The sequence below is a fragment of the Podarcis filfolensis genome (assembly GCF_964270895.1).
Source record: "Podarcis filfolensis genome assembly, chromosome: 7".
NCBI classification, from domain to species: domain Eukaryota; kingdom Metazoa; phylum Chordata; class Lepidosauria; order Squamata; family Lacertidae; genus Podarcis; species Podarcis filfolensis.
This window is the reverse complement of record NC_139603.1, coordinates 18645227-18717315: the sequence shown is the minus strand read 5'-3', so window position 1 is coordinate 18717315 and position 72089 is coordinate 18645227. Positions and strand designations below refer to the sequence as shown.

General features: G+C 42.7%; 1 long non-coding RNA gene across 1 annotated transcript; it reads left to right on the top strand.

The window, feature by feature from the left end:
• Nucleotides 1–32864: 32864 nt before the first annotated feature.
• On the top strand, nucleotides 32865–33816 carry LOC310766882. The gene is made up of 2 exons (XR_014550496.1): nucleotides 32865–33044; nucleotides 33501–33816. It is a non-coding gene; the product is annotated as an uncharacterized lncRNA (long non-coding RNA).
• The last annotated feature ends 38273 nt before the right edge of the window (nucleotides 33817–72089 follow it).

Below are 72089 nucleotides of genomic sequence, written 5' to 3'. Positions count from 1 at the left end.
CAAAGATGGTTGGAATTTGTCACACAGCCACAGAAGAGAAAGTGGGGATGAGCATTTGCGTGGAAACACCCAGGGATTCCCTGATCTCTGTAAACAAGGGCTATATTGATTCAAGATAATAACCATGAATAAACAACCTCTAAAACAACCTTGAACAACCCCGACTGCAAGCAAGCCTTTTAGGCCCTGTCTTTGCCATTAAAAACACTGCAATTCTACTTTGTATGATGCCTTTCTCTTCCTCTTCCTGGGTGTTTTTTTATGTTTTATAGCCTTGAGGCTCAAGAGAATTGTCATTAGTATTTAGCACTGGATTTTTAAATAACCACCCTTCAGTTTTGCACTGTGGGGTATTCCCATATCTAAGCTCCCCCCCCCCACTCTGTCCCATATATAGGTTCCATGTCAGTGACTTCAATTCAAGTTTGTCCTGAGAATAAGTGGAAATGGTGGAATTGTAGAACTGTATTTTTGGATTAAAATAATTAGGAAGAAATTAAAAATTAGAAATAGACCCTATGGTGATTCTATGGTCTTCATAGGAGAGGAAACTAAGAGAAAGCTCCATTGAACAAGCAGAAGAGTGTTGCTCAAGCAAAACAGCAGCTGGGGGACTGGGGGGGAAAGAGAAACTGAAACCAACAGATTCATCTCCACTTTTGACTGTTTTCAAAAATGAATATTCTCCACATCTGAGGGCAGGGAGTGGAGTCATGGGGTGTAGATAAAGAAAGGCATGGGGTCTGGGCTCATCACTTCTTCTCTAGTCATGTTCTTATCTTGCCAGGGCAGTGGAGTCAGCAGAACAGTGGTGAGCCCCTGACAGCACGACTCCTCTCAAGCCGAGTTAATCGGAAAATCCTATGTTTAAAGAAATATTAAAAACAGCGAGCTGATGGTATTTATATTCCGATTTAATGTGTGGATCAAAGGGTAGAAATCTGTGGAAAACATCCCCAAATTCCTACCAGCAAAAGAAAAAATTAGTCATCCAATTAGCATTTCATTAGGGGAAGTATTAAGGTGAGAAAAATATAGAAGCATATTCCATGAATACTTAATATAAGAGATGTGTGTTCTCTCTATATCTAGAAAGGCACCCAAGAAAACTCAATAGCTATGTGGGGGGATGGGACTAGTGCTGAGCAGATGGTTTGGCCATTTGTTGGGGTGTGCGCATTCATTTTGGGGGGGAACAAAACAGATCACCTAAGACTATAGGAGTGCTGTGGGAGAACATTGCTGAAGTTTTCATTGGTGAATAGGGGTTCGTCTCTTTTTGCGTAGCTCTTACATTACACAGTTTCTGAATAGTGGTGTTCTTTTGTTTTTTTGCTTTGTGCCATTCCCTGGCATTTCTTAGCCTCCTGTGCTTTTAGGAATGCCCCCCTTTTTTTTGACAGGAGGGGGGAGACATTACACTATGACAGCCTTTGATCCACATAATAAATCAGAATTTAAATACCACCAGTCATAGGGTTTAATGCTTGGAGGATGTTAACAGTACTGTCCCAATATGACATGCCCTGCTGCCTGCCTTCCATGTATACCTATTGAGATGTATGTTCATACATAGGTGGTCTCTTTGTAGACAGGAGGGAGCGGTGCTTAGTTACGAATCCTAGAGATGCAAGAAGGCATGATTTGCCATTCATGCAACGCTGTTTCTCTTCCACTGCAGCTCGTCTTCTGCCAAAATTTTGGTTATTTGTCTTGCTTTCTGCTGCGGTGAAGTTACATGAATTGCACATGTTGTCATTAAATTATTTGACCCTATTCATTTCAATGCAAAGGAAAAACTATGCAAAATGGGGTATGTGTGTAATTAATTTTAATATTTTAATGTTTCAATATTTTAATGTTGTATTTTAATCTTGTTTTTAAGTTGTATTCATTCAACTTGTTTTTATCATTGCTTGTTAGCTGCCCTGAGCCTGACCTTGGCTGAGGAGGGCGGGATATAAATAAAAAATGTTGTTGTTGTTGTTGTTGTTGTTGTTGTTGTTGTTGTTGTGTATCTTTTGCAGACTGAAAGCAACAGCAGATAATACTGATCATATTTGCTGGATTGATTTCCATGCTGGACATGGGATGAATAAGTAGACATGGATATGTTTTGCTCCTGTTTCTGTTTTCATTGAAATTCTCCAGCAATCCTAATTGTGACTTAATGTAATAACGTTACCTTGGTTTTAATCCCTATCAATCTATTATTCTGAATGTTAACTTGGTTTGCAGAAATGAACAAACAAATACCTTATGGTAAGAACATCTTATGTTTATATTATCTTAGTAATTTTCTGGGGAATATTTGCAGGAAAAGATCCTGGAAATTTTTAACTTTGCTTTATGCCAGTATGCTAAGAAGAATATATTGAACTTTCTGTCCAAACACAGAACAACTATGCCATTCTGTGTGCCTTCAGTGGTGGCAGACAATAGGGGCTATTGAACAAAGAGTGACAAAAATGAAATCTATTGTTGACTTAATAGCCAATGAACCAAACCAACCAAAAGGAGCATTAAGGGAAAGCCAATTAGATTTACAAAATCACAGCATGCAATTTACTCCCCCCTCCCTCCAGATCAAGTCAATGGTTCAATAGTAAATTAAATAGAGATGTTCTTTTTATGATACACAGAGAAAAATGGACTGCTTTAGTGCCTAGGATATTCCCTTCTTTGCTACAGTAAAAGATATCTCAACATTTGTTGGCTGTAGAACTGAATATGTGATAAAGCAGACAATTGGAATTGTTGAAATGGTGATGAATAGAAGAAATGTATTATTCACAAGCAGAAGGGGGATTTTCTTGGGAGACAGACCAAACACAACAGAAGCTCTCTCTCCCTGAGTTTGCATTCAGAAAAAGAGTGCGGAGCGAGCAATGTGCAGATAAATATTTATACTTCATTCCTATCATTGCCAACGCTCTGATGAAATTAAAGTACAGTGCAATTTATCTCATAGTCTTTCTTAATTAAAACATCTGTTCTGATTCCCCGAGAACCCATGAATGATTCATTGCAGAGATATAATGTGTTTTTATATATTTGCTTCTTTTTTGAGTCAATATTATGCAGATGGTATGATCATATTTGCATTTGTTAACATTAATGAAAATCCATAATGCTGTAGTAGAATGGGGAGGTTTGGGAACAAACAGGATATAGTATCATCACTATAGGATGATTCCATGCTCTTCATGTCTACCCAAGATGAGGAGCCTTCAGCCCAGAGGCCAAATGCATCTCTCCAGGCCTATTGATCTAGCCCTCAGAGGTCTCATCAGACCAATCTCTTTACTTAGGCCACACTCCTCAGCAGCTCTGCTCCATGCCCTCTGGGTGATTTTATCTGTCTGAAACATTCCTTTTAACTATGATAATAATACCTCATTCTTCCCTGGATTTAAGACGGAGAGGCGTGTAGCCGTGAGCGTAAATCTCTGCCTTTTGCATGTGTGGAATGGAGCCAACCGTGCAAAGGCAGGAGTCATGTTTGAAAATGGCCCCCTGTCCAATTTATGTCATCTACATGGTTGGCTTACCCAAGGCAGGATCTGTCAGAGATCCAGGTTATTAACCACACAATCCTAAACATGTTTGCCAAGAAATAACTATAATGGTTTTCCATGGGACTTTCATCCCAGCTCAATGTGCATCCCAGATTGCATGCTTAAGGGTACAGTGGTACCTTGGGTTACATACGTTTCAGGTTCCATATGCTTCAGGTTACAGACTCCGCTAACCCAGAAATATTGCCTCAGGTTAAGAACTTTGCTTCAGGATGAGAACAGAAATCGTGCTCTGGCGGCGCAGCAGCAGCGGGAGGCCCCATTAGCTAAAGTGGCACCTCAGGTTAAGATCAGTTTCAGGTTAAGTACGGACCTCCGGAACGAATTAAGTACTTAACCTGAGGTACCACTGTATTTTACATCATCTGCAAACCCGAGACAACTCCTGAATTCATTTCCTCTGATTTGCTTACATGTTATAGGGGTAGAACTGGAGGCTAAATGTTTTCTTTAATGAGACAGGTTAATTTCAGGCCTGGTTTGGGGGCGTAGCTCATATATGCAGTCTCCTCAACCATGCAACCCCTGAAAATGGCTTTCCAGAAAGTTGGGAGAGGGTCTTCTGAACCATGAGTGTTGGGTCATAAGTGGGAGCGGAGTACACCTAAAATCAGGCAAAGGAACCTTATGTAATTCCTCCATCCTACTGAGACACCTTACAATGGACCACACATTTTTCATTAAGATCCCTCTGGAGAGACTTTTCAGAGCTTGCAGGGATTGTAGAGGGGTAAAAGAGAAAGACTGGGTGTATGAGCTGCATGCCCCTAGCCCAACTATTGACTATAACCCCATATCTCTCCAGAAACAACATTTGTGGGACAAAATACCGTATTTTTCAGTGTATAAGGTGATGTTTTTTGCTAAAGAAATTTAGGCAAAAATTGGAGGTATTTTTATACATAGATAGTGAAAGGGGGGAGGTGATCGGTGGCAGTAGCGGTAGTGTCGGGTGGACGATGGGGGGTGATGAGCGATTGGCATCAGTGACCCCCCCACACAAAAATCTCAACAACTCAATAAATATTGATTTATTAATTTTGGGTTTTAAAAATAGATGTCGTCTTATACACAGACAAATACAGTATATAAATTACCACTTTCTCATTTGGGGGCTAGTACTTGCCATTTCATATGTACTCTATTTCAACTCTATGCAAAGTCAAAATAATTCAAATAATTCAGTTCTGACGAACAACTGGTGCGGGTCTATTTTCCACCTGTCCATAGAAAACAGCAAATTTTAAATAGCGGCAAACTTATAGAAAAAACACAAAGCTAGTATGTAAAAATGTCAAGAATTTCATCAAGATATGGGTTTAAAGTTCATCTCTCATTATAAAATCAGTCAATATCTAATGTAGAAACACAAGTGAGTCCAATACATGCTTTCTCTCTCTGTTTCTCAGTCTTAGGATGAATCTGTAGGGAGCAAATACTAACAAGCTGACCCATATGTTTTCCAGAGCAAGCTCTGTTAAGCACTTTGCAACTGTAAAAGAGTTACATGCAAGATAAATGGCAGGACTCGCCTATTTATTGGAGGTGAAGCTGACAGGCAACGGTACTAGAATGCTAGGCTATTATCGTCTCTCTGAGCTACATAGAATTAGCTCATATTAATGCATCTTGTTTGAGAGAACAGTGCTTAGATTTTTATAAATGATAAATTTATTTATAAGTGCCGAGCGGGAGTGGGTGTCTTTAAAATATACATTCACAAAACCATTTTTGACGGGAACATAATAGTCTACATTAAACCACAACAGTAACTGTTTTGTTTCTCGTCATTCCAGATATTTGTTTACATTCCAATACACTGCAGCTTTCATTCAATGTGTTCGTACTGTTCATGGAAGGCTCTTTCGATCCAGATGATATTTCTATGAATGGAAGGGGCAGGAAGGCTTCCCCCTTTCTTCTGCAGCTGCCAATGCAGCTTCTCATACTGTTCTAGACAGTCCACCAACTCTCTGAAGCAGATTGGGTGGGCACAGAGGAGCTGAAGAGAGAAAGGGTAATTTGTGGAAATGCCTCACTCTTCCTCTGCTGGATCAAAGAGCTTTCCAAGAACAGAAGGACAGCATTAGTTATAATACTATGCATGAATGCCAGTTTCCCATAAATATGTTAATGGGCCTAAATCTAGCATGCTGCAGTCAGATAATGGTGCATTAACACTGTGTGCTAAAGTTGCACATTTATGAATGCAACTACAACTCACTACTGTAAGATGTTAGCTGTAAGCTGGAGCAAATCACATATTCTCCTACTGTCTGGTTACATGCAGCAGTAGTAGCAGTAGTAGTACAGCAGACGCTTGGGTTGCGAACGTGATCCGTGCGGGAGGCACGTTCACAACCCACAGCGTCCGCAACACACAGTGCCGTGTCTGCGCACACACGGGTTGCAATTCAGCACTTTTGCGCATGCGCAAAGCGCGATTTAGTGCTTCTGCATATGCATGAGCGCCAAAACCTGGAAGTACCGTTCTGGTACTTCCAGGTTTCAGCACGTTCGTAACCCGAAAACGCGCAACCTGAAGCGTCTGTGACCCGAGGTATGACTGTAGTAGTAATAATAAGTATAATTTATACCCCACCTCACTGCAGGTTTCTGTCCAGATTTTTGTTCCATTTCATTTTTCATTTCTTATTTTTATTTTTTGAATTTATATACTTCCCTATACCCGGAGGTCTCAGGGCGGTTCACAAAAAAGGTCACAATATATAAAATAATAATAAAAACAATAACACAATAATAACCCCCATCCCCCAAAAAAGAGGCACATTGTAAAAGTGTATAGGATGTTGATCAGGTCAACCAAAGGCCTGGGTAAAAAGGAATGCTTTTGTCTGACGCCTAAATGTGTATAATGAAGGCACCAAGTGAACTTCCATGGGGAGAGCATTCCACAGACAGGGAGCCACTGCGGAGAAGGACTGTTCTTGCGTTGACATCCTCCTGACCTCTCGCGGAGGAGGCACATGAAGGAGGGCCTCAGAAGATGATCTCAGGATCTGGGTAGGTTCATATGGAAGAGGTGGTCCTTGAGGTATTGCGGTCCTGAGCCATTTAAGGCTTTATTTCATTGTGTTTTGAATTCTTCTAGTGCCAGACTCCCCTAAATTCCTGGATCCAGCACATGTTAGAATTAAATGAGAGCTTGGGGTTAAACTGGATGCCAGACTCCTAGTTCCTGGACGCAGCTTACCACGTTAAGGAAATCACATTGGGCAATGGGACACTAGGAGAACAACAGGAAGGGGCTGAGGTATTAGGAAAGCCAAAGAGAAGGGGCTCTGTGCCAGACAATAAATGGGAGGGGCCCCTCCATCGACACATCATCATCATCATCATCATTTTTAATTTGTATACCGCCATTCTATCTTACAATACTCAAGGCAGTTTACAAGCTGAAGAAACAAAAAATGTACATCTTATAACAATCTAATGCAATACAAAAATGTGATAATAAAACATAACTTTAAAATAGGCAACCTCCATCAAAAAGTAGCATTCAACAATCATTAGAATACTATAAAATAATAATCAACATATAAAAGTTAAACAGAAATCCACTCAACAGTTACAATAATATCTAAACTATAATCAATAAAACAACAGCAAGCCACAGTACATAAAACAATACAATACACATTGAGAAGCAGAGGGTAGAGCAAGGCAGGTGGAAGGAGGCCTTGCCTGATGGAGTCTCTCCCCTCACAGAATTAGTTAGAAGAAAAAAGCAGAGTTTAATGTAGATATTTTAGATTTGGTTGTGCTATGACTTGGCGGGGATGGTGGTGAGAGAGGTTGCAAGCTGGAAAGAGGATCACAGCACAGTGGCTGATTTATGTTTGAAATCATAGCTGTGGCTGTGGGAGAAGCACGACCCTCTTGAGGTGTTAATGCTGTGAACCCCTCCACCAGGTTGCATATACAGTGGTACCTTGGTCCTCGAATTTAATCCATTCCAGGAGTCTGTTCAACTCCCAAAATGGTTCAGAAACCAAGGCATGGCTTCTGATTGGCTGCAGGAGCTTCCTGCACTCAATCGGAAGCCACAGAAACCACATCAGATGTTCGGCTTCCAAAAAGTGTTAGGAAACCGGAACACTCACTTCTGGATTTGAGGAACTCGGGAACTGATTTGTCTGGGAGCCAAGCCATTTGACTACCCAGGTACCACTGTATGTGTAAATAAGCCCTATAGCATAAAGACACCACAGTCTTTGCTGTGCCTCACTGCCAAAAGGAAACATGAACCCCCAGTAAGCACCCTGAACCCCTGAAATTCCGCTCCACTCAGAGATTGGGGTGGGATGAAACAATCACATTGTCAGGGGAAAGAGAAGCAGGAGCTGTCAGAGCCTGCAGACCCCATTCACAATTAGTTATACCAAGGACTGGGCAAAACACTCCTTTTTGGTTTCTTTGTGTTTCTCATTTTCCAACGTTAAATTCAGTACTCCAGAATTTCCCACGAGTTTGTATTTTTTTTATTTAAAAAAGTCATAAAAATTCATTAGCATTTTTGTGTGAATTTCTCTCAATAGACACATGCAACTTCCCCTAATATAACACATTTTCATGTTATTTTCACTAATAGATGTACTTTTGTGCACATTTTATCTTAATATAGGTGTTTCTTTACACATTACTAGGCTGGAGAATTGCATTTCAAAAATCATGGGTTCAAATTCATTCAGTTCATCCTTTGATGTGAACTTATCCGATTTGCACTTCCCAAACCAATCCCTTCAACTTCAAACTTCTCTGAATTTTGGGATGCAGCGGATTGTCTCTCATGGTGCTCCAACTCAGAGTAGACCCACTGAAGATAATGAACACGACTAAGGGAACAATTGTATGCACAAGAAGCTGGTCTACATTAAACTTGCCTAAGTTAAGCCACCTTGACGTTCCATCAGATCAAAACCCCATTCAGCAGTAGGACAGCTACTGCTGGTGCACTGCCTAAGCCTGGTACAGGGGAAAGAAGCCTTGCAAGACCAGGTTTCTAGGTCATGTGAGCAAACTGAATGGACTTAGGATGCAGCCTGTGCACCCCCATCCCCTGCTCTGGTCCCACCTACGACCCTAACTCCAGAATGCCCATTTGGGGACTTACTTCATTCAGCTAGCTTTGGTTCAACTAACTGAGCTCCAGCTGAGCAACAATGGAGCTCAGTGGAGTAGGAAAGTCAGCCAACCAGAAAAGTCTCTGAGGTGGACTTGCCTGGAAGCAGAGGCAGCGTCCAAAGTCAGGTCCAGTCCTAGGGTCCGGTAACAACAACCCACATGGTCAGATGGTCCAGGGATCAGGGAATCTGATGATCATGGGGTCAAGGGTCAAGACGAACAGGAAGCAGCAAAGTAGAGCCAGGATCTGCAAGCTTTGTTATGAGCATTTAACTGCTGCTGGAAGCTCTGCTTAATAAGACTGAATCCAACTGCTTTTCATCAGTGCCTTCTCCTCAGTATAGGCTGATCAGCTGCAGGTGGAGTCACTCATCTTTCTCCCCTTCAGGCAGGCAAAGCTGACTCCTGGCCCATGACACAGGATGAGCAAGTTACGTTCATATATCTATGGCTGAATGTGAGTTGCGGTCTGGCTCAACCACAGATCTGCTGCATCCAAAATGGCTCATCCCACTGAACCTTGCAGAGTATTGCCTCCTAATTTAGGTTCATTAATTTAAAATTACTTTACTCTGAATAGGACTGGCATTAGGTGCAACCTAATATTCCAACTTTTTTTTTAAGCATACCCAAATTTACATATTACGAAAAAGTGCGTGCCAAAAGGTATGCATGAGTGAAAATAATGTAAAATATAATGCAAAAAATGCATTGTATTAGGGAGACAGGCTTGCAAAATTGTATGAGGCAAAACTCTGTACTATATGTGTATATGGAAAGGAAGGTGCGTGAAAATGGGCAAAGATTTTAATCACAAACAGATGCAAAAATGAGGTGAATTGAACGTTAGAAAAATGAAGAATGGAGAGAAATTCTAAAGTCACATATCCACCCCAATCTATGTCTGCATCTTTCTTTTCATCTATAGATATAAACACATACACACACAAACAATTTTATGTAAAAATGTGTGACTTGAATATTAAGCATGGAGTTTAAAAGAATTAAGAAGTAACTTTAATACTGTGAAATCGCCATACTTTGTGATAGATGCATTTCATGTTCTGAAGTGCATCAGAAGTATATATATATATAATGTTCCCAGCCTCAACAGTGCTAATGGAAAGCAGGTGTATGATGACATCCCCCAGAACGCTTCCTATTGCAGTTCAATGGATATTGTGCTTGGGCTTAATCACTCAATTCTTACATCTATAACTAGCTTTGTTTTCCTAAGTGCCAGCAGGAGCTACACATGCCACCGCAATTTCCACTTGCCTGTTCTGTGCTTTGTGCTTTGATTCTTTGGGCGTCTGCCACCCCAGTTGGATGGGAATCCATTTTCACAGGCGCAGAACCATGGGAGTGGAGAGGCACAGTGAATGGATGAGAAGTCTTCTCTGGCTCCTCGTTTCTTGGCGGCTTTTATAATCCACTGCTGTGGGTTACTGCTGGGTGAATAGGTCCTTCTGGGGTACTATAGTCTCATGCATTGCCAATGAATTTGTCTGCTGCCTGCTCAGAAAGCCCAGCTGCTTTTAGAGATTTGGGAGTGGGGGTTTGTTTTTGCTCACATCTTTTTGTGTTGGGGAATGGCTAAGGAGTTTTTTTTTTTGAGAGAGAGAGAGAAAGGGGGAGGATGAATCTTAATTCAAAGGATCAGTGCATCAGTTTCATTTGAATCATTGCAATTTCCATCAAATAGCCACTCATCCTTTGTGGTGTTCTATGCCAGGAGAAGTGGTAGTTCCTTGTATGTTCATGTGTGGAAAGATGAGGAACACAGACACACACAGAGAGAAACCTTCATTCAGATTTCTGGAGTCTCTTCGCAGGCTCCGTTTCAGATTGGACCTTTTCTGTGTTAATCTGAAAATAATCAGTTTCAGATTATTTTGCTTTCAGAGAGTCCTCGTTTTCATTTCTTTCCCCAAAGCTATTGAGGAGGAGCAAGGGTTCTTTGAAACTGCTACCATAGTCCCTTGGACTTAAAGACCATGGCCAGCAGCATGGATGATAGCTTCAAGAATGCCAGAAGCTATGGTGTGGGAAGAAGTCCTTTACTTTGGACTGAGGAGGGCACAGACAGGAAGGGATAATCAGAGATGGGGTGGTGGTGTCCCTGTATGAAAGGCAGGGTCGAAAGGGTCTCCCAGGGTGAGAGATTGGGAGAAGAAGTAGGCTCCCATTTGGGAGATTGGAGGGTCTACTTCTCTGTATGTGGATATATATGATATAATTATGGTAAAGGGTCATATGGGTATTTTCTTTCTTTTTTTCTTTTTTTATCTTTTGGGATTTATTCAAAAAATATTATTATTCTGTAGACTAGTATGATTCTTATTTTATTCCCATTTTTTCAGTTAAAAAGATTTTTAAAGGAATGCCCAAAACTACATTCCCCATGCATCCTGCTGGCAGCATCTAGAGCAAGGGATGCGGGTGGCGCTGTGGTCTAAACCACTGAGACTCTTACGCTTGCCAATCAGAAGGTTGGCGGTTCGAATCCCTGCAACAGGGTGAGCTCCCGTTTTTCTGTCCCAGCTTCTGCCAACCTAGCAGTTTGAAAGCACACCAGTGCAAGTAGATAAATAGGTACTGCAGCTGCAGGAAGGTAAACAACATTTCTGTGCACTATGGTTTCCATCACAGTGTCCTGTTGCACTAGAAGCGGTTTAGTCATGCTGGCCATGTGACCTAGAAAGCTGTCTGCAGACAAATGCCAGATCCCTTGGCCTGAAAGCGAGATGAACACTGCACCCCATAGTCACCTTTGACTGGACTTAATCATCCAGGGGTCCTTTACCTTACCTTTTACCTAGGGCAAGGGTGTCCAACATGTGGCCCTCTAGATATTGTTGGGCTCCAACTCCCCTTGTTACTGACAATCGACTGGGTTGGCCATGGCTGATTGGAACTGGAATTCAACAGCACTTGGAGGAATCAGCTCAGTTGCTACTCTGTCTCAGAAGGTCCCTTCACCGTCACCAATCAGTAGCTTAGGGAACAGGCAGCTGTTGCAAGGAAGGCTGCAGGAAGGCCTTTACATCAGTGTTCTTCAACCTTCGGTCTTCAGATGTTGTTGGACTGCAACTCATTCCTGATCATAGAACTGGGGATGATGGGGGTTGTAGCTCAAGAAGATCTGGGAAGTCAAGGCTCTGGCTTTGTCCATTCTCCATAGGCCCAGAGACATTAGCCATCACATGTCCTGACCTCATGGAGATGAGCTGAGGCCTGCCTTTGCCCTTTCCATTGTACAACACAGAAGGACTTTCCCCCTGGGCACCCACAATGCTACACAAACCATCACGACCTTTGGATGACAACCTTACTTCTTTTAGCCCTAGAATTTTTGTGGTAGTCAATAGTTGGAAAATGCAGTCAGTGCCCGTTACTAAGTTATCCATTTTATTTCTTATTGCATTGTGACATCTGAAGGATATACATGCTCACTAGGAGTCAGCTGGACAAAGATTTACAGATACACATGGCCAACTTGGGGAGTTTATATTTTCATTTAGATATCAAGTCATAGATCTTAATTTTGAAAGTGATTTGAACAGCCAGAAGCTATTCCATTCAGAAACAGGAACGGGGCCAAAATAAGAGGCCTTAACAATGAAACAGCTGCTTAGATTTAGCTATCTTCCTTCACAGAGTTAAACCATTACCTTCTACTTGGGGACAGGAACAGCCATTATTACATTTCCACAGCAGAGCTGCTAGCTCCAATCCTGAAACTCTCCTAACAGATTTAGAAGTACCATGGCTTAGTCTCTGGTGGTTCCGATTTTTGATAGGCAAACCTCATTATCTAGTATTGGCTTTTGCTCAGATTCTAGGTGTACCTTTTAAGGGGAAAAATGTGTACATAACAGGCTTCAAACATGTGCTACCAATGGAAAGGTTCACTTGAACTCAAAGGACAATTATTGTAAAGGTGGTGTTCCCTCTTTGCAGTAAAATTCCAGCACCCACAGCGTGATATTTACAGTCTTTATTACATATAGACAAAGAACAACTGCAGTTCAAAATCACGCATCTGAACCTGTCAAATCAGATTCGGCGAGTGGCTTCCTTCGATTTCGACGCCAACAAAGTAGGCGTGGAAACTTTGTGAGACGTCTTTGCTCTTTACGTTTCATTTCCCTCCTTGCCTGTGCTGCCCTTTTCTGAGTCTGAACTTCCTCCTACCGGCTCTGGTGGGTTGTAGGGCTCTTCACCATCCCTGACCCCCTGCTCCCCCTGACTATGCCCCGCCCCCTGTTCTGCTTCGTGCATCAGTTCCCTGTCTTCCTCTTCTGCCAGTTCCTGCTCAGAACCCTCCCCTGCTACTGACAAAACCACGCGTTCTGGCTCTTCCCTGACAATTATGGATGGGTTGTCCCCCACAACGTATCTCTCAGAATGGAGTACCGCACAATTAACAAAGTGCATCAAATAATTAGAGCTGTTAGGAGTTCTGCTCATCCCTCCTTCCAAAAATGTGCCCCCTGGTCCAAAAGATGACTGAACTTGCACCCCTCCTTTTGCAGCCTTTTAGGACTCATCTACACTGGCAAAGAAAAGATGCTTTATATGTGTTGTTTATGCTTTATAACATGGTGACACCAGGTGGGGCTGTGGAGTTCTGTTTTTGCTAACCCAATTTCTCATAAAAAGTTTGCAACGTGTTTAACTGAAACGCTTCTTGGATGTGTCTAGATCCAGCCTTGGTCAGGTTGTAAAATGTAAAAAGGATAGAATAAAACTAGCATTATGTAAAAAGGATAGAAGAAAACTAGCATTATGACCAGGAAAACTTATGCAATATTTACTGTGTCTGATTGTGCCTATGGTAATATAGAGCCATTAGCAATGAGTAAGGATGGTGCATATGTTTGAGCAAACATAGGCAGTAATTCTTTGGAACATGGTACAAGCCAGGATGCTACATGTCATGATGAGGGCATGAAAGGTTGGGTGCAGAGCACAGGGTTTGCATTCCTGTTAAAGCCAGGCTGTCATGAGCTGTGCTAATATCAAAAAGTCAGTGTCGGACACTTCTGCACAGACTGTCCAGAAGGAACCTATGGTTGTTGTTTTTCATTTGAAGCCCTTCACCAAATTAACACCTGCCAAGTGCCATCTGCCCATTTCATAAAGTCTGCAGGAGCTTGGAGCAAGGGTCTTCTCTAATGTGTCACTTATCGGCTGTGAGACTCAAGGAGGCCTGCCAGGGACCAAGGAAGAGAGCTTCAGGAGACAATTCAAAACTGGATGTGCTCCAAAAGGGCATCTGAACTGAGTGCAAGCTGGGCAACTCGTTCCCACTTCATTCCAAAAAGAAGAGAAATCACCGGAAATGAATGTTTGTACTGGTTTTCCTTGGGAGATTTTATCTTATCTTATCTTGAGTTCAGGTTATTGTCAGCTCCCTGTAGCTTTCCTGTAGGAAAGAAAAGAGAAACCAGGAAAATGAAATAGGATACTAAACTGTGCTTTAGTATGCTACACACAGACATTATGTGCAGCGCATACGCCCTTGAGGAAGAGCACATGTTTTGCATGCAGAAAAAAATCACTTCAGTTCCTATTATCTCCAGGCAGTGATGGGGAAGACCCTGATCTGAAATCTGTGGGGAGTAGCCTACAACTCCCATCAACTCTGACCATTGGCCAAGCAGGCAAGGAGGAGGAGAGTCTGTTGCTGCCACCGCAGAGGTTCAGCCTTGTGTGATGTGCCAGCTCTGAGATGCAGGAAGAGGGCTGAGCCACCCTGGGTGGGAAGAAAGGGGACACAGAGCAGAGAAGAAGAGTTTGAATTTGATATCCCGCTTTATCACTTCCCTTAAGGAGTCTCAAAGTGGCTAACAATCTCCTTTCCCTTCCTTCCCCACAACAAACACTCTGTGAGGTGAGTGAGGCTGAGAGACTTCAGAGAAGTGTGACTAGCCCAAGGTCACCCAGCAGCTGCATGTGGAGGAGCGGGGAAGCGAACCCAGTTCACCAGATTACGAGTCCACCGCTCCTAACCACTACACCACACTGGCACTACAGCACACTGGCGCAAGGAGTCTTGGCATTGTTGTTTTTTAAATGCTTTGTGCATCTGCATCCAATCTTGCCCCTTTCCAAATTTAATTCAATGGTGTGTGTATTTTCACCTGAGGAATGTTGGAAGGCATGTAGTAGCAGTCACATTAATAACCTAATAGGATAGGGGTGGCTAACCTGTGGCCCTACAGATGAGATTGGCAGCTCTATCACCCTTAGGCAATATGGTTAACTATCAGGAATGATGGGAGTGGAAGAGTACCATATTAGCTACCTCTGGTTGATTATGACCTGCTTAAATCCCACAGAGAGGCAGAAGACAAGTCCCAATGAATAATAAATTTCTGTGTTGCTCAATGGCTTCTGCGGGTGATTATCCCTGGCCAAATCTGAATAATTAAGCCAAAAGCCAGAAGTTTATTCAAACAGTATCTCTTTGTTTCTGGCAAAATCCAATCACTTTGTCAAAATGATTCTGGACTCAATAATACAGATTTTTGTTGCTATGTTTGTTTTGAAATAAAAGAAAAGAAAATGCATTCAATTAGCCAAAGAATTCTAAAAAGGCCATTTTATTAGCAAGAAGATTTGTCTCATGAAAAAGCAGAGAGGTGTTTGATTTGTTTGCCTTGCTTTTACTGCCCAAGTCTACAGGACAATGTTTTCGACCTGTCCTCCAATGGCATCTAAAAACTAGATGCATCCTTCAGAGATACAGATCTATAAATTAACTGGCTCATGTTTTACAACAGAAGTAGCACTGGCTCAGCATAGCAAAGATGGGGCAGGGTAATACTGCAAAGCCATCTCCTCCATTGTACCGCCTGAATGCTGCACTAAATTGACCAATAAAATATCACATATTTGATTAAATCAACAGATTGTAAGTGTAGTGGGTTTTAGTGCTGGCAGTGTGAGTGATACAAGATCCTGGTGTAACTTAATATAATTGACTTTAACCAAAATATATAGAAGTCAGTGCCATATTTTATCTGCAGCAGAACTTCAGCGCTTTGTGATTGTACCCACAGAGCTGAGAAGAGGATATGGATTCACATCGCAATTCTAATAACTCACAGGACTCATCGTACCATGACGTTTGAACTTTCTGCTATGCAGAATCAGGAAGTGTGATTGATCAGTAAGAACGTGCCTTGCTGCATTATTACTGGAGGGTTGCATGAGAAGGGGGAGAAAGTATCCATATTTAAATGAGTGACTGGGATTAGAATGCCATTGTTATTCAGGGGGGAAAACCTATGCCTGAAATGTAAAGGTCAGAATCACTGCTGAGGACTCGCCTGTAGCACCTGCAAGTAAAATTCTCCTTCGTATGCAGAATATATATAAATCCCCTTCCTTCTTTTGGTACCATAGCAGAAGCTCCTGGATGGCTGGAGGTTTTTTTCTCTCTCTTGGTTTCCATCTCCCAGAGTCTGTCAGTTAAAGAACAACAGTAAAATTTGCCTAATCCTAGTAGACTAAACCAGGGTTTCCCAAACTTGGGTCTCCAGCTGTTTTCAGACTCCAATTCCCATCATCCCTGACCACTGGTCTTGCCAGCTAGGGATGATAGGAGTTGTAGTCCAAAAAACAGCTAGAGAGTTTGGGAAACACTGGGCTAATCTTATGCACATCTACTAAGAAGTACCTCTCACTGAGTTCAGTGGAGTTCAGGTAAATATTGGCGCTTACACTGAATTGAATTGAGGCCAAAGGCTTAGACCAAATCAGGCTGCTTTGAGGGAATCCTGGTTTTGCTTGAGCCAGTTTGAGACAGTCCTAGAGCACCATAGATTGGACAGGGAGGCCAAGTGTGATCTGGGGGAGACAGGGAGCAGGACAACAGGGAGGAAGGAGAGGCAGGTGTCACATGGGAAGAAGCAGATGCCAGACCATCCAACTGTCCCTATTTTCCAGAGACAGTCCCAGATTTACAGAAGGATGGAATTTTCTGCTTACCAGCTGCTAAGTGAAAGATGTGATCCTGTGTAGTGCAGGTTGCTGCTTCTCAGAGGGATGTTTCCCTGCAGGGAAGGCACTCACCAAGTGAGCAGTACCATGCAGGATCAAATCTTCCTGCTCTCCATCCTCTTGTCCCCACTCCCATCCATATATTGAATTAGAGTTTTAAAAACCCTTAGCCCAAACCCTTGAATTCCATAATGGATGTGTGCAGGGTAGTCCAGTTGGTACATGAGTTTCCACAGATCTCGAGGTCCTGTGTCAGACTTGCAGGGCAGATTGGCAGTTTGGCTCACAGCCGTATTAAACACCATATTTCACCATGTAATGGTCACCATCGCATAATAGTTGTAACCCCACCCCTTTCGAACTCTAAAATTGGTCCCCAGAACATTCCCTGTGTAATAGTCACAGGGGTGAAAATGCTTTCCCAGTGAGACATTTTGTTTTGCTCGTGTTATGTACTGAGTTGAATAGGATCCAAAATGCAGAACAATAGGATTCAGAATGCAGCAGTCTGATTGGTCCTAGAACAATAGGATCCAGAGTGCAGCAGTCTGATTGGTCCACAGGAGCCACCCAATCCAGCTCCAGGTGGAAGTGAATCCGCAACCTGATTGGCCTACAGGAGAATCCGGAATTAACCAATCACGTGGGGCCCATTGTGTAAATAATGTATATAAAGCAGACATTCTGGGGGAACTTCCATTCCTCCTCACCACTATGAGCTGAATAAAGTGCATGAAATCCACTCTCGACTCCGAGTATATTTCAGCTCAACAGCACTTCTCCGCTTTTGTAAATTAAATGGCTATTGGCACATTCGTTTCCCAGCCTCTTCGTGTCCCACTGCGGGCCCAGAACTGCCTGTGGGACTTGCCTTCAGCCTGCAGAGAATGAGGCAGCCTAGTGAGGGGAGTGAAGGCGATGGCGAGGTCCTGCCCGGAGGCAGGTGGTTGAGGCCCATGGATGTGCCCAGCACCCGGTAACTGCCTGCGCTGGGGAACAAGCAACCGGGGGGGGGCATGCCTGAGGCAGGGCCTGTGCAGCAGGCCTCCAGCTTCTCCATGTGAGGCTCACAGAGTGGGGTTAGATACCTCAGCTAATCTATGTATTTACTGTATTTCACCGCGTAATAGTCGCCACCGCAGAATAGTCACACCCCCTTTTAAAAAGTCCCATAAAAATGTGACCATTATGCGGTGAAATGCAGTATGCATGGAATTACAGCCTTGTTTATTTCTTTTAAATAAATAAATAAATAAATCTGGGTTCCACACATATCTAGAAAACGACCAATTTGTCCTTCCCTATTCTGGAAAGTAGCACACAGTAATTTTGCTCATGTAACTGTCTGCACACATGTAACCGGAGACGTGAGGTAGGAAGACAGCTTAACGCTGATCCTTCCATTCATTTCAAGAGAGGTTATTCTGTTAGGTCCCTCTACTGAAATGCTTAAGCTCACAGTGATTTTTTAAATACCAAAATCTATATGGTGATTATGGGCAGCTCTGGGAGATTATATCACCCTTTGTGCTTTACCGCACTTTGGAAGGCTAAGCAAAAAGGAAATAACTCCAAGCGGACCAATAAACAAATTGAGATATAATCCTCCAATATAATCTTTGAATAAATTAAGAGGGGGGGAACTGGTTTCATGATAAATGATAGTTTACCCACTTTTGGGGGTGGGGAACAGTTGTGACCCAGCCCAGCTCTTTGGGGCAAGAGGGTGGAAAGGGAGGGAACACTCCCCTCCTCCTTTGTGGCTGGTTGTTGGATTCGGCCAATGGAGACGATGGGATCACCCACTAAAAAAATACAAATTTGAGTTGGCAAATCATGGCCTCCAGAGGGGTCAGAGCAGAGGGAACAAGGTGGACCAGAGGGAACAAGGCTTCCCTCTGACCTGCCGTTGTGGTATAAAGGCTTCCTGTCCTGGGAGCCAGTGGATCAGCTGGCGGCAGATCAACTCATCCACCCTATACATAGGTCCATGAATACAGTGGTGCCTGTAGTTACGAACTTAATTCATTCCAGTGGTCCGTTCTTAACCTGAAATTGTTCTTAACTAGAGGCATGCTTTCGCTAATGGGGCCTCTTGCTGCCGTTGCGCCGCCAGCGCACGATTTCCATTCTCATCCTGGGGCAAAGTTCTCAACTCGAGGTAACTATTCCAGGTGAGCAGAGTTTGTAACCTGAAGCATTTGTAACCTGAGGAGTTTGTAACTCAAGGTACCACTGTACTGTATTATTGAGAGCTTGCTGTGGATATAATAAGTTGCCATATTTGGGGCCAGGAAGGAATTTGCCTGCAGACAAGTTGGGTCCATTTGGGGGTTTCACCTTCCTCATAGCAATCGTCACAACTTTTGGCAGATAAGGCATTGGGTTGAACCATTTAGCTTATTTCCTGTGAAGGGGTGAATTGGTGCATCACCCCCTTTCCTTCCAGAAGGTGTTATATCTCAGGATGCCTGAGTAAAAGAGTCTGGATGGAAATTCTGTCCAGTATGCCAAGCAGGAAGCGGATGGGCCACAGAGCTTCCAGATGCTGACCTGGGGGGACCCATCTTACTCGACCCCCATCTTGAGGTGACCCTTAACCCGGGCATGGCCCTGTGCAAACTCCAGCCAACAAGGGGAACTATGAATCATGATACAGGCCCAGTGCCTAAGCCTAAGCATTCCTCCATTTGTAATCAATAAATTTGTGGCCATTTTCAATTCCGTAGCGAAGTGGGGTGAGCAGTGCGGTGCTGTGAATCGACTGCTCTTTCCACGGAGTGAAGCCGCATAGCCGTTGCCGGAGAGCGCTGACTTTTTCCTGTGAACAATTGGACTTAAAAAGATACTACCCGTGAGTAGAACAATTGGATTTTAAAGGTACTATCTGAGAACAGAACAAATTGGAACTTTTAAAAGAAGAAAGTTTAAATTCGGAATTGTAGCGGGGAGGCATAAACAGGAAGTCCGCCTTCCGCTTTTGTAGACAGAACAAAGCAAGCTGGAGTCTTGGAGAGCCGACTGGAAAGGATTAAATTTTCAACTTCTTAAAATAAGAAACTCCCCCCTGGAAGCAGGAGAAGAGGGGGGAGAAGTTTTGGACTACTTATACCTGCGGGAGAGAGGGAAGGAAATAAAATTCCACTGCTCAGACCCTGGGAATGGGCTGCAAATTAGACAATAAGGCTGCTGTATTTGGAATGCGCTCTGACTGTCAGCTGTCAAAAGAGAGATACATTGTGTTCAACTGTTTTTAACTGTTCCCTCTGATTCTAAAGGGGGGGGGGGAAAGTAACGGAAAATTGAAACTAAATTTCCTTCTCAAGTTATGCTTTAAAAGGAGTTATTTCGGATAAATACAAGCACAGATTGTAACTGTTTCCCCCTAGAGGCAGTTGTGGAAACTGTTATAAGAGCCGGACCAGGGGAATTTTCCATCAGAAAGATAAAATTGCCTGACTGTGGGATTGACCTTGGACTTTTTGAGTGTTATGGCAGATGGGAAAGAAAAAGTAGATTTGTCAACAATGAGATCTGGGAAGCCTTGGCAGCGAAGAGCGTCAGCATCCGGTCCTTCTGCCTCATCCGCAGCTGTGCCAGCTCAACTTAAACAAAGAGGAATGTCATCAGAAGAGGCTTTAGCGATGGTGCTAGGTAAGATAAATGAATCTTTGGAAAAACTCAGCAGGAAAGTAGATGAGACAAATGTAAAAGTCGATGCGTCAAATGCGAAGGTGGCTGCTGCAAATGCCAAAATTGATATAAATACAGAAAGCATAAATAGTCTGGGACAAAAGGTGAATACCAACATAGAAGCAATACAGAAACTGATACAGGAGTCTGCCTCGACCTGTCAAATTGCAGAGGAAGCTAAGGGAAAAGTGGAAGTTGTGGAAGTAACACAACTGGAAACAAAGAGAGTCCCAGATATACAGAGACAAGTTGAGGACCACAGGCTGATTCTTTCTATGATTGAGCTCAAGGAAAAACAGACAAACTTGAGGATTAGAGCTGTACCTGAATTGGAGAAAGATAGTCGGATAGAATTTCTTACACAGGAATTTGCAGAGTTTTGGAAGCTGGACTTGGAACAAGAAGGAGTGAAAATCGTGAATGCTTTTAGGCTTGGAAGAGGAGGGAAGAAGAATAGAGTAAGAGACTGTTTGATTACGCTCCGATCCAAAGAAGAGAGAGATAAAATTTTGGGTTGGCACTTCCAGAAGTCTTTGGGAATATTGCAGTCAAGAGTGGAAATATTCAAAGACATTCCGAAATACCTTTTGGACCTTAGGTCCAATTGCGGAGATCTGGTTGCTCTGCTGAGAAGGAACAGTATCATCTTTAGGTGGGAATTTCCTCAAGGCCTATCCTTCAGCTTTAAAGGAAGGAAAATAAAAATAAGATCAGTTGAAGACAAAGACAAATTTCTGAACACCCACGAAGAGGATCTACAGAAGGGACTTGGAAAAGAACCAGGAGTATTGGACAGACGATCACCAGACAGAGGATTAGAGCAAAGAGTACTGGACAGAAGATCACCTATACTGGACATAGCAAAGCTACCTTTTGGATTGGATTTCCCAGCGAAAGGGATACCAACACCACCGACAGAACAAGAGCAAGAACTGGGCACAGTTGGAGGAGACTTAAAGTAACTACATCCTGGCACTGCAAATATTAAGCTGGAATGTTAATGGGATGAATTCCCCTGAGAAAAGATGAAGAGTCTTTCATGTATTAAAAAAAGGAACAATTGGACTTGATTTGCTTACAAGAAACACATGTGATAAGGCTACACAGGAAAATATTGGTGAATAAAAGATTGGGACAGGAATTTATTTCATCAGACAAAGTAAAAAAAAAGAGGAGTAGTACTTTACACAAAGGAGAGCCTATCACCGAAATTTCTTTTCAAAGATGATCAAGGAAGATTTGTAGCAATTGAAATCCAATCGCAAGGAGAGAAGTTTTTGATATTAGGTATTTATGCACCAAATGAGGGGAAATCGGAATTCTTTAAGAAGCTACATGAGACTCTGATGGACTATATGGATTACAATATGATTTTGATGGGGGATATGAATGGAGTGGTGTCTACAAATATGGATAAAGCACAGAGACAGGTAGTTACTAAGGATGGTAGACTGCCAAAGACTTTCTTTGATATGACTGACAATATGGACTTAGTTGATATTTGGAGAATTAAAAACCCTTTGGGAAGAGAAGGAACCTTCTTCTCTGAGCCCAAAATGACATGGACAAGAATTGACCAAATTTGGATAACTGGAGGGCTGGCTCCAAAGACTAGAAAGGCGGAAATATGCCCCAAAATGTGCTCCGATCATAATGCTGTAAAGATGGAATTGAAATTAACACCAACTGGTTCCTTCAGATGGAGGATGAATGACACATTGTTTAGGAACAAAGAAGTGACCAAGAAGGCCCAAAAAACTTTGAGAGATTATTTTGAGATAAATATGAATACCACTGTAGAAAAAAGAGTAATTTGGGACGCAAGTAAAGCGGTCATGAGAGGATTCTTGATACAACAGAATGCGATCCAAAAGAGAGTCCAAAATGAGAAAAAAGACAAGATCTTGGAGGAAATAAAGGAAGGAGAGAAGAAACTGAGAGCAAAGCCAAAATCGCAGGATATTTTGAAAGAGATAAAGTTACATCAAGTACAATATATGAAAATGATAAATCAGGAAATAGAATGGAAAATTAAACGGATGAGACAAAAGACATTTGAATCGGCAAACAAATGTGGAAAACTACTGGCTTGGCAAATGAAAAAAAGACAGAAACTTAACACTATTCCAAATTTGGAAGTAGAAGGGAAAAACATACAGAATCCAGTGGAGATTAGAAAGTGTTTTCAGAGGTATTTTAAACAACTATATACACAGGAAACTCAGAAACAAATGGATATAGACAGTTTTTTGAAAATAAATGGACTACAAAAAATATCTCAAGAAAATAAGTTAATGCTGAATTATAAAATAACGGAGCAAGAGATAGAAGGGGCCATCCAGAATATGCAATTGGGTAAATCCCCAGGACCGGACGGTTTGACTTCAAGATATCACAGAACCTTGAAAGAATGGATAATACAGCCTTTAATGGAAGTGTGTAATGGAATATTGGAAGGGGAAAAGGCACCAGAGTCGTGGAAGGAAGCTTATATTACACTTATACCGAAAACAGAGTCTGAGAAGACACAGCTTAAGAATTACCGCCCCATATCTTTGCTTAATGTGGACTATAAAATCTTTGCAGACATTTTGGCCAAGAGACTAAAAAAGGTATTAGTAGAAGAAATTCATAAAGACCAAGCTGGCTTTCTCCCGGGTAGACACTTGCCTGATAACACGAGGAATATAATTAACATTTTAGAAAAGTTACAAGTGAATATTAATACCAAAGCAGTTTTGATATTTGTGGACGCAGAGAAAGCTTTTGACAACATTTCTTGGAGTTTTATGAAGAAAAATTTACAGGGGATGGGGGTTGGTCAAGGTTTTGAAAATGGTATAGGTGCAATTTATTCAGAATAAAAGGCTAAATTAATTGTGAATAATGTGGTGACGGAAAAATTTAAGATAGAGAAAGGAACACGACAAGGTTGCCCAATCTCTCCATTGCTTTTTATATCGGTCCTGGAGGTTCTTCTAAACATGATTAGAAGGGACCAAACAGTTAAAGGTATACAAGTTGGAGCTAAACAGTACAAACTAAAAGCATTTGCTGACGATTTGGTATTGACATTACAGGAGCCAGAATCTAGTACCAAAAGAGTACTGGAATTGATTCAAGAATTCGGACAAGTAGCGGGATTTAAGTTGAATAAGATGAAAACTAAAGTTTTAGAGAAAAATCTAACAGTGATGGAGAGAGAAAGGTTTCAGAAAGAGACAGGGTTAACACTGGTTAAGAAAGTGAAATATCTAGGGGTTAACATGACTGCCAAGAATGTGAATCTGTTTAAGGATAATTATGAAAATGTTGGATGGAAGTGAAAAAGGATTTAGAAATATGGTCAAATCTGAAGTTATCATTGCTAGGCCGAATTGCTGCGATAAAGATGAATGTATTGCCAAGGATGTTGTTTTTGTTTCAAACATTGCAAATATTAGATAAAATGGAGTGTTTCAAGAAGTGGCAGAGAGATATCTCTAGATTTGTCTGGCAGGGCAAGAAACCTCGAATAAAATTTAAGATATTAACTGACGCTAAGGAAAGAGGTGGATTTGCCCTGCCAGACTTAAAACTTTATTATGAATCAGCCGCTTTTTGCTGGCTGAGAGAATGGATGCTTCTTGAGAACACTGATGTGTTGGATTTAGAAGGTTTTAACAACGTTTTTGGGTGGCATGCATATTTGTGGTATGATAAGGTCAAAGCACATAAAGCGTTTAAAAACCATATTGTCAGAAAAGCACTGTTTAATGTTTGGATAAGATACAAGGATTTGCTTGAAAATAAAACCCCAAGGTGGCTGTCACCAATGGAAGCGAAGGCTCAGAAAAAGCTTAATATGGAGGCCAAATGGCCGAAATATTGGGAAATTTTGGAACAAGAGGGAGACAGATTAAAACTGCAGAGTTTTGAAAAATTAAAAAATAGAGTGCGAGATTGGCTTCACTATTATCAAATAATGGAGGCATATAATTTCGATTAAAAAATTGGCTTCCAGGTGGAAAAATCAAAATTGGAAACAGAACTGTTAGATTCCAAAACTAAGAATTTGTCAAGAATGTATAACTTGCTGTCGAAATGGAACACTCAGGATGAAATGGTGAAATCTGTTACGATTAAATGGGCACAAGATGTTGGACACAACATTATGATGGCTGACTGGGAACAGTTATGGACCACAGGTATGAAGTTCACGGCATGTAATGCCTTAAGAGAGAATATAATGAAAATGATATACAGGTGGTACATGACACCAGTCAAGCTTGCGAAAATCTATCATTTGCCCAATAATAAGTGTTGGAAATGTAAAGAGACTGAAGGTACATTCTTTCACCTTTGGTGGACATGCCCAAGGATCAAGGCTTTCTGGGAGATGATCTATAACGAAATGAAAAAGGTATTTAAATATACCTTTCTGAAGAAACCAGAGGCCTTTCTCCTGGGCATGGTCGGCCAATTGGTGCTAAAGAAGGACAGAACTTTCTTTATGTATGCTACAGCAGCAGCAAGAATACTTATTGCAAAGTATTGGAAGACACAATATTTACCCACTCTGGAAGAATGGCAGATGAAGGTGATGGACTATATGGAATTGGCAGAAATGACTGGCAGAATCCGAGACCAGGGAGAAGAGTCGGTGGAGGAAGATTGGAAGAAATTCAAAGATTATTTACAGAAGCATTGTAAGATTAATGAATGTTAGAATGATGTTGGAATGAATTCATGTGATTTTAGCAGAAATGTTACAAAGATTTAGAAAAAAACCAGACTGTTAATTGGTGAAAGGAGGGAAAGTAAATTTATATTAATATCAAGATAAATTTACAGGACAAAAGTTTGAAAAGAGGGAAAGGATTTGCTGAAATGGATAACTGACTTAGAATACAAAAAAGGGAGGTGTGAGGAGGTCAGGGAAATAAGCTAATGAAAGAAAACAAATGGGAAGATTTGCTGTATTTTTTCTTGATTTTTCTTTTTGTTTAAGGGATTTTAATTCTTTGTTCTTTCTTTTTTATCTTTCTTTTTCTTTTTTGTATTTCATCTTTTTTTTGTTTAAAATGATGTTTTTCTTGATTTTTCTTTTTGTACCTTTAAAAACTTTAATAAATATTTTTTAAAAAAAAATAGAGCACACTGCGCTTGGATCCACAAATACCAGTTTCATAACAGCAGTTTTGTGTTAGCTTAGTTTGCATCATTCAGAGATATTGTAGGGCCATAAGAAACCTCCCCCCCCCAAAGGCCTTTCTGAGAAAGGAGAGGTCCACCAGGAGAACAAGGCTGGCATTGATGGAACAGGCTCAAATGTTTATTATTCAAGGTTGTAAAGAGATAAGCAAATTCAGGAATGCACATGACCGTGGTGTTGTGGGGGCCATGGCAGGGAGGAGGGAGATTGCAGGAAGGAGGGAGGCCAAGATCTTACATGGTAATAGGAACTTACTATAACTTTCGATTTCCCAGAAATCAGGTGGTATTGTATTCTACAAATGTATAAAAAGCTGGCTCGCTCAGAATTCGGGGGCAGACTCCGGGCATGAGCTGGTCTGTACCTTTGTGTCCAAGCAATTGCTTCACAAAATAATAATAAAAAAAATTTCCTGCTGTCATTTGACTCTTGCAGCGTCCCTGATGCTCCTAGTATCAGATAAGGCTAGATAGGTAGGTCCTTCAATATCAATCCCAAATTGTCAATAATCACCACACTTTTGCACCCAATGGACATCAAGTCCTCCTTGCCATTTTGGCTGGAAAGAATCGATTCCACAGAGTGAGGGAATTTATCCAGGTGGTTTTTTGTTTGATTCAGCCTGGTTGTAGATAAGAGCCTTTTCACATATGTTGCAGAAATCATTGAAGTTCCCTAGAAACATTTTAGTAGTTCCTGGATGAGAAGGGTAATAATGTTGGGGAGTTTTCTCCAAAGTTTGTCTGCCACTACTGATATTCCACTGTAATACAGCCACAGGAGGATTGCAGGTGCCTAGTCAGTGCATAAGGCTTTGGTGATACCAAATAATGCTCTCTCATACACCACATGAATTGAACATACACTTTAAATCATGACCCAGACTTCTCTGTACAATGTAACTTGGCAGAGGCAGAATAGACATAGCTCCCTGAAGGTGGAAAGACTGAAACTTCTGAATTGTTGTATTAGAAAATTAAATAAACTTACACTAAAACAGGAATGGAGAGAAACCTGCACAAATATTCTAATTGACCTGTGGCAGGTAATAGAATTTTAAACATGAAATACTTTACATTTAATATAACTAAATTGTAGCAGTAAAATTTACATTGCAAAACTGATCTAGGCAAGTATGTTTCTTTTTTTCCTGGTGACTAGTAACATGATATGCTCAAACATAGCGGATGACATTTTTAATTTGACTCTGTTCATCAGAGGGTTGCAGCTCATACATTTCATTCAATCAGAACAGAACGAGGAGAGCATCAGTCAAGGCTTCTCCCTAGCCTGGCTCCAGTTTCATTTGGATTTGAACATTTGCTTAGAATGACCCATGATTGCCTTAACTTCTCTGCGGACCTGAACAAAACCAAAGCAGAGATTTCTGCAGTCATCTATGATAGGCGGAAATGTGAGAATACAGTAAGCACGCAAGTTTTGTGGGGGTTACATTCCGTGAATCACGCCTAAAGCCAAATTCACATAAAATTAAAACCCACTGACTTCAGTAGTGGGTGATATTACCAAAGTTATTTCCCCAGGAACCCCCTTTCTGCTGCTTAATTTTTTATTTTGTTTGCCAAACAAGTAAAACTGATTGTGCACAAGATAAATGCCTGTAAGTTACAGGCTTACTGTATTGAAGGGTGGCTGTTCTTTGATCTGCGTAATGTTTCGTAATGTGCAAAATAGGTAGCTTCACCTTTAACACGTCTGAATGAGTTATGATTTTAAAATGTTTTTGTCATCTTCTATTCTTCTAACCAGCCTTTCCATCTGTGAGAATATGTCTTCATATAATAATATAATGATATGCTATATGATCAACTGTGGAATATCCCATTAGACATTGTGGATTTGTTTTTTCACTTTTCAAAGTTATGTTGTTACTTATCACTATTTGTGTATTATTATTATTGTTGTTGTTGTTTAAAAACATCCCTATTGGTATATACTTTGTTGAGCCTGTGACACTTACCGGTATATAGCCTAGCCTATGGGTATCTCAGAATTCCCATACAATCTCCTGTTGAAGCACTGACCTTTCTGAAACTTTATTAGCTTTAATAGTAGAGCAACATCGTTTCTCCTTAGGCTTCTGAAGCAGATCTCATATGCAGAGGTGACTCCAGGAAAACTAGTTTGGTTGGTGAGAAGTCTGGTGAGAGGGGGAAAGACGATTATTAAGGAAGCAAGAAATTAATCCATGTTTTATAGTGACTGAAAGCTACAGGAGCAAATGGAAGAGTGAGGGATATTTTTAGGGAGCCCCCACTAGTTCTTACAGTCATTTAGAGTCATCCTTAAACAGACCTGATCTGAACTTTAATTCCAAGCATATGATTCATTAGGTGAGATACTGTATTTTCAGTTGTCATAGTCTAGTACTGTACAATATGCAAGTCTGGCAAGTGTTCAATAGCCACAATTTATGCCTTGATTTCTGGACATTAACACGTGATGATGTTGAACCTGTGCTGCGATTATTTACTTGCCCAGTCCCATATTCCAAGCTGCAGTGAAAGGGACAAGACCAGGCATTTTTTTAAATAATAATAATAATAATAATAAGGCATTTAGCAATCCTAACAGTAACAAACCCAATAGTCTCTCCCCGCCCCTAGCTCTGCTGCTTCCAAAGAAACAGAGGCCATGCTATTTTTTTTATTCTGAGCAAGAGAGAGGGGGAAGATATTCCAGGATGAAAATAGCTACTTTCCTTGTAATCAGCAGGTAGCTCTGTATTGTCTTGTGATGACTTCTGCACTCAGCAGAACAGTAAAAAAAGAAGTCATTTTTCTGAAGGAATTGGGAATCTGAAGCTGTGCTTTGTGTTCACTTTACACAGTGGGATTTCGTTTGGGCTCATCGGAGACAGTCATCTTAGGCCTGTCACATACATTATTCAAAAACACATAGCTTTCTGCTAATAAGGCAATCAGAACAAAGTGATTACCCTTCCAGTGTAGTAACTTGGAGATGCATTGTGAGTTATCGTGATCGGTAGCTTTTCTTTTCTTCTTTTTACACTGCATAAACTCTAGCTTGACCAAATAGTTCACATACTGATTCTTCCTCAGGTAGCAACCTGGACACACACAAAATGGCATACTGTGAGCCAGCTTGGGTGAAAATGACCAATATTGTGCAGTTTATAGCTCAATTCACATGACAAGAGGTGGAAGAATTTGAGGAAGGGACAATATGAAAAGAGGGAGGATTTAAAGGTGACAAGAGAATTGGTCCAATGGCAGCATGATGATGCATACTGAAAAGTCCACCATAGTTTTGTAATCCATTCTTAAATGAAAGCCGTGAAAGGAGTATTCAATTTATGATGCAACACAATGGGCTTCCTTAGAATAGGACATTGATTCCTGTTCAAATCTTGGGAATCTGGGCTTCTCTTAAAAAAAAAAAAATGCTTCTAGTCTTAGTGGTAATAGAGAAATCCTAAAGGAATGCTGTTCTCAATATTGTTTAATATAAGCCAATGCATTTGTGACCTTTGCAATCGCTTCTGCAGTTCTGCTGCAATAACTTACATACATAAATGAGCCATCAGAGAACTTATCCCAGAGATAGCATTTCCATATCAACTTACATCACTTCAAACACAACATATTCCAATGGGAATCAGTTCACACTATCAAACACCAGTCATTGAAACCCAAGCAGATCTTCTATGTTTAGGGAGAAGCAATTGTTGGAGGGGGGAGTTTGGATTGCACATCCTGGTCCCATCCCTAATTTCCAGACATTGATCCACTCACCATTCTTGCTTGGGCTCTGCATCATGGACCATCTCATTTCCATGCACTGAATCTCTCATAATTTAGAACTTCTCTAGAGAGTTAAAGTGTAAGGTAGACTAGTACAAGGAGGAGGAAGAGGAGGAGGGGTTCCTGGTGAGGGGTGTAACCAGGACTGGGACACACCAGAGCATGCAGGGAATGTGTTCTCACAGGGTGACAGAGGATGCTGAAGGGGTCAATGCATAGGAACCAGAGCAGCAAGACTAGAGCCAGAGGAGCCCTTGTCTCCATGATCATGGTGGGCAGGGAGTTCCAGGAGGCTGAGACAGGCAAGGTGCCTCAGCACAGCTCCCTAGCTGAACAGATGGAGCTTGATAGCTCAGGGAGGAGGTGTACGATTTATCAGCTGGAGTAGGCTTGGAATAGGTGAGGGTCACATGCCTTGTCAATCCCAGATGCTCAGCACACAAGTACAAAAGGGAAGCAGAGCTGTAGTGCTGTGTCGGCTCAGCTGCCCATGTTGATGGACATTGGTTTGGATGCTCCTGGACCAAGGACAGTGCTTTGGGATTGACTCTGGACAGTATCCTGACTGCTGGACTTCAGACTTGGCTACTTGGAGTAACCCTGGGCTGTACTTCTTGACTTTTGGACTTTGCATGTGTGGATTGACCCCCAAACTTTGAACTTGACATACTACCTTGCTGCCAGGAAGGCCAGGGGTTCAGGACAATGTGTGTGGACCAAGACATCTGTAGGACCAGCAGCTGACCCCAGCTACAGCTGAAAATACTGCCAGACCCACACGTTTATTCTGTAGTGCAGGGCCTGCCAATGTGTTGCCATCTAGACGTTGTTGCACCACAACTCCCATAATTCCTGCCCATTAGCCATGCTGGGTGGAGCTGATTGAGTCCAGCAACATCTGGCTACCACTGCTGTGTATACAGTGGTACCTCGGGATGTGAACGGGATCCATTCCAGAGCCCCGTTCACATCCTGAGCAGAACATAAGATGTGACTGCGTGTCTGCGCGTGCGTGGGTCGCGTTTCGTCGCTTCCATGCATGCGTGTGATGTCATTTTGACCGTCTGCGCATGCGTGAGCAGCGAAACCCGGAAGTAGCATGCTCCGTTACTTCCGGGTTGCCGCAGAGCACAACCGGAAAAAACTTATCCTGAAGCGTATTTATCCCGAGGTATGACTGTTTGCCAACAAAGGTCTGTATAGTTAAAGCTATGGTTTTCCCAGTAGTGATGTATGGAAGTGAGAGCTGGACCATAAAGAAGGCCGAAGAATTGATGCTTTTGAATTATGGTGCTGGAGGAGACTCTTGAGAGTCCCATGGATTGCAAGAAGAACAAACATCTCCATTTTGAAGGAAATCAGCCCTGAGTGCTCACTGGAAGGACAGATCCTGAAGCTGAGGCTCCAATACTTTGGCCGCCTCATGAGAAGAGAAGACTCCCTGGAAAAGACCCTGATGTTGGGAAAGATGGAGGGCACAAGGAGAAGGGGACGACAGAGGACCAGATGGTTGGATAGTGTTCTCGAAGCTACCAGCATGAGTTTGGCCAAACTGCGGGAGGCAGTGGAAGACAGGAGTGCCTGGCGTGCTCTGGTCCATGGGGTCACAAAGAGTCGGACACGACTAAGCGACTAAAGAACAACAACAACAAATGACTGTAACTCCAATTTCAAATACTTGGATCCCCCCTCCTTGCATATTCTCAATCCATAGTGCCTTCCTTAGCCTGTAGTGGTAAGGAAAGCGGAAGAAGTGGCAGTGGCAGGACTTCAGCTCTCTGGTGGAGCATCCAGATAGTATTCAGAGTACAAGTCCCAGCATTCCTGCAGTGGGAAACTGAGTGGCCACAAAAGGTAACTCAGCCATACAGCATACAGAAAGAGAGGTGGGTGCCACTTGTTTGTGGGTGATTTGGGGGATTCATTCCATGTTCCCACTATGACATTTAAAGACCCAACAACATGTGTGAATGGCCAATCTGTGTCACACAAAGGATTTATTGCACACAAGCAATACAGTGATGATAGGGTTGCAAGGGCCAAACAATATGCCTCAGTTGTTATGTCAGCTCAATGGGATAAACCCATGAAAAAAGTGGTTTCTGCCCCCCTGTGGTAACAACTAAAGGCACGCAGCCTGGAAACTGCTCCTAATTCAGATTTGTGGAATGTACTTTAGAGAGGGGTGTTTTAGGATGGAGCCTTGGTACTCAATGTGGGTGCTGGGACTCATCCCTGTTGAGCCCTGTCTCAAATGAAGCCCTGAATGTATCTTCTTTTCTGAAGGAAAAGGAAAATATTGTGGTGCCTGGAGATAGTGAATTAAACCACATCTGGCATATAAGTAAGTTTTCCTACTTTCTGAAGATCAACTTAGAAAAATAAATATACATGTAATGAAAGACAATTTTCTGTGCCAACTTGCATTTCTTCTGTTGGGATTTGCCTATTTACAAGGTGACGCATGCATAAATCTTGCTTTATTCCGCTTCCTATATTTGCCTGTGAAAATGTGAAATCTGCAGTTCTCAGACTCACAAATGAAATCACACATGACAAAGATGCAGAGCTTTTGGTAGGGAAGCCTGAATTGTAACACTATATTTCCATCCTTTGCTGACTGCAGAATTTATGTGGAAGGAGAAATAATGTAATGGAGCTTTTTTGTAGTTCTCGGTTCTTAAACAATGGCTTTTATCATGTATTGACATTCTCTTCTCTCCCCCAACATTCTTATTTCCCCCCAATAACTCATTTCATTAACAATCTGCAAAACCTGTCCCTTTCACTGCCTACAAACCATGCATCATATTGTCTATTTGAAAGTATAGAAACTGATGCAGATCTGAACCGCTGTTGTTGGACATCACTTGTACATTTGACACAACTTGATATGATGCAAGAGATCTGTGATTAGGATCTCTCACAGAAGGGGGAGCAAAATCAGAATGAATTCAAGATCATAGCCGTGGACAAGAGTTTGGTTGACTCCAGTCTGGACAATATTTTGTGGAACGGATTCAAGTGTATACTGGAAATTTAGATTTGCTGCCACACCTACCCCAAGTAAGTATCAAGACACTGCTTTAAGGAAAACTTGGGGCTATGCAAAGAAAACCAATTAACCTATCTTAATCCAATTCAGCCAAACAAAACATAGTATGAGCAGGAAAGGCCCCTACTTGGCGAAAACTATGATACCATTTTGTGCAGTCATAACTTCCCCAAAGGTTTATGAGGGCTGTTGTTTGTTAAAAGTGATGAGCATTGTTTGTAAATGCCTAATCCCCTCACAAACTACAATTCTCAGAGTTCTCTGGGAAGAAATTGTGACATCACTCTTCTGCTTGACAGTCTTCTGTGATTGGCCACTGGAAACAGGGAGTTGGACTAGGCGGGCCTTTGGACTGATTCAGCAGATCTGTTCTTCTGCTCTTGTGAGTTCTTCATGTTTTGCCATGGATCCAGATATGCTCAAAATGCTAGAAGATGCAGTCCAGAACATTGTGGGTTGATAGGTCAAACATTGACAGCAACCTGATACCTTGAAGGGAACACTTACTGTTGCAGGCTTGGGGAAAAGGTTGCTCAGCGAGACTTTCAGCTTTTCCACATTGAAGCAGTTGCACTTTACAAGTAAAGACTGTAGTTGGGTTGTCGTTGTTTTAATCTATTCTAAGCATGAGGTTATAAAGAGCCCCAAGATGCTACAGATGCAAGTGAAGTGCCTTTTTTATAGCACAGCGTTTTCAGCCCTGCCACAGAATTTGTTTGAAGCATTAACATGGGCCTAGAAATCTGTTTGTCAATTAGAGAGAGCAACTAAACCCAAAGTGGAACAAAATGAGCACATGCCATTTATTCATTTAGAGTAATTCTTAAACCTCTCCAAATGTTCTTTTCAGAAAGGCAGCCATCCTTTTTGGCTGTCAGCACTTCAAACCCCATTACCTGTACATATGTCATATGGAGTAACAGGAACTCACTTAGTATTATTATGTACAGTCTTACCACACAAACTCCTTTAAGCAACCCCAGTGTAACAACCTTTCAAGAGAAAAGAAAAGACGTATTTCTTTCTTTCTTTTTCAGGTGTGTAAAACAGAGGAAGTTGTGGGGAACTTGGCAAGCATAAAGTACGGAATCTAATACTCACAATCTTCCAGTTTAGGAGTTCTGAAGACTATTTAGTTAGAATACTCAAGTTCTATCTTATAGCCCCAAGATGGTATCTCAAAGTTGATTGACAGGGTAAAGTCTGCAAAAAAGGTACATGTTAGTGAAAGGAATATGCAAAAAATGCATCATGTTAGGAGAAAATGCTTTGCAAAAATATGTACATTGGGCCACTTTCCATACAAAAATGTGCATATTAGGAGAAATTTGCAATAAAATGCTGATGAGCTTTCATGCAGACTTTTTTTAAATGCAAACTCATGTGGAAATATGAAGACCGGAAGAACTGAAGATGGGGGGAAATGAGAAACAAAGAGAACCCAAAATCCATAGATTTGCCCATCCTTGGATTATACTCATTCCAGATTTGACTATCGCTGCACACGCCTATAACCTCATCCTGATATAGAGAGCTTCCCCAACCACAGCCCTTTTGGACTAGCTCAAGAATGGCACAACCCATGCTTCCAAGCCTGGGGAGGTTCATCTCAGCCGTCCAGGGCTGGTTCAGTCATAGAGGCAAACTAAGGAACTGAGGTTGCAAATATCCAGAAACAACAGCCCCTTCTAACAGAGTAGTCTGGTCACTGCTATGACTTTGCCAAGCAGTGGACCTATCTGCCCATCCACAGCCTGGCTACCCACAGTACAAGAAAGTTCTCCACCATTACTGATCTACTCACTGAGGAAGCTTATATAACAAGATTTATTCTGTGAACCACCCTGACACCTGTGGGTATAGGGCGGAATATTATATTATATTATATTATTCAAGTTACAGATAGGTAGCCGTGTTGGTCTGCCATAGTCAAAACAAACAAACAAAAAAATTCCTTCCAGTAGCACCTTAAAGACCAACTAAGTTAGTTCTTGGTATGAGCTTTCGTGTGCATGCACACTTCTTCAGATACACTGAAACAGAAGTTGCCAGATCCTTCTATATAGTGAGAAGGTGGGGAGGGGTATTACTCAGAAGGGTGGTGGGAATGGGTGATTGGCAGATAGCTGTGATGAGCCTGTTGAATTTCAGAAATAGACTGGAAAGAGAAGCTGCTGAATTGCAACTCATTACCAAACTTAAAACCATGGAGAGACCTGGTCTGAACAAAGACATTGGATTCTTATCTCATTATACATGACAAAGCCATTTTTCACCTTCTCACCCCTTGCTTTTTCCTGTAAGACCTATTGCAGTCGTTAAGAGTCGTCAACAGGCTCATCACAGCTATCTGCCAATCACCCATTCCCACCACCCTTCTGAGTAATACCCCTCCCCACCTTCTCACTATATAGAAGGATCTGGCAACTTCTGTTTCAGTGTATCTGAAGAAGTGTGCATGCACACGAAAGCTCATACCAAGAACTAACTTAGTTGGTCTTTAAGGTGCTACTGGAAGGAAATTTTTTTTATATATTATTCAAAAAAGAGATAAAAAATCCCTTGTGAGCTACATTCTAGGTGCCACATTCCAGTTGGTGCATGGGGCCAGAAGAAAAAAAGGTGATGGGACAGGTGATGGGTAGTAGATGACATTCCAGCTTATTATTATTCTTACCCCGCCTATCTGGCCAGACCTCCCAAGCCACTCTGGGTGGCTCTCAACAGGATATTAAAACATCAAACACTGAAAACTTCCTTAAACAGGGTTGCCTTCAGATGTCTTCTAAAAGTCAGATAGTTGTTTATTTCCTTGACATCTAATTGGAGGGAGTTCCACAGGGCAGGCACCACTACCAAGAAGGCCTTCTCCCTGGCTCCCTGTAACCCCACTTCTCGCAGTGAGGGAACCGCCAAAAGACCCTTGGCGCTGGACCTCAGTGTCCAGGCTGAATGATGGAGGTGGAGACACTCCTTCAGGTATACTGGGCCAAGGCCATTTAGGGCTTTAAAGGTCAGCACCAACACTTTGAATTGTGCTCGGAAACATTCTGGGAGCCAATGTAGGTCTTTCAGGACTGGTGTTATATGGTCTCAGCAGCCATATGGATAAATCTATGCTTTCTATATCCACATGCACCCATGCAAACTCCTCCCATCCATGCAAACAAGAGATATCATCACATTTAGACCAGGCAGAAGCACTTGAAGAGGGGGCTTAGCAGGGTCTGTGAAGGCTGTGACCTTCTTGAGACCTGAGGAGAGTCCTGGGAGCCAGGTATACAGGCCTGGAGACTTACGTTCCAATCCAGGACCTGTCCTACCAGTTTTCAGTTCCAAAAACCCCCTCAAATGAACCATGATTTCCTGGAATATGGGCCCAAACTGTACTGGGATCAGATCTCCCCCATCTCACTTTCTGTTTTACTTTTGTGGAGAGGAAGGGGTCCACATTTTAACGGAGCAGTGGGGAAGGGCTGGGGAATGCAGACAATTATCCTCTCATGTCTGCTGCTCTTTGGGCTGCAGTCTGAAACCTTATTCCTGAGGCAGAAGCCTATTGTACAGTGTGCTAGGAACATACTTTAAAACACACACAAAAACACACACACGTTTGGATCCAAAGCTCTGGTGATTCATATGCATGGTGACTGGCAACAAAACAATGGAGAGACATGGGGAACAAAAGAAGCAATGAGCCGGGACTTGTCAGCATAATAAATGGTAGTTTCAGCGCTCCTGCTGCTTCCTTTTCCTCCAACTTCTTAGAAACCTCAGAGAAGCATTTGACAAGGGGATCTGAAGAATGACAAAGGGAGAGCCCTGCCAATATTTATAGGAACACTGCCAGGCTAGGTAGGTGGCATTCAGCCAACGACAAAAGTGCTTCTTCAGACTAACTTTTCTTTAATGGGACTGGCACATTGTAATGTAGTTATGTAACAATCCTAACACTAGATAGATAGGCCCATAAAATCAAACCAGTCATTGATGGACACATGATTCCTTCAAAAACGTTCCCAATCTTCCGTAATCTGTACAAATTCTGAATATTCAGAATATTGTATGTTCTCCCAGTATTTCAGCTGAAGGCACTGATGAATAACTTACACGATTAAAAATCCCTCAGACCAATACTCCCATGTTTATTTTGCTAAATTAATAGCCTTCATTTTAATGTGTGAAATGCAACACAGTTTATCCTCATAAAAAGCAGCATCCTGCTTCATGCAATTTTGTGTGGCGTAAATGGATATGTGTCACAGCGTAGATTATGCATCAAAAAGATGTGCCTGATCTTCATGTGTAATCATTTTATTATGCCTTTATATGCATATAATGTGCAAGTGTTTATCATAAGAAACATAATCTGCTCCATCATTCAACCTACAGCCAAAAATTCACTTACAGTTACATGAATTAGCACATTGAAATTGGGATATGAACGCATTATTTGGTCAAGCAAACCACCGCAAATGACACTGGGACCCCTTTAATTTTTAAAAGTTAGGGCCAGGCATTGAGAGAAGAAGGATGTTTGAATACAGCACACAATGCAGCTGGAGTTTTTTTTGGGGGGGGGGCGTGGAGGCAGACTGGAGGTGTGAGAAGCACTCCTGGCCAGGATCTTAGGCATCAGGGATTGACAGCTGGCAACTTTCAACATAACACTCCATCTCTAACCTCTCATATATCAAGCAAACAGTGGGGGCGGTGGCTGAAATGTTGATTGCTCTTTGGGCCTGTTCTTACCTAAGTTACTTACACAAATAAAGGCAGAGATGGGACCCATGCAGGGCCATCTTAAGCATATCCAGCACCATGGTGTGGGGCTAGAGGAGGAGGGTAGTGGCTGGAGGGCAGCTCCTCCAGTGAGGAAGAGGCAGAGGTTGGATGTGGTGGCTCCCGGCTCAGCTGGCCGCTTCGTGCCATGGTGGCCACGGTAGGCGGAAGCTCCGGGTGAGGCGCTGCTTCTGCGCGGCATGGCAGAGGCAGGCAAGGGTGGCAAGCTGATGCCGGGAGGTGGTGCGTCCAGCCTCCACCTCTGCCCTGGTGCCCTCCAGAACCTGGCGCCCTGGCACCCTGCACCACTAGCCTCTATGGGTAAGACGCCCCTGGACCCCTCTCCTCTATTCCTCTTTCCCCCACTACCTGTGACAGGCCAGTTCAGCTTTGTTCATGCAATAAGTGCAGGGGAGATGCAGGCAGGCACTGCACAGGGCTCTACATGCACCCCCCTCAGTTCACAGGGGCACTGAAGCCAGAAGGAGTGTGCAAGCTGCAGAGGACATATGCTGGGATTGAGCCCTCGCTCAACAGCAGGTCTGAACTGTGCCCAGAGTTTAGCCAAAGCCATTACGGGGCTGTGATGGTCCGGATCATTTGGCTGGACCGCCACTGTTTAATACAGGGGATAGTATCTTCTGTTCCTTTGGAAACCTCTCATATATGCCCCTCAGCTGCCAAGTTATAGGCCCAGATGTCCATTAGGCATCTTTGGCAAGGGATAATAGTAAAGTAGCCACTCATAGACTGCCACATGTCCATACATTACAGTGATTCCAAAGGCAGAATTGACATCCGGGGGGGAATTTTCAAAAGGTGGCGCTTTGTGCTGGATCTTAGGCAAGTCAATAATAATAATAAAAATCACGTTTTTATGGCATATTTGGAGTATTCCTTAAAAGAACTCACCAATTTTGGGTTCTTCCTAAACAAAGCTCAATCACTTTCGGGGTGTCCTGCTTTTTACTTTTTGAAATAGGGTAACCCTACACCTTACCAAAAAAGAGAGAATCAAAGAGAAAACAAATTTGCGTAAAAAGATTGCACTCTTCTAATTTGCAACATGCTGCCACCTCTCGCCATCCTATGTTACCTGTCTTGTGCCTCTTCATTTATCAGGTAGCTCACAATTTGCTAGCTGTGTTCATGAGAAAGGGGGCAGAGATGGCTTCTCCTGCTTTCCAAACTCTTCAGGGTACAACATGTGAAACCTGTTCATGGTATCAGAACTTGTTATTCCCAGAGCCATGACTTTTGGGGCATGTCCAGCTGTAGTTGAACCACATAGTCTGAACTATGCCTTAGTTTGATGTTTTATTGTGTTTTTAATACTCTGTTGGGAGCCACCCAGAGTGGTTGGGCAGCATATACATAATAAAACTATTATTATTATTATTATTGCTAGAGATAATTTGTATCTGTAAAAAGGTAAAGGGACCCCTGACCATTAGGTCCAGTCGTGACCGACTCTGGGGTTGCGGCGCTCATCTCTCTTTATTGGCCAAGGGAGCCGGCGTTTGTCCGCAGACAGCTTCCGGGTCATGTGGCCAGCATGACCAAGCCGCTTCTGGCAAACCAGAGCAGCACACAGAAACACTGTTTACCTTCCCGCTGGTACCTATTTATCTACTTGCACTTTGTGCTTTCGAACTGCTAGGTTGGCAGGAGCTGGGACCGAACAACGGGAGGCAGGGATTCGAACTGCCGACCTTCCGATCGGCAAGTCCTAGGCTCTGTGGTTTAACCCACAGTGCCACCCACGTCCCAGGTTGTATCTGTACATACAAATAAACGGGGCAGTGCACTTACACAATGGAGCCCACTGCTCCCTTGTGTGCCGGATCCCAGCATCAGAGAGGGCCGCCGCCGCTGCCGCCTCTCCAATGCTTCCTCCCCTGGTTTAGGCTTGACCCATGAGTGAAGCTTCAACCTCTTTGACACTTCCACCCTTGGGTCAGGCCTGTTGTTTGAGTGGAGCTGCAACCAGCTGGTGGCTTGCCCAGGGGTGGCCCTAAGGAGAAGAAGCTGCTGCTGCCACCCCCTTTGCCCCAGGCACCTGGTTGCACCCCCTCAAAAAAAATGCACCTGGGGCAATGCCCCCCAGCTGCCCCCTCGCTATGCCACTGCTAGCAGGGACAGAGTCAAAGTCAAACTCTATTTTACTTGTGCTTTAGCCTATCTGTAAATGGATCGGTGGAGAGAGCCAATGTTATTGTCCTTTAGTATTTGCTTGGTTTAAAGTACAGCCCCTGTTTAAAAAACAGCCTTTCTTAAAAGTTATAGGCACCAAGAGGGAATGCACATTAGGTGGTGGTTGTTTTTACAGATAAGCAGCTGAAAAACAATCTTTTACATGCTAATTAAATTCAGCATAAGTGGAAATAACCAGTGAACATGTTTTACAAAATGTCTTTTGTCATTCTCAATGGCATAAGGCTATTACACTCAGTGTGTCAAACATAGCATTAAAAAGAAAAAGAAACACAACCCACCCCTTTCATAATTGCCTTTGTTTGAACACCTCTTTAAAGAACTGGATATGCATATCTCCCAGTGTGCTTGTTACGATGAGATTAGGATGCTGGAAAGCAATCATGTGCATTCATCCTCAGCCTAACAGAACAGTTTCCAGATGGAGAAGTTTCTGCAACCCCCGAAAAAAAAATTAACACAAGGCCAGTGCAAGCAGCCTAGTCCTCATGAATAAATTACAGCCCTTGGGATAGCTTTCATCTGAATCATTTCTGGCTACTCTTGAGTATTTCAAGACTTCATATGAAGATCAGATGCACTTTGCAAAGAAGCCATCACTATTAGGACATTCTGCTCTGGGAGATTCCTCTAGGGCTTCAAAGCCTCATGAATGGCTTTTTGTAAATGGTAGCTGAATGGTCCTGGGAATATGGAAGCCCATTGGCAGCCACTAAAAGTCTGAAACCTCTTCATTTTGTATTAACAAACTTATTGCCAATTGCTTTTTTAAAAAAGTGTACACCTAAGTACAGTGGTACCTTGGTACTCAAATGCCGAAAACCCAAATGTAAGTGTTCTGGTTTTTGAACATTTTTCAGAAGCTGAACTCTCGATGCAGTTGTCAGCTATTGTTTCCGGGGTGCCTGCACCAATCAGAAGCTGCACCTTGGTTTTCAAACATTTCAGAAGTCAAACGAAGTTCCGGAACAGATTAAGTTTGGCACTTTTGTTTTTGCTATTTATTTTGTGTTTTTGTTTTTGAGACTTTTTTGGTTAATTTGTTTTTGTGACTGTGTGGAACCCAGTTCAGCTACTAATTGATTGATTGTGTAACTGTGGAAATGGATAAAAGCCCCCCATCCACACAATGACTGTCATCTGTGCAGGTAAGAAAAAGAATTAATTTTAATTTTCATCATCTACAATACTGTCTTATTTATTTTATAGTACAGGACATTGATCATTGCTTTCATTTTATGGGTCAATGGTCTTGTTAGATAGTAAAATTCATATTACATTGCTGTTTTAGGGGTTGTTTTTAAAAGTCTGGATTAATCCGTTTTGCATTACTTTCTATGGGAAAGTGTGTCTTGGTTTTGGAATGCTTTGGTTTTGGAACGGACTTCTGGAACGGATTAAGTTTGAGACCCAAGGTACATGCACCTAGGATGCATAATCTCTGAATATGCAAACTCTGGAACACCCTACATTTCTTTGTCCAGTTAATGAACTGTTCACCTGGGTAAGACTGAGCACATTTCACTGATCCTAGTCTGTGTCCTGAACCCCTAACCTACCAGGCCAGTATGGCAAGTCCAAACTTCAAAGCCCGAGGGTTGATCCACATAAGTTAGGTCCAAAGTCTGAAAGTTAGGAAACAAGGTTCAGGGCCAATCCAAGTAGCCAAGTCTGAAGTCCACAATTGGCACAAGAAAATATCAACAAGGCAACAATCTGTAAACAAACATAAAATGCCTCCATAAAAATGGCAAAAATAGTTTGTTTCCCAAACAGGCTTTATCTTAAAAAGGTAAAGGACCCCTGACAGTTAAGTCCAATCATGAACGACTCTGGGGTTGCAGCGCTCATCTTGCTTTACTAGCTGAGGGAGCCAACGTTTGTCTGCAGACAGTTTTTCCAGGTCATGTGGCCAGCATGACTAAACTGCTTCTGGAAAACCAAAGCAGTGCACGGAAACACCGTTTACCTTCCCGCTGGAGTGGTACATATTTATCTACTTGCACTTTGACATGCTTTTGAACTGCTAGGTTGGCAGGTTCTGGGACCGAACAACGGGAGCTCACCCCGTAGTGGGGATTCGAACCATGAACCTTTCGATCGGCAAGCCCAAGAGGCTCAGTGGTTTACACCACAGCGCCACCCAATGTTTTATCTTAAACAATAGCAAATGCAGCCTGAAGTCCAGCAGTCAGGATACAGTGCAGAGTCAAACCCGAAACACAGTCCCGCTGAGGAGCATCCAAGTCAAGGTCCATCAACGTAATGGTTGCTATGTCTTGAAGAGCAAAAGAAAAAGGGACAGCCTGAGCCACTGCCAGCCCGAGCTGGCGAAAGAGAGGTGCAGGTGCACCAGCATGCCTCTTCCCCCAGCTCGGGCTGGCAGCAGCCACAAAATGCAGGGCAGCCCAAGCCCAAGACACCCAAACCCCTGTCATGACTAAGGTCTTTGAGGACAGAAACTGGAAAGAGCTGGAAGCTTCTAGAAGGTTCACTTCTGATGCAAATATTGTTTTGACTATCTCAAGATCATGTTGACCCAGGAGAGATAAAATCCTGCATTCAGTGAGCTGCTCTCTCTCTCTCTCTCTCTCTCTCTCTCTCTCTCTCTCTCTCTCCCCCCCCCCCCTTTGCTTGTACATTGCATGTAACAAAGTTTTTGCCTCAGTAAAGTTTTTCCTTTTACTGTAGATCATTTGACTCTGCGTGGTTCTTTGTATTTACTGCAAGACACTGTCCACCAGCCCCACCCCCACCCCTTAAAAAATATGTAAATGTGAAAATTCACCTGGATAAGCATTTTGTCACCCCCCCCCCCAAGAGGACATGTCCAGGTTCTCCCAGACATTTGACAACCCTGATCAACATGGGCAGTTGAGCAGACCCAACACCTCAACTCTGCTCAGGACCAGATTTAGGTTTCTTGAGGCCCTAAGCTACTGAAAGTAATGGGGCCTTTTATATGTGATATTTTAGGGAGCAGGCTAGCAGGCATTACTTAAATCATAGGAGCCTACACAACATAAAACACTGTTGCTGTATGTAGGTTTTATTTTATTTTTTATCTTATGTTTTGGAAATGTACATCCAGTTTTTTTTCCTTTAATTTTTTTGGGGGCCCCCAAGAGAATAGGGCCCTAAGCTATAGCTTGTTTAGCTTATACATAAATCTGGCACTGGCTGCTGCCCTTTTACACTTTCCTCACTGATTGCAGCATCTGGGTTTGATGAGGCAGGTGAGTCTCACCTGTTCCAAGCCGACAACAGCTGAGGAATCACACACTTCCTCTCAGAGCTAGCGAGCCCCACCTGGCCAGCTAAGGAGATGGACTATGGGCCCATGTCTGTCTCAGCCTCTTGGACCATGCCTCCTGCAGCTCTGTATGCCTCAGAGCCCACCGTGTTCATGGAGACAGGGGCCCCCCTGGCTCTGGGTCCCTGCTGCTCTGGTTCCTGTGCACTGACCCCATTGCCTCGCCATCCTACATCACCCTGTGAGTACTTCTTTCCCCATCCCTTGTTTGCCCTTAGTTTCCAGGCCCAATTCAAAGTGCTGGTTTGGGCCTTTAAAGCTTTAGATGGCTCAGGACTGTGATACCTCAAGGATCACATTTCCACATGACCTGGACCCTGTAATCATCTTCTGAGGCCCTTCTTTTGTCCACAAAAGGTCCGCAGGCATAGGCAAACTCGGCCCTCCAGATGTTTTGGGACTACAACTCCCATCATCCCTAGCTAACAGGACCAGTGGTCAGGGATGATGGGAATTGTAGTCCCAAACATCTGGAAGGCCGAGTTTGTCTATGCCTGAACCAGAGGGTGGCAACAAAAGAACCGGCCTTTTCTGCAGTGGCTCCCCATTCATCTTAAATTGGGAGCCTCAGCTGGCACCTTTAATATATATCTTATGGCACCAGGCAAAATCCTTTATACCCAGGCCTTTGGCTGAATAATATTCTATAGTCTTTTAAATGTGTTTGTGGATGTTTGGTATGTTTTTGTTTTATTCTATATTTTGTGTATTTGCATTTTTAAGTTGTGATCTTCAGATGAAGGGTGGTATACTAATTTAATAAACAAGATGAATAATATAATAAACAATGTAAACTAGAACATTAAAACATGTTCTAAAACACATAATAATATGTGTTTCTGAGTCAAAAAGTATCTTGCAATCACATTTAACGTATCCGGGGATTTGTTGCTTTTTTGAAAAAGCAAAGTTGTCAAGGGATGTCAGAAGGAGTACCGTGTCATGTGTGGAGAGGAGTTTCACTGTACCACAACTGTAATGAAAATCTACTTTTTTTGCATGGGTGTGGTATGGAGGGGGGAGTGTTAGCTACCCTTTCTCTGCTCCTGGGCTGCCAAATGGAATAAGATATTGCAGGGGGCCAGCTAAGCCCCGCCCCACATAATGGCATGATGCACACACACCATTTGAATGGCAATGCCCATCAAATTTGCGGGGGCCCAGCCCCCACAAATATTTTATTGTGGGGGCCAAAACCTCCACAGCCCCTAGAAGTTGGATCCCATGCTCTGCTCCATTATCCAATTTAAGGCTCTCCTTCCCCCGTATTTATCATTTAAAACAAAAATAAATCACGTCTATAGGACAACTATAGCTTCACATCAAACAACTGACTACTTGGATTTTTCCCTCATGAGCACGCTCAGCAAATCTTTTATGTTAATAGTAATAACATTGACTTAAATTGTTTTCTTTCCTGGAGCCAAATTAGAGCCATTGCTATATTTTCGATAAGTGATGCATGCATTAGAGTAGATTTTAAAATTTAATTTGGTTGGGTGTAACATTACTTTTAGGCATGAGCGATGATAAGGCGCGCAAGTTTATGTAGATCAATATTTTAGATTCTGCTTAAAAATAACATGCATTTCACCATGGATAGAACTTTTTCAATTAATGGGCTGTAATTTTGCAAGAGATACGCTGGCAAACATCGCTGTGTGATAATTTTAGTGAGCCTTGCTTCAATGTTGTTTCTAGGTTGCTTGCAGTGGGTCTGGCTGAGCTGAGTCTGATACAAACCCCCATAAAGGAGCATTCTAGCATGGCAGGACCAGAGAGGTGGAATTTAGGCTGGATCCTAAGCGTGTTCAGCTTGATCGCATAACCTGGAGATTGAACACTATTTAAAAAGCTTATTCTACCTCTCTCAGGCTAAGGCAGAGTAGCAGCTCTGCTGCTGAACAGGGGCTGGAGCTGGTATAACTTCACACTGGCTTAATTTACGCCAGCTTCTTGCAGACCTTCCAAGTGTCCCTACTTTCCAGAGACAGTCCCGGATTTACAGAAGCCGTCCCAGTTTCTGATTTGATCCCAGAATGTCCTTCTTTTCCTTAGGACATCCCTATTTTCATCGGAGAAATGTTGGAGGCTATGGGGTTTTGCAACCCTCGAGCCAAGGAGATAAATAACTATACAACCTTGAGAAGACATCTGAAGTCAGCCCTGTGTAGAGAAGTTTCTTAAGGTTTAGTGTTTTATTATGTTTTTATATATGTTGGAAGCTATCCAAAGAGGCTGGGGCAACCCAGTCAGATGGGTGGGGTGTAAATAATAACATTATTATTATTATAGAGGAGGACATCCCAATTTCCATGTGAGAAATGTTGGAGGGTATGTTCTTGCTCCCACAGTTATGTATGAATGTTTTGCTCATCCCCAGGCAAAGAACACAACAAAACATGCCCGAGAAGCCTGTCTGTGGCCTCTGCATTTAAGAAAGGAAGCCACAACTCTATGGTGCTTTCTCAGTTTATTATGTACTAATAAAAAGACCTCATTCTTAGTAAGAGCATAAAGAACATTAAGGAAACATTATTAGCCATAAATAACCTAGCAGACTGTAATGGCTCTGTTATCTTAATAAGATCTGACTTTAATAGCAAGTGGTAACCAATGTAGAATTTGAGGTGTAGAAGCAATATAAAGCTCCTCAGTATCTATAAAATGTGTACTACCCATACATCTGGAAGCAGACAACTCAGTGGGGGGTATTTTCTTCACATGATGATTCATTTATGTGTTAGTTGTCCTCTTGCTTCACATAAAAATGGCTCAGAAAGCAATAAAGACAACTCAGGTTTTCCCCCAGCCTAGGATGCTGTGCTATTTCTTAACCTTTCTGATATACAGTGGTGGACAGAGACAGACATGGGATAGGATTCAAAAGCAATCATTGCCATTCTCTGTTGTATGGAGAAAGGGCTTTTATGGAGCAACACAATTTCACTGCTACACCTGCTTCACCGGGAACTGGATGAACAGTTGTGAGACAGTGAGCATGTTACACGAGGAACTCCAATGATCAATATACCAGGATGTTGTGCAATGGGAATCTGGTTAAAGCACAGTGGTAAGGTGAAAGGAAGGGAGGGAGGAAAGTTGCAGCTAAAGCAAAAAGTGTAAACTCGTATCTCTGTGCCTTAAATAGGGAAAATGCAAAAAAATCCAAACATATATATAAAATGCCTATTGAGTGTTTTCTTTTGCTGGGCTATATGGAATTGGGTAATAACCAGCTCTGGAAAGCAACTTGTCGAGATATTGTGGACCATTATTATTTTCCAGAGCTGAGTTCTACTTTGACCTTCAATAAGTGCCAACTAAAGGATTGGTTCTTCTTGATAGAATCCAGAAATGACATACAACTTATTAGAAACACCAAATCCCATGGTATCCATTCTTGAGAACAAAACATTTTAGAGCTGGTTATCTGACCAAACTCTCACCAGTTCCTTTAAGAAATGCCTTTATTGAACTGTGTTTCCAAGTGATGCCTAATGATATATAAAGATAGTGCCAGATGAGCCTTCCTGGGGAGAACATTTCACAAATGGGGAGCCACTACAGAAAAAAGTCTGTTCTTGTGTGGCCATCCTCTAGACCTTTTATGGAGGAGGTACACGAAGAGGGGCCTCAGATGATGAACATAGGGTCTGGGACACTTCATACAATTTGTAGAATGTTTCATATTAGATGGTCTTTGGACTTTATCTTTTATAACATATACTGAATTCAGATGAATTAACCAGAAGTTGTCATCACTGGTATATCCACGTATCTGTCACTGAACCCTTTTTCTGTAGTTACGTGACTTCCAAGTTTAAACGTTTTTTGGGGAAAAAACTAAGTGTTCTACATTTCCATTTGCATATTTTTCTCATTGGTTGTTCCTATGTATAAATATTCTCTATCTCCTGTTTACTCTCTCTATCATGTTAAGTTCCATCAAGCATCAACTCCATCACTTCTAACACAGCTGCCATTACATTCATCAGCCCTGAATTATATTTCCTGATGAAATGGAATGCTTTTGTAATGAAGTACAGCTTGCGAAATCATTTCTTCCTTCATTAGGGAATTTGGAGACCTAAAATCCAGAAAAACATCAATACTTTTTACAGCGGTCTGAACATAATGAGAATGGTTGAGTGGGAATTGTTAACATTGGCTATCTCTCCCCAACCCCTTTGTGCCATATTGTTGTTTTGCCTCATTAGCTGTTCATAATTCGACTTGTCCTCTGAATTGAAAACTGAGTCAAAAATAGAAACCCAAATGTACATGCATTCCCGAGGCAAAAAGTTAGACCTCCCTTTTGAAGAGAAGTGAATTAATTCCATGTTCTGTCACAGAAAACAAGCTCTTGAAACTATTTGAACTGACGATAGGAAGAAGTTATCTTGGCGAAGAGGGTGTCATCACCGATAGTTTGGAACTCTCTGGGAAAAACTAGAGAGTTTGGACCCTGGAACATCCACCCCAGTCCTGAAAATCCCCCCCACACATTTCACAGCCTGAAAATGGGGCCACAAAATTGATAGGAGCACATTTTGCCCAGCTGTAAAAAGGCAGGTGTTTTTAAATTGTGAGCAGAATGGTGTGATGTGAGACAAACTGTCAGTGAGCAGCACTAAAGAAATGAAATAAATATTTAAAGGTTTCTGTGCGATCGACACCTTGCTCCCGCAATGGAGGCAGCTGGCTGTGTCTCTGCATGTGGTCTTGTCTCCTTCCCGTAAGCCTCCGCAGGGGTTGGGTAAATCTTCCATCTCTCTGCCTCAGGTATGATTGGATCATTCAGTCAGTCCCAAAGCAGCAAAGGTTGCATTTAGCATCTCTGCATAGCAGCACTGCACCAGGCTTGCCTTCTTCTGATAAAGAGGCACAGTAGGAAGAGTGCTGGAGACTTTTGATACTGGATAATCAGGACTCGCCGCCTTATTAGGCAAAGTGAGGGGTCTACCACAGGAGGCAGACCCTGGGGTTGGAGGCTAGAGGGCTGGAACAGCAGCCCCGTGGCATTTCCTCTGGAGCACTCCTCCCAGGCCAATCCACTCCATTGGAGGACAAAATGTATGCTGCATGGCCTGTCTTGCATCCCCTGAACTAGTGTACAAACTCAGGTGTAGCTGAGTATGGTTTTGCTGCATGCCACTCCAATCTCCACGGTTCCAGGGGTTCCATGTTTCCAGGTTCCCAGGTTCCGTGTTTCCTTTTGGACAAATGAGGCACGGCGGTGACTGTGGGGTCCTTAGGATATATGGTTTATTTACACATATATACAACCTGAACCTAGATGGTGGGGCTTCCAGCATTGGCATCCAAAAGGTCACTGCTTCTTCAATAGCCATAGCCTTGACTCAAATGGACCTCCTCTCTAGCTTGCATCCCTGCTAACTCCAACCTACTGGTCTAAACCCTCAGCTTTTATCCCCTAAGGGAGAGACAAAGCCCATTCAATATTCACACCTAGTGCCTTTGATGCTCTGAACTTCCTAATTGTTTATCCCTCCCCAGGCTATAATCTCAAGGGAGCTTGCCTGATTTAATTAATGCCAAACACATGTTAATTTCTGAGGATTAAGGAGGGGTCACAATTTAAGACTTCAGGCTGACTTAATTTGCATTCACATATGCTAATATCAGAGGCTTATCAATGGGCCCACCACACCTCTTACTATACCCTAAAACACACTAGGAGCTATCTTAAATACACACAAGCTTGGCTGTTTCCTGCTTCTAACATCCCAACCTTAATTAAGAATTCAGGGTGTATTCAACTCCCAGATTCATAACATTATCCCATTACAAGTGCTGAAATACGATTTCACTGTCAGTCCAATTAGCTTCTATATGTGGAATGGTCAGGAGGCACCATCTTTCTTTTCACCTCCAGTGGCCTTGGGCTACCCTGAGGGAGAACAGTAATTCTCCATGCCTCTCAATGCTAAAGTGTTGGTCAACTTAGTTTGGCACCTGAATATCATAATAATAATAATAATAATAATAATAATAATAATAATAATAATTTACTTATACCCCACCCTTCCGGCCTTTGGGTGGCTCCCAACAGAATATTAAAAACACAATAAAAGAACAAACATTAAAAACTTCCCTAAATAGGGCTGCCTTCACATGCTTTCTAAAAGTCAGATAGTTGTTTATTTCCTTGACATCTGATGGGAGGGCGTTCCAAAGGGTGAGCGCCACTACTGAAAAGGCCCTCTGCCTGGTTCCCTGTAACCTCACTTCTCGCAGTGAGGGAACTACCACAAGGCCCTCGGAGCTGGACCTCAGTCTCCACGTTGAGCGCTGGGGGTGGGGATGTCTTTCAGGACCGGTGTTATATGGTCTCTGCAGCCACTCTCAGTATCCTTCTCTGACAATAAGAAGAGTCTCCTTTCCTGACAGTAAGTGTCCTAGAATAATCCCATTGTGGTTGTTGCCTTTCCATGACAACTAAGATCAGCTGACTGCAAAAGTTGTTAATGTGTAAGGGTTTGTGCATGCAGAGAAAAATGACAAGAAAGGGTTAATTTTGGTGTGCTGTTTAATTTGGGTGTGTTTTGTCCTGCACCTGCAGCTAGTTAGGAGTGACTAAGCACAATCTACAGTATAGATGCTGTTGTGCTTAAGGCAAGCTAGCTCTTGGCCAGGGCATCCGTCTGTTGCTGTAAGGAGACTGTATCTACAATGGTATGTAACTGAAACTGCATTGCGTGTTGAGGTACCTTAGACACCCCCAATAACTCACACATCACACATCAATTTTGTTTAAGGTTTTTGGCATGATTTTTGGCCACAACTTTATTGAAATACACACATGTGAGTGGTTGCTTGGGCATTGGTTACGACTACCTGTCCTTGCCCCAGGGACAGAAATGACTTCCGGATTCCAGCGGAAGCCAGTCAGGGAAACAATACTGGGGAGAAATGAAGCTGGGCATCAGTCCCTCACTTCTCACCCACATGCTACTGGGGGCTTGCCTGGCCCAAGTCTGATGCCAGGAACTAGGACGAAAAGGATGACAAGCCCCTGGATTCCTTTAATGGAATTCCCTCTCAGCACCACCATTGGAGGGGTAGGCACTTAACTCCTCCACAACCAATTTTAACCAATGCCTAACCACCAACCTTACAAGTTGTGACGATTTGCTCCACAGTAGGCAAAAAACCAAATGGCACCATCCAGTCAGCCAAATGGACAAAATTCCTACCAGGACCATGCCTCAAAAGCAGACAAGCCCGTGATAGGCATAGCAAGGTCAAAGCAAACACCCCCCCCCCCAATTCAGGGAGGGGGGTGGGTGATCCGGTGCAAGCAGCCCAAGAGGACGCCCAGTGCTGGGAGTCCAGCATTTAAAACCTCTGACCCCTCCTCCAAATTGGCAACAAGTAAATCTCCCCAGTGACCCAATTTGGCCAATCACTGCCTGAGTCCCGCCAAACATACAACCAGCAACAATGGGGTGGCCTGCAGGCCCCACCGCAACACGTGCTGTCTGTTAGGGAGAACACGTTTTATAATGTCTGTAAAGTGACTGACTCTTCGTAGAACTGTTTGGTGTTTCCCTATTGGTATACTCCACTGGTATTAGGATGGGCAGTCTGTGCATGCCCCAAGAAAAGCCACCTCAGTCTGCCTAAATATAGGGCCAGACCTCAGCTACCAGATATCTGGTATAAGCTTTGGCTTCTCAAAACTGCTGTGAGATGGCTAGATTTGGAGGGGTAAGATTAGCTTCCACCACATGCTTGTAAAGTTATATTGTCAAATGCCGTGCTATGAAACATTTGCCCATTACCTCTTGCTAGCGCTTCCTTCCTGGCTGTCACACCACTTTTGTTGTTAATGATTGTGACATCGAGATTGTAATATTTATTTCATGCCGGCTATATGTACAAAAAGCACGGGTGATAGGACAGGAGAGGAGATGGCTTTTGTCAAATGTGTTTATCTGAAATGTAATAATAATAATAATAATTTATTATTTATACCCCGCCCATCTGGCTGGGTCTCCCCAGCCACTCTGGGCGGCTTCCAACTGAATATTAAAAACAGTACAGCATCAAACATTAAAAACTTCCCTAAAGAGGGCTGCCTTCAGTTGTCTTTTAAAAGTAAAATAGTTGTTTATTGCTTTGACATCTGCTGAGAGGGTGTTCCACAGGGCAGGCGCCACTACCGAGAAGGCCCTCTGCCTGGTTCCATGCAACCTTACTTCTCGCAGTGAGGGAACCGCCAGAAGGCCCTCAGTGCTGGATCTCAGTGTCCGGGCTGAACGATGGGGGTGGAGACGCTCCTTCAGGTATACAGGACCGAGGCCGTTTAGGGCTTTAAAGGTCAGCACCAACACTTTGAATTGTGCTTGGAAACGTACTGGGAGCCAATGCAGATCTCTCAGAACCGGTGTTATGTGGTCCCGGCGGCCACTCCCAGTCATCAGTCTAGCTGCCACATTCTGGATTAATTGCAGTTTCCGGGTCACCTTCAAAGGTAGCCCCATGTAGAGCACGTTGCAGTAGTCCAAGCGGGAGATAACTAGAGCATGCACCACTCTGGTGAGACAGTCTGCGGGCAAGTAGGGTCTTAGCCTGCATACCAGGTGGAGCTGGCAGACAGCTGCCCTGGACACAGAATTAACCTGTGCCTCCATGGACAGCTGTGAGTCCAAAATGACTCCCAGGCTGTGCACCTGGTCCTTCAGGGGCACAGTTACCCCATTCAGGACCAGGGAATCCCCCACACCTGCCCGCCCCCTGTCTCCCAAAAACAGTACTTCTGTCTTGTCAGGATTCAACCTCAATCTGTTAGCCGCCATCCATCCTCCAACAGCCTCCAGGCACTCACACAGGACCTTCACCGCCTTCACTGGTTCTGATTTAAAGGAGAGGTAGAGCTGGGCGTCATCTGATGAACACCCAGCCCAAACCCCCTGATGATCTCTTCCAGCGGCTTCATATAGATATTAAAAAGCATGGGGGAGAGGACGGAACCCTGAGGCGGACGGAACCAACACAGCACATCATCAGAAGTACAAGGTCTCAGGTTAGGTAGCAGATTTTCCTGCGAACAGTAAACAAAAAAATACTGTCACATCAGCAACTGTATAAAACGGCAGTTCATCAAAATGCCAGGAATGCGGCATGCCGTTGCAATGTACATTTGTTAGAGTAGCCGTATTCAGTAGAGAAGTAGGTACCGCTGCGGCAGGAAGGTAAATGGCATTTCTGTGTGCTCTGGCTTCCATCACGGTGTTCCGTTGTGCCAGAAGCATCATACTTTCCATGACCTGGAAAGCTGTCTGTGGACAAATGCCAGCTCCCTTGGACTGAAAGTGGAGATGAGTGCCATACACCATAAAGGAGCCCATAACTGTCCAGGTGTCCTTTACCTTTTATTTAGGCATTATTTGCTTGTATCTATAATAGACACAAAGGAACACGGATGGTGCTGTGGGTTAAGCCACAGAGCCTAGGGCTTGCCAATCAGAAGGTCAGTGGTTCGAATCCCTGCGATGGGGTGAGCTCCGGTTCCTTGGTCCCTGCTCCTGCCAACCTAGCAGTTCAAAAGCACATCAAAGTGCAAGTAGATAAATAGGTACCACTCCGGCAGGCAGGTAAATGGCATTTCCGTGCGCTGCTCTGGTTCTCCAGAAGTGGCTTAGTCATGCTGGCTACATGACCCATAAGCTGTACGCCAACTCCCTCGGCCAGTAAAGAGAGATGACCACCGCAACCCCAGAGTCATCCGCAACTGGACCTAATGGTCAGGGGTCCCTTTACCTTTACAGAGCCAGTGTGGTGTAGTGGTTAAGAGCGGTAGACTCATAATCTGGTGAACCAGGTTCGTGTCTCCGCTCCTCCACATGCAGTTGCTGGGTGACCTTGGGCTAGTCACACTTCTTTGAAGTCTCTCAGCCCCACTCCCCTCACAGAGTGTTTGTTGTGGGGGAGGAAGGGAAAGGAGAATGTTAGCCGCTTTGAGAGTCCTTCGGGTAGTGATAAAGCGGGATATCAAATCCAAACTCTTCTTACCTTGTATAATAGGCATAGGACAGTCTGAAGAGAGGCTGTAAACACATTCCCTGCAAACGATTCCTGATTGTAGGTCGGACTGGATTGCAGCCAAACATGCCTATAGTCCTCCTTTGGAGCTTCCCACTCAACGCAGGACGGTCAAGGGTAGAAGTGGTGGGACAGAAGGCCCCTCCACAGAAATATTTAACAAGCACCTTGATGGGGCAACCAAAACGTCTGATATTGGGGTGTCAGCTTTCACTTCATAAACCGTGGGAAATGTTAGGAATGGCTGAAAACTCAAGGATACACTAGTGATCATTAGTGTTGAAGGCAGTATGCCTCTGAGCACCAGTTGCTGGAAAGGTCCTGCTTGCAGGCATCTTGTTGACCAAAGAATGTAGGTTACCTAAAGCCTTTTCTATGGTTTGAGAATTCCCAACTTAAATGGTTCAAACTGTTAAGGGTCATGGCATGCTAAAAGGAAGCACATATTTCAGAAGCCCTTCAGCCCCCTACAAGATTGTGTAATACATACCTGGAAGGTTAAATAAGTCACAAAGGCCTTGTTACTTCTCCCTCCTGTACGACAGGCATCTTTTAATTCCAAGTGAGAAGGGCGATTCATCATGAGTATAAATTACTAACACTCCCATAATGGCGGACATGGCAATATTCACATAGGTATTGCAGATTCGCTGGCATTTTAGACTTGCGTTGGATTACTCTTGTGCACTGTGTAGCAAACAGATTTATTTTGCATAAATCCAAAGCATGCTTGGGATGGGATGGAAACAAGTCTCCAAATAGGCAGTGTGATATTAAGGAAGTTCTTTAACATCAAAGAGCAGCTGTGGGAGTGTTGGGACAGGGCAGCAAGGGCAATGTCTACAGATGGAACCCCAGAACTTTCAGTGGTGGTTTTCATATGACTGATGAGTCTGCTTTTAATTCTGTGTTTTAGGCAGACAGGATTAGTTACATCTGTTTAGTATAGCAATGGTACTAGAATTTCTTCGGACCTGCACTGGTCCTACTGAGAAACAATGAATGTCTCCAGGCTGTGGGAAAGGAATTTGTCTATCGCATATTTCAGACCAAGATTCTATTTATGTGATAACTCGCTCTATTAATCCTCACCCTCTTCAGCCCAGCCATAGAGCCATTTAATATTATGAATAAGGTTGCCATGGAATGTTAAGCAAGTAGCCTCTCACTTAGGTTGAAAATAGCTTGTTAAATGGTGATTAGCAGCTCCATGTAGCACTTAATCTGTTCATCACAGTGAAGGTTTTTACATTGGTGGATTGTTGGCTGTCAGGAAGTGCATGTTTTGTTTTGTGGTGTTTTTTTTTTTGAGAGACGCAAGTAGGGCCTGGTTCAATGTGAGCCCAGAATTCCTGCCAGATACAATGGGGAGGAGGTCGATACTACAGGTGTTGTTGGGCGGCAGAGGCGGGACTTTGCCCACTCACCTCCACCCTAGTTGTTCACTCTTACCTGTGTTTTAAAAATAAGAGATTCACACCATTCACCATAGCATGGACCTCTATGTTCCTGCTTCCTCTGTCTACGCTTCCTAGAAAAACTTCAGAGCTAGGTGATAAAGTGTGTCACTCTAGGACCACCCCAGAAAGTGTGGCTCACTGCTTCCCCTCTTGCTACAATAATAATAATAATAATAATAATAATAATAATAATAATAATAATAATAACCACTTTATTATTTGTACCCCACCCTTCTGACTGGATTGCCCCAGTCACTCAGGGCAGTTTCCAGTATATACAGAAACTCAATAAAACATCAAGCATTAAAAACTTCTCTGGCTGCCTTCAGATGTTTTCTAAAAGTTGGATAGTTATTTATTTCCTTGACATCTGATGGGAGGACTTTCCACAAGGTGGGTGCCACTACTGAGAAGGTCCTCTGCCTGGTTCCCTGTAACTTGGCTTCTCGCAGTGAGGGAACTGACAGAAGGCCCTCGGCGCTGGACCTCAGTGTCTGGGTAGAACAATGGGGGTGGAGATGCTCCTTTAGGTACTACTGCACTGCATCATTCTAAATCCCATCCCGGCAATCTTGGTCCTTCATCTAGCCAAGCAAGAGCCAATTTCAGAGTTCAAGGGCACATTCCCTACAGGTAAAAACGGGGGGGGGGAGGCAGCACAGGTGAGGGTGTGGCTTGGGAGGGTATGTGGCCTTCCAAGAGCCCCCGGGTGTGAAGTTCTCTATGTAAACTATAATTGTTTAATTGGCACTAAAATAGTGAATGTCTATGTGTAATGCTGAAAAAGTTTAACATGGAGAAAATCCACTGAAGTATACTAAGTGGTCTCTGAACTCCTTGATGGGTTGATAATTAACCATTGTTGTTTTCTGCCAGCTAACACATGAGTGCTTAACCTTAGATCAGGTAACAAAGGTATTTGGTTGCAAATCTCCATTTTGAAAAGGAGTTGCCTTTGGTCTTGGTTCTCAGGCTCTGGGGAAGTAAGGATGTAAATGAAGCTCTCCAGGAGCAGACACCCTCAGGCAAAATGGAGGCTGTCTTCTAGGTGTGTTTGGAATTAATTTTATTTTTAAAAAGATGAACCTGTGCTGGACTTGCCCAAGATATTGTATGGAGTTATTTGGACGCTTCTTTTATCTTTTGTGCTGTTTTGAAGGAGGTTCTGCAAGTAAAGGCTTTGGATAATATCAAATGGGTCTGGACAATGCCTTATTCCAAAAAGGAGTCAGGTTTTTTTGTTTTGTTTTGTTTTTTGAATCCAGTTGCTTCAAGCTACACAATATTAATATCTGCAATACCCTATCCCTGCTTTTCAAACTCAGAGCCACTGTGCCTCTAATGCATCTAATGGCACTGGTTGTTTCACCCACATTTTGTTCCTGCCTATGGAGAATAAGCAAAGGGACCAGCGGGGACAGGAGATTCAGAAGTTGTGTCTTAAACTTTTATCTCAGAGCTTTTCAAGGAGCGCAGAGGCACTATTTCTCAGTGATCGATCTTTTTTATTTTTATTTTTTTTAAAAAAACAGCAGTTAGGTTCTGCAAAATAAAACTTCTTAAATGGAAGCAAACATATTCAGGGGTCCCCACTGTGGAGTTGCAGCCAGTGCTTCAGATAATTAGCAGCCGGATGCTGGTGGCAGCAGCAGTGCCTGTGAAGTTAAAAGGGTTGTGGCATTTTAAGCTGCTCCTTTAAGAAGCCTGTTGTCCATAGATTGCTGCTGGGCTTCTCACGTGGTCTTGCCAGGTGTTTTGTTTTAACACATCCCTAAAATATTGACTACGGAGAGAGGATCAAAGTGGGTTTGGTATTCACTTTGTTCTGAATTACCATCCCCGAGTTCAGAGGCTGTCTTTGAAGATCAATAGCAGCCTAGCTTGGCTCTGTGAAATTAAAATGGAAACCCCAAGAGAGGTTGTTCTTGGGAGACTTCCAGTACTATTGTATTCTTCCATTTTTTGCAGAGATGGAAATAGTAACACGGGCTTTCTCACAACGCCCCTACATTATCAGTGTTTGAAAGGGCTTGGGGAATCCATTATGAATGCAACCTCATTAAAAAATGTAAACAAAACTATGGGAAAACAGAAGTTCCTGAAGAAATTAAATTAAAAAACAAACAAACCTGTTGGGGGTTCTAATGTTTGAACTGAACTGCAAGATAAACCACTTTGGGAATATATTTTATTTGGGTGTTATTCTTTTCTATGCCTTTCTCGCTATCCTCTTACAGAGGACAAAAGGGAGGGGTGTTTCTAGGACTAAGGTGAAACTGTGACACCCCCTTGCTATTTTAGTTATTGGATGCTACATGTTAAGTAATCTTGTTACATTTATAGTATTGGAATGTGGTATATATATATATATATATATATATATATATATATATATATAGTATTAGAAGTGTATATTCGCTTCTGACCAAACTAAGTCTCCTAGAGCAAAATATACATCAGGAGTCTTAGTTTGGTCAGTACGCCTTTCAACCGATGCCAGCGACTGGGCTCAATAACTGGCTCTACCCCGACTCGGCTAGGCGACTGGAGCACTTTCAGAGATCTTCCAATCCTGGAAAGCATGTCCCAGTGCACTGGACCCACAGCTGTCCATTGTGAGCACCAGACTTACGCAGAGTATAAATAACGCGGAAGCTAGCTGTGAAGCATAACTCCTTTTATTTCTAATAGGTACTACAAACTAACGAACTACTGGCTTGCATGAGTGTTACATCTCCCACTCAGCCATCTAGTCACTACATAGATAAGACTCTCTCTACACACAGAGTCAGGCAGTCAGTCAGGAGCGGAAGAGTAGAAGAGCAGTTTCCGCCCCCTCCTTTCTCAAAACATCAGATCAGGAGATTCTGTCAATGGGAGGGGTGAAAACAACAACAGTATACACTTCTGGACTTAACCCGAAATACATTGCTTCTGGTAAATGAGCAACCAAGGCTGCTAGAGGGCTGTGAAAATTTGTGTCCCAGGCTTTTTAGACTTCTCATGTACTATCTGAAACCAAAAGGCAGCATTGATTGCCAGATGTGAAATATATTGACATTATTTTCAGCTCTCCTATGCCACTAATCGGCCTTGGAGGCCATTTAATCTAGGTCTGTCCAACTTGGGATTCATTGAACCGAGCCCTCCAGGTACAAGCACCCTAAAACCTAAGTCATTATTCCCCATATTGCAGGTGGGAAGGGGAGTGAGTGATTTGCCTCAATTTACCTAGAGTCCCTGCTGAATATTCACCAGGAGATAACATTTTGTTGACAGTTTTACTCAGAAGAGAAGACAAAACATTTCATGTCATAGAACATGTGACTCCTTTTGCAAGTAATATTCAGGTTTCTATGCAAGGCTGTGTTTTAATCTATGTCCTTCATTACTGGAAAGCTCTCCTAGCCCAACTGCTGGTGAAGGAGATGGATTTGTGTACTGTACTGATGTTCAGTCTCAGGCTTGGCAACTAAGTAAGGAACAGCCCTGCTTTAGCTACATTATAATGTTGAACTGTGTTGCATTAAAATATAAGGCAGTGGGGGGCATACAATGCCTATTGTATATTTTGTTGCATATTTTGTTTAAAATATACATTAATAAAATATTTGAAAAAAATGTGGCTCGTACAATTGAATAGGAGCAGTGCTTTTTTTTCTAGAAAAATAGGTGCCAGTATTCATTGTGAAGTTGTTACACTAAGTGTCAAACTTTTTAACACCCCCCAAAAAAGAGGTGCCAGTACTGTGTACCATTGCATACCCCCTGAAGAAGGAAAGAAAACACTGAATAGGTGTAATTTACATCTGGCCTGATTTATAAGCCCCCACTGGTTGAGTTCTTAACTTGTCTTGTTTTGTAGAGGCCTCTCTCCTATAGAGTGCCTTGATTTGATCCAAAATGTGATGATTCATACAATTTCTAGGCCTAGCCTGTACTATCTTGCTGCTGCTCTCACTTTTAGGTCTCCCCTTTGCCCCTTAGTAAATACCATCTTGAAGCCAAGATTTCCATTGCAAGCTTATAAAATCTCATTTTAATCTTTAAACGCCCTGTTTATCTCCGAGACCTATTGCTACTATACATCTCAAGCTGTTCACTCAGATAAGCAACTGCAAGGGATCTGATATGTCCACAGTATGGATTTGAAGTCCTTGGGGCTCTGTGCTTTGAATGACACTGTTTGACTTGTATGGCATCAGTTCCCAGCTGAAGTTTTGGGTTCTGCATTGGCTTTGGCGTTCAGTGCTCAAAGTGAGGAGTATTTTATTTATTTGTTTCCTGTTGTACTTTACAGAGACCTCCCCACACCCAGGTGCTTCACAACCTCAGGATATATATATATATATATATATATATATATATATATATATATGTGTGTGTGTGTGTGTGTGTGTGTGTGTGTGTGTGTGTGTGTGTGTGTATCCCTTCAGGCAGGATAAGTTAATGAATAAATAGTAGAAATTTCATCAGTGAACAAAGAAAGTTTAAATTACAGTACCAGAGGGTGCACTTGAGCTGTGGCCTTGCTTTACATAATGGTCTAAAGCTCCCATTTTCTGTCTGCTTTATTGCTGTAGTACTGAGTAGTTTTTTTAAATGGGCAACAAGCATTGCATGCATGTTTGTGTTTCCAGAGCTGCAGGAGTGGCCATGAGAGTGATCTTCATTCTGCCTTCTTGCCAGGACTGTAGAAGATGCCACCCCCCCCCCAATCATCCTAGCCAATGACAAACATTCATGGTGTTTGTGTTCATTTATATCATACCTCAAATGAACAGTGACTAGCTTCTGTATTTTCAGGCTATACCATATGTGGGGGTCTATACAAATGTTTGCATCACTCAGCAGTAAGGCCTCTGTGTATCTGGAGCAAACACACTCCAGTGCTGGGTCGGCACATCCTGTTTTGCCGCTTGAGGCATCCAAAAGGGAAGGGTGGCTGGAGAGGTCCAGAGCATGGATGAGCAGTTGAAGGGCTTGGGCTGCAAAGAGTTGTAGTCGATAGCTGAAGGCCAGAGGAAGATGGCACCTCAGAGTTGGACAGAAACGGGGAGCCTACTGTAAAAGATGGAGCAAAGGGGACTTACAAGTGTGTGAGAGCATGCAAGGAGAGCAACTGGCACCTTATCGAATCAGTCCTGAATGAAAAGGTGGTGGTTGTGGGAATGTTGAGGCTAGTAGGAGAGGATATATTGTTTAATATTATCCTTCCTCACTCACGTTAGTGAGCTTGTAGCAGAGCACATTCCCATGTACATAGCAGGAAGCCAATTGATTGGATTTGTGAGAATCACTTGAGTTAAGCAATCCAGTCTGGCTTGTCCATATTGGATTTGTTCCTGGTAAGTCTCCTTTGTTTAGGGAAGCTTTTAATGTTTGATGCATTACGGTATTTTAATATTTTCTTGGAAGCTGCCCAGAGTGGCTGGGGAAGCCCAGCTACATGGGCGGGGTATAAATAAATTATTATTATTATTATTATTATTATTATTATTATTATTATTATTCCCCTTTAAAACAATAATGACACAGTAATCTTCTTTTAAAGTAATGATAAGGTTTACTTACATCCAGTCCACAGTGTGATCCAGAAGGCAGGCTTTAGCTTGTAGTTACAGTTACAGAGAAAATGTATGGGTTCATCCTCTTGTGAGGAAAGAGCCCATGTGCTGCTGGCTGATAACCAGCAGACAGCAAAAAGGCATCAATATAGTCAAGAGAGTGAGAGAGTCAAGAGAAAAGGGCATCAAGAGAAAGATGGCAGCATGACCAGCCCTTTTGTAGGATCTCCCTGTTGGGAAACAGTTCCGTTCCACCTTAAAAAGGAAACAGGCTGTTGTGTGTCACATGCCTATTTACTTCCTGCTCACTGGGAGTTTCAGTTTTGTATATAGCTTTTGTTCTGGCTGTTTTCCTGGACACGGAGGCAAGCAGTCATGTTTTTCCTTTGTCCTGATCTACGTTGAATAAAGCAGTAAATATGCTCTCCTGTCTGAATCTTCCGTTGTGGAGACTGCTGAAAAGGGTGTGCATGAGTCTTGGAATGTCTCTGAGGCTCGTGTCGCTAATTGACTGATGCTGTTCCACGGGAGACCGGTGATCGTCTGGAGGCGACATGGAGGCCTGCCTGATGCCTCCATCTCCCTGGCAGTATCCCAACACTCCCAGGGTCACACCCATCTACCTAGTCACACACAGGGGGAGGATGCTCCCAACAGGTGTGACAGGAAGTCCTCCTGGCTGGAGCAACAATCCCCTGTGTGTCCACTCTAGTCAAACAGGAAATGTTGTATCTGACTGCTTTTGTGATGTTACATCCCGCAGTGGTCCCTTGTGTTCCTGCTGAATTGGTGCCTGGGGATGTAACTAGCAAAAGGGGTGCAGCAGGAGGAAAAACACAAGGCTTGCATGCCTGCTGAATTTGGTGAGGTGAGAAACATGGAGATTGGCGTGTAACAGTGTTTTAACCAATCCCACCCAAATTTCTTTGCTAACCAAAGCTAAAATATTCTGCTGAGGCAATGGAAACCTTGATTTGAGTCCTTCTAATGCACCTACATTGTAAATGTGTTTCTAATAGGTCAAGGACAAGATGAAAGATCAGAAAAGTAGTGAATAATATAATAGTATTGAGCTAAAATCCTCTCGGCTTGTACAGATGTATGTACAATTTGTTCTGTTCTGCTTCCCGGTCTTGGTGCCAGTGGGATCTCCCAGACTTTGCATCCTTTCTCAGCCTTGCCTTTGGAAGGTCTGCATTTTCATTCAAGGTGTGAAAGGCTTATACCTTGATGCATCAGTTTGAATTAGTGCGGAAAGCTCTCATAATGCAGGTAGGTCTTTTCCCTCCTGCAATTCTCTTGCTGCATCTCTAGGGTGCTTAGCATTCTGTTTCTTGTCAAGGCATTTGGTTCTGTTGCGGTGTTAACTAAATTCTTCCTACGGGTCTGTGGGAAAAGACAACTGAGTGATTTGGCAAGTTGTAATAGCAGCCGAGAAATCATTAGCAGTTTCTAAATCAACAGCTTTGAAAATACATCATCCTGATAAAACACAATAGCCTGAGTGAAAGACACACATTAACGAGCAATACATAACAAGCTTAATTCTCCTTGGAGATATTTGCTTTTTAATCCCATGAAACCCCTGTCTGTTTCTGCTTGTGTAACTGAAAACGCTATGCAACTAATAAGCTTTACAGAGTAAATGATTTTTTTGTGTAGCCTCAAGCTGCTTATGACACCTGAAGAATTAATAACAGTTGTTGGAATAGGTCAGCTCAGAGTCAGATGCTCCCAGCTTTCTTTAAAACCGGGCAGGGCATTTTTAAAATGCAGTACCTCCCACTCTACTGAAGTTATATTGTGTCTGGTAATAATGATGGTTGTTAAGTGCTAGCAAAGAAGTGTGATGATAAAGACACTCCAGCAGAAATATAGCTAATGGCGAACAGTGGGAGAGCTGGGTATTAAAAAAAGGCTGTTTTGTCGGCACAGAAACAGCCAGCACTCTAATATAGCAGTTTGAAAATCAAAAAAGTGCTGGAACTGGTCAAAGGCCTTGGTCATATGTTAAGTGATCATAGGGTGAGGAAATCCTAGGGGATTACAACACTACAGCTACATTCACATAGCCATACTATTCAGGTTGCAATCCGAATAACTTCCATTTTTCTGTTCTTGGAAGCTACTCTGTTATTTTTAGGGGAAGGTGCAGACCGTTAATTGCACTGAAAAAGTCATTAGATTTCACAGACCCTCCAAGTGTCCCTATTTTCCAAGGACAGTCCCAGATTTACAGAAGCTGTCCCGATTTCTGATTTGATCCCGGAATGGCCCACTTTTCCTTAGGATGTCTCTATTTTCATTGGACAAATGTTGGAGGGTATGTAATGGTGTGCAAAAAGATAGGTCTATATCAGGCTTATAACTAAGGGTGTGCATCCGATTTGGGAGTGCCTATGAAAAGTATTTAGAAAGTTTAAAACCGACCCAGAATACAACAGCAGGGATTACTGATATGTACTAGGTAGGGAACAATCATACTAGCCTGTTTATCAGAGTACTGCTGTGGTTATCATTTAGTTTTGGTGCCCAACTCAAAATGCTTGAGTTGACCATTAGAGCCCTAAATTTCCTCGTTCTTGATATCCAATGGAATCTCTCTTCCCTGTGAGATCTTCAAGAGAGGTCCTGCTACGGATGCCCCACCATGAAACTGGGTGGTTCCCACATCCAATACCTTCTTGACAGTGATTCCATCCTTATATAACTCTTTGGCCAGAGTAGCACACCTGTTGAGTTCTGCAAAAAAAGTTTGTTTAGATCTTTTTATTCAGGTTGGCATTTGGTACTGCAGGAGAAGCTGACCACTTTATTTTGTGGACTGGTTTCTTTTCTTTTTTTAACTTTAAAAAATGGAGTTGCATAATTAATTCCTTTCCACTGTTTTTGGAGCCTTTGGTTCTCTGTTATAACAACATTTTTTAAATAATGTAAAACTTATTTATTGATTATTTGGAATTGCATGGAATCTTTCACAAGCTTTTTGTAAGCTTCTATGATAATCTTTCTCAGTTATAGAGGAGAGCATAAATTTCAGAAGTAAAATACAATTATATTAACTGAGGTTTTTTTTTAATGAAACTGTAATAAGTTGTCCTAACAGTTTATTTTTAGAGGAGAAGAGCAACTATCAGAATATTCAACTTAAAATGATTTCCCCTCTTGGCATTCAATTATTTCACACAATAAATTTCCACAGATGGGAGGGTGAATCTTGCAATAGATAAAGAGTCTTGATAAGCTGGGTCACTTTTTGTGTTATGTTTAAAAAGATTTCAGAATAACTGATTCTTGTCAACACCATGAAGTTAAAAGTAAATAGTATTTAGAAGAACTACTAAGAGTTTGCTGAAATCAACATATTTCAATTCCTGAACAAAACTCCCTCACTTTCTGTTATCTTACTTTGCCCACAAAAGGAAATGGTGAATTCTAATGATGGTGTGAGATGTCAGATGTGGGGGAAACTAAAAATGCAAAGTCCCCCCACTCCAAAATCTGTCCCTAGTTTGAGTTAGGTCCAGCACATTTTAAACTGGGCTTCACCCCGTCTGAGTCTCTGTTTAGAGATTAGCCATAGAGAGTAACCCAAAGTGAATTGGGAGTCAAGAACCCATAACTATGGGGCAAAGCTGGTAATCAGGACTGTCAAGTGAGGATGAAAAGGAACACCAGAAGTCAGAACCAAGGAGCTCCATGTTGAAAGTAAAAGACAAACTAGGAGGCTGGACTGAGGAATTAGGCAGTAGTCAGCACCAAAGAACAAATCAGGAGGCAGGATCAGAGAAAGCCAAAATCTAGGAGCCCTGGAACATGCTAGAGCTTGGGAAGCTCTTGTTGCTCTAGCAAAGCAGAACTTTTAGATGTTTTCTAGACCTTCTTGTCCAAGATGATCCTACCAGGGGCACATTTAGGTCTGTGCAAGTGCTGAGCCAAGGGGGTGCTGTTGGAAATTCCTAGAGTCCTCCCACCTCCTTCCCAAAGCCTAGTTACTGCTTTCCCAGCTTTGGGAAGGAGGTGGAGGGGCCATAGAACCCTATCAGAGCCCTTGTGCCCTCTTCCCAAAGCTGGACACCTCCTTATCCACCTTTGGGAAGGCAGCATGAGGGCTGGGGAGGACAATTTTGGCCTCGCACAGGGCACTATAGTACCCAAGTCCATCACGGATCTAACCATTAACCTGGGTGGACAGTCGAGATTTTGAGAATACTGTGCAGCCTAGATAGTAGCCTTGGTACGCAGTTCAGTGGCCCATCACATGGGGAAACTGCACAGAAACCTGTAGGTTTCCAGTTTGAACTCCTGACAAACTCTTAACCTGGCAGTGCTACTACACAGTCCTGAATGTCAGTTTCCCCCATATTTCCTCCAAAAAACCTTACCTCATGGGAAGAGAAATGAGTAACAGACAGCAGGGAAGTCTCAATTACTTGCAAGAGAGGCCCTGAAAGGCTTCTTCTTGGCTGGAAATGATCAGTAGAGAGTCATTGCCTCTTGAGGAGATGGTGGGGCTTTTCATTAAAAAAACCCCAAAAACTCCAAGAGAAGATTTTGACAGGAGTGTGTGAGAAGTCCAAATACTTTTCAGGATAAGCTGAATGGCATTCACAGATCAGTAATGCATTCACTTCAGTAGCTCCTGGTACCAGTCCAGAATCTTCTCTGTGCTTGTGCTTCCTTGTATTATTATTTTTTTAAATGGGACAGCTATTTTAAACTAAAATTGTCACTATTTAGCAAGAGTGGTCTGCTTTTGATATATATCCCTGTTGAAAACATGTCAGAATTTCAATGGGGGAGGGTTTGTTTGTTGTCTCTCGTTGTTAGCCTGAATTTCAGGGGTTGCCAACGTTTTTGGACCGGTTGGCACATTCTGAGAAAGTGCTGTGTGTACCAGTCACAAAATGTCTTCCTTGGGAATGTGACATAACACAAATGGCTGCTGGGGCAGGGGGCATGGCATAACACAAAATAAGAGAGAGAGCAGTACCCTTTGCCACCACCCCTGGACAACTGCATACTTGCTGAGGTATGTTATCTATGTTATGCTGGTTTTTGTTGTGGCGATCACACAACATTGATGACACCCAATCATCAATATTGTTGCAGTCCACAAAGAACCTTATCCAGTACCTACCTACCTACCTACCTATCTATCTATCTATCTATCTATCTATCTGGCCCCATCACACCTACTTTTGCACATGCACACATTTGCCTTACAAATACAGATCACAGACATCTCTCTCACACACACACGAGGCACACACTCATACATCTCTCTTGGCCCAAGTGAATCTCTCCTCCCAGTCCGCACATATAAACAGACCACTGTAATGGAACTTGTGGAAGAACACCAAGGTATCAATAAGTTACTATAGCATGCTGAAGCTTTCCCAACAGCTTCAGACACAGGCTAGCAACCCCTTATCTGTTGTTTACAGATAAGAGGAGCTTCAAGGCCAACATCGGGGGCACCAACTCCTGGGGGCCCTGCCCTTTTGGGGGCCCAAATATTTTTGGGGTAGGGGCCGAGCCTCTCCAAGGTCCAAAAAATGTGGTGAAGCACGGATTCACGTGTCATGCAGCTCTAGTGACTGGCTCTTTCTCCTTCTGCCACGGAGGGGAAGAAGGGTCAAAGCAGCCTCCCACTGGTGGCAGTGCCAAGAGGAGGCAAAGGAGGAGCTGCCCACAATTGGGCTGCCCATAGCAACTGCTGTGTTCTGCTCCACTCTCTGGCTCTTTCCGATGTCATATGCGTGATGTTGCCCCCTCCAACTGCCCTCATAACTGGCACCTTTGGCCAACATCTACTGGCTTTCCCAGGGCTTTGCATTATGCTTGGCAGATTCTCAAGGCCCAGCAACCCAGCTGCCTTATCCGATGCGTCTGAATAGCCTCTGTTGCTGCTGAGAGTTGTATTTCAAAACCTCAGGAGCACACCAGGTTGGGGAAGACTGGTATAGATGACACTGTACTAGATGGACCATTGGGTCTGACTTGTTATAAGGCAGTTGGCAAGCTGTCCAGGCACACAACAACAAGCCTATTCAAAGACCACATTGCACACAGATTGTTACCATCTGTTAACAATCTCAAAGCAGAGAAAGAAAAAAATATCTCTGAATCTGCCATTTGTTAACCCCGGCAATATGGCATGGATAAAGGAGGAAGCTTTCTCGAGCAGCAAACTTTACAAAATAAAATGTAAGATATTTCTATGGGCATGGAAATCAGGAGTAACCAGAACAAATGCAAGGATGCTAAGCCTGACAAGTATCAGTAATCAGGGTTTGCATAACAGGCAAGCGTATGTTCAGACTTGGACTAAAACCCACATGGAACAATTGTTCATGAGGACAATCCAATGTGATGGTCAGAGTATCAAAGTAATGCAAAATTAGGGACCAGGTAACACATTGCTGCCACCCCCTAAAAGTTGCTATGTAACTGCAAAGGATGTCAAGCATTTCATTCATCTGGAAATGGAGTAGACGCCAGTATGCTTCTCAATGAACAAAAGCGAGAAAGACAGCAATTCAGATGACACTTATATAATAGGCTGGTACCTTTTCTATTGGAAAATAAAGAACAGGGATATATGACAGACAGATTCTCTGCAGTCCTCAATAATTGCAGAAAGCAGCAAGAAGCGGAAATCACCCATGCCAAGAAGAAGAAGAAAGTAACCTTATTCTGTAGTGGTGTTTGCCATAAGACACTTACAGAAAAAGATGAGCAGTAGCAAAACTGGGCCAAAAAATGTCAGGGCATGAAAGTGGCAAGAAAGCCAGAGCTATTCTGCAGTTCATTCTAAGACTGTAGCTAAGGTCACACCATATTTTTAAAAGCCTTTGACTTTGAAGAATCCTAAGACCTGTAGTTTACTAAGGACATTGAGAACTGTAGCTCTGTGAGAATTCCCAGGATTCTTTGAGGGAAGCCATGTTCTTAAAATAAATGGTGTGGATGTGTTAAGATCCCCGTGGCCTCAGGATCAACCAGTCCCCGTCTCTTCTTTTGTTTCATCTGAGGAGGAGTTCTGAAGCACTCAAAAGCTTACACACCATTTTCTCACATTTTGGTTGGCCTGATAAAGATATTGTCCTTGACGAAATTGCTCCTCAGCAATTTACATTCATAAAACAGTTCCTCCCCAAAAAAGTTTTTGAATTCTTCCCCTTGTAAACTTAGGCTACCTCTTGAAGCCCCCAACCTATAGGCCGTAATCTATTCTACAGTCGTGAATATATAGCCAACTATGTGCAAGAACCTATGGATTCAGGCAATAATCCAATAGTGGCATTAGAAGAAGAATAGACAGGACCATACACTGATTACCCTCCTAAAGCCACATACAGGGAAACACAAACAGTTCTGTCTGAACTCCTTTCTTCCCAGATCACTTTGAGATTATGTGGCAGTAAGAGTGCAGTTGGGGCTGGTGTGGGGGACTGCAGATGGGACCCCACCAAGCTGCAGAGAAATGTATTTATTGAGCCTCACACATTTTGAACATGTTCCTCAGAGGCTCTCCTAGGAATGAACAACTTCATTTTTTGCTTTCAAAACTCTGCTGTGAAAGATGATATTCTAAATGTGTTGGGTTCCTTTTCCATTTTTTGCTCTATTTCACTTCCTGACTTGGGGTTCTCCAGTAAGAGTGCAGTCATCCATACAGGCTCATCACCAACCCTTGACACCCTTAGGATCCCAGGAAACCAACAGAGTCCACCAGTACTGGCACCTGTTCCAAGCACCCCTACCTCTTCAGCAATATGCAGCCAGGAAGCCACATTTTGAAATATATGTACTGTAATATCTAAGAGCGGCTCTACATTGAGACATTGTGGGTAATTAACAAAAGCAGCAAGCACTCAGCCATTGGCTACAGATTGTAGTGCGGCTGCCTTTCACCATCTTTTTTTTTTTTTAATGAAAATATATAAAGAGAGTTTATAAGAAAGTAGACAAACCTTTCCTAACAACAATTCTCACATGCAAGGGGTACAATTATAACTATCCAAAGTGAGAATGTTTGTAATAATTGGAAGGCAATTGCATAGTATCTAACTGCAAAGACACTTGTCTCCAGTTGATATAGAAAGTTTCATTTTGGATAATTCTTGCAACAGTATCACTGCATGTGAGAATTGCTGGTAGAAGCTGCTAGAAAAAGACCATGCCATTCATTGAAAGCACATGGCTTCCTCCAAAGAATCCTGAACACTATAATTTGCTAAAGGCGCTGGGAAATATAGTTCTGTAATGGGCAAACTACAGTTCCCAGTATTCTTTGGGGATATCCGTGTGCTTTAAGTGTGCTTTAAATGTATAGCGTGGATGAATCTTTAAAAATAAATAAAAATAAATGATTTTTATTGGTTTTACATATAATCACATTACGTAACATCGTGTCCTCTTGTTTTATCTCTTTGGCTTGACTGAGCCTAATGACTTCCCTCCCTCTCATCTAATGGTTTACAAATGTAAACTTTACATCTTTACATTTTGCTTTGTTTCCTATCCTTGTTACATCATTGCCTAAAATATTATATTACTCAACCTGAATAGGTAGCAATTTCACCTTACAGATCTTCAGATAATCCTGCTAATGATGTTAATTGCTTACAGTTGTCTTTCAAATACAGTGGTACCTCAAGTTAAGTACTTAATTTGTTCCAGAGGTCCGTACTTAACCTGAAACTGTTCTTAACCTGAAGCACCACTTTAGCTAATGGGGCCTCCTGCTGCTGCCGCGCTGCCAGATCACAATTTCTGTTCTCATCCTGAAGCAAAGTTCTTAACCCGAGGCAATATTTCTGGGTTAGCGGAGTTTGTAACCTGAAGCGTATGTAACCTGAGGTACCACTGTATAATATAAATTTGTTCCAGTCCTTTTGGAACGCTTGGTCTTGCTGGTTCCGGATTCTTCCTGTCAGTTTTGCCAGTTCTGCAAAGTCCATCATTTTCTTCTGCCACTCTTCTATTGTTGGTAGCTCCTGCTGTTTCCATCTTTGGGCTAACAAAATTCTTGCTGCAGTTATTGCATATAAGAACATTTTTTTTATCTTGTCTCGTTATCTCTCTACCCCCTATACCTAATAAAAAAAGCTTAAGTCTATTTTCTAGTTTATATGCTGGATGGTTAAGTATCTCCATCCATATATATATATATATATTTAAAGGTCTTGATTGTAGGAGTCTTGTTTTTATTTTGGTTTCATTGATACCTGTGATAATACATTTTGACATATAAAGCCTTATGCAGCTGAGGACCCCATAACCTTAAGGACCACCTCTCCCCAGTGAAATTGTCAAGGGGCTTTTGTTATGTTTATGTTGCTTTTGAGATGTTCCATTCTACAAATCATTTCACCAGTTGCCTCCACTCTGCAGCCTACTGAGGTTTATGTGCTTCAATTAAAATCCAGGGGAAGATATCATTAGGCAACTCATCCCATGGAACTTTTTCAGATCACGAAGCAAGCTGCAGAATGCTTGAAAAATATTTGTTGTTGTTGTTGTTTAGTCGTTTAGTCGTGTCCGATTCTTCATGACCCCATGGACCAGAGCACGCCAGGCACTTCCTCCCACAGTTTGGTCAAACTCATGCTGGTAGCTTTGAGAACACTGTCCAACCATCTCATCCTCTGTCGTCCCCTTCTCCTTGTGCCCTCCATCTTTCCCAGCATCAGGGTCTTTTCCAGGGAGTCTTCTCTTCTCATGAGGTGGCCAAAGTATTGGAGCCTCAGCTTCAGGATCTGTCCTTCCAGTGAGCTGATTTCCTTCAGAATGGATAGGTTTGATCTTCTTGCAGTCCATGGGACTCTCAAGAGTCTCCTCCAGCACCATAATTCAAAAGCATCAATTCTTCGGTGACCAGCCTTCTCACTTCCATACATCACTACTGGGAAAACCATAGCTTTAACTATACGGACCTTTGTTGGCAAGGTGATGTCTCTACTTAAAAAAAAAAATATTTACTTGAAAGAAAAACACCACCCTTGGACACCTCACAATGATGAGGTGAGCTTGAAATCCTGCACCATCAAAATTATACAGTGCCCTGAGAATGAGGCGAAGAAGAAGAAGAAGAAGAAGAAGAAGAAGAAGAAGAAGAAGAAGAAGAAGAAGACGACTTTTGAGGCTTTATACTGCGTGCCAATTGCAGGGAGAGATACTGATGTCTGAAGAGGGCCCTGGGCACACGTAGAATCTCATGTCATACACTAAGCTTCATGTTCCAGGTCATGAAGCTTACCATTCAAATCTCCAGCATTCCCAACTCTCTGCACCTGGCACCAAAGGACATCTGAGCCTATATGCAAGAGCCACGTCATCGTTTTCAAATTATGAGGCGTGCACAGCTACTTGAAATAACGATCATGTATTACGTATGCCTTTCATCCATATCTGCACTGATCTCTCTCTTATTCAAGAGATTCACTTGATTTAGAAGTGCGAGTTGTAAATTTGCAGCCTTGACAGAAAGCTATTCATAAAGGATGGAGATTTTGCCATACATTTTGGAGGAAAGTCAATGTTGCAAAGTGAAGTGTAAAATTATTCCTGTCTCAATGTTATTTTTGAGTCATATATCTCTGCCTTTTATGAACAGCCGGCATATTTGGAAGAATTATGTCTGAGTCATAAATCCCTATTTGCTCAGGACATGACTAATAGGTGTCTTTAACACAGTAAAATGATATTACTGTCTTATCTTGCAGATTTTTTTTTTTAACCTCTGAAGCACTCACAGGACAAAATGAAATTTAAACTGCTTGACAAGTCTTAATACATATTCTGTCTAAAAAATACCAGTCACATTCCTCCTTTTCCGGTCCATTGGGTCTTGTAAACAGATACCATAATTTATCTGTAAGGACTTCCAAAATTTATGCTTTCAATATTTAGCAAGGAAAATTGGCCTGGTTGTTTTTGGGTTGTTAGCTGCTCCAAAAGACATGGAATTTGCTGAACAAAGATGCTTGAGTAGTCGGGAAGGGACAGCGGAGATATTTAGCCAAGCTTTCCACCCACATAACGCACCATTCTCTCATTGAGTTCAATGGAAGTTTCTCTCAACCAAGTGTCTGTAGGTTTGCAGCCAGCATATCCAACACTATCGCACAATCATACTTTGAAAATCATTGCTGAAGTCACCGAGACTCAGTGTGTATTAAGAATAGAGCCTTGCAGCCTACTAGTGCAATTCAGTAATGCCTACTTAAAAGTCCCATCAGGTTCAATAGGACTTACTATTGAAGTGTATCAGAGATTGCCAGCATGGTGCCCTCCACAGGATGCTGGTGTGCAACTCCCACCATCCCTTCAGAGATCCACTGTGACCAAAGTGTTGCTACACACTTGGAAGATGAAGCCACTCCATAGCAGAATGATCTTGACTCTGCTCTTGTTGCAGCTCTGGTTGAAGTACCCAGCATCAGAACAGAGGATGTGTTGTGGGGTCCATTTCAGCCTATGCATTCAGCTGATGTGGAGAAGGTGGTGGCAATACATCTGGCCATGTGCCTTCATGACCCCTGTCCTCCTTGGCTTGTTAAATCCAGCAGGTGAATGGTTGGGTCCAGAGCTTGGTTAAAGATTCATTGCTCGTGGGGATGTCCCCTACTGCCTTGTAAGTGGCAGTGGTGTAGCCACTGTTGAAGAAACCTTAGACTGGACCTCTTAGACTGGAATGGCTATTGACTAGACACAAATACCCACCTTTAAGGGAAGATGGGAGAGAGAGTTGTAGCAGGGCAACTCCAGCCATTCTTGAAAGACACAGATTATTTAGGTTCATTCCAATCTGGCTTCAAGCCTGGCCACAGGACTGAGTCTGCTTTGGCCACCCTGTTGGATTACCTTTGCAGAGAGTGGGACAGGTGAGTTGTGACCTTGCTCCTGCTTCCTGATCTCACATTGCCTTTTGATGCCATTGGCCATGGTATTGTCAGGAGCTCGTCCTACTCTCGAGTAGGACCCTGGCCGAGACACATGCCCGACTGGCATGTTCCCTCCCTCCTGGTCGATCATTTGGGAGTTTCAAAAGCTTTCTTCTGCCCAAACATCACAGCGACCGATGACATCTTACTGCATTGCTTTAAATTCACTGTATTACCTTATAGTTATTGGTCATCAATGCCTGAGGGAACATGCAGTGCCAACTGGCTTGTTTGAATTGCAAAGATTGCATCTCTTTTCAGATGC